The sequence below is a fragment of the Petromyzon marinus genome, chromosome 25 (assembly GCF_048934315.1).
Source record: "Petromyzon marinus isolate PM22_M1 ecotype Great Lakes invasive population chromosome 25, UKy_Petmar_22M1.pri1.0, whole genome shotgun sequence".
Taxonomy (NCBI): Eukaryota; Metazoa; Chordata; class Hyperoartia; order Petromyzontiformes; family Petromyzontidae; genus Petromyzon; species Petromyzon marinus.
In genome coordinates this window covers 12,469,238-12,539,888 of record NC_133691.1, presented here as the reverse complement: position 1 = coordinate 12,539,888, position 70,651 = coordinate 12,469,238, and the positions used below count along the sequence as shown (strand labels likewise).

General features: G+C 53.9%; 1 protein-coding gene and 1 long non-coding RNA gene across 11 annotated transcripts; both read right to left on the bottom strand.

Moving 5' to 3' along the window:
- Nucleotides 1-10,343: 10,343 nt before the first annotated feature.
- LOC142929147 (uncharacterized) lies at nucleotides 10,344-27,554 on the bottom strand. The gene is made up of 3 exons (XR_012945330.1): nucleotides 27,434-27,554; nucleotides 26,316-26,411; nucleotides 10,344-13,427 (listed from the first exon to the last, which is right to left on the bottom strand). It is a non-coding gene; the product is annotated as an uncharacterized LOC142929147 (long non-coding RNA).
- A 3,894-nt stretch (nucleotides 27,555-31,448) lies between these two features.
- On the bottom strand, nucleotides 31,449-49,392 carry LOC116936980 (neuritin-like). 10 transcript variants are annotated; one of them, XR_012945322.1, is made up of 4 exons: nucleotides 48,550-48,889; nucleotides 43,371-43,533; nucleotides 35,205-37,570; nucleotides 31,449-35,125 (listed from the first exon to the last, which is right to left on the bottom strand). XR_012945322.1 is itself a non-coding variant. In XM_032944110.2 (3 exons), exons 1-3 carry the CDS (start codon nucleotides 48,973-48,975, stop codon nucleotides 37,333-37,335), a joined length of 459 nt encoding a protein of 152 aa, XP_032800001.1. In that variant the 5' UTR covers nucleotides 48,976-49,392; the 3' UTR covers nucleotides 31,449-37,332. The 10 variants fall into 10 exon arrangements, 2 of the variants coding, with proteins under 2 accessions (XP_032800001.1, XP_032800000.1); XR_012945323.1 differs by having other exon boundaries at nucleotides 31,449-35,647; nucleotides 35,745-37,570; XR_012945327.1 differs by having other exon boundaries at nucleotides 31,449-35,542; nucleotides 35,868-37,570.
- Between the last annotated feature and the right edge of the window lie 21,259 nt (nucleotides 49,393-70,651).

Sequence of the window (70,651 nt, the reverse complement as noted above, 5' to 3'; positions counted from 1 at the left end):
TGTAGCCTTTGGCAGATTCATCTTCTTTGGTTCTTTCGGTAAAGTCATGTGACTTTACCGAAAGAACCCAGAAGATGAATCCCTGCAGTCACGAAAGCTTTAAATCGAAACTTCAGCTGATTGTTTTGGGTTGACTCAGCCCATCATCTCTATACGTGGGCCTCGGTTAATGAGCACCAGACTCCGTCCGCGCCATAGGAATGTGGAATTGTTACGACTGGACCAGGGCTATAGAGCTGCATTGGTGTACAGAAGTGGAAGCCACTGGTCATGGCGCGTCACGGGCACCGCAGGCGTTGTGCACTTCTATCCTCAGTGCACTTGCTGCGGTGTGTAGTAAACATCAGCACATGGAGACAAAGGCGGCCGGGCGTGGTGGTGGCCACCCACCCGATCGTGTGTACATGCCGACTGTCATAGGTGCTCGCTAACCCCTCGTGGCTTCCACTAGTGTACATCAACACAATTCTATAGCCTAGGGCCAGTTGGTTGAAATTCCACATTCCTATGGCGGGGACAGAGTCTGTATATAGGACAACCAACCACTGCTTGACTTCTTCACAAAGCGGTGCTCATATATCGGGCTCTCGTATAGAGATGATGGGCTGAGTCAACCCCCAACATTCTGTTTGGGGTTACACGGGGGATATTTGTCTTTGTATCTGTTTGTTACAGGGGTGTGTGTATTAGGTGTGTATGTGACCTGGTGCGCGTGCTGTGTATGTGTGTATGTTTATATTGTTATAATTTATGTCCCGAGCAATTGATTCCAATTAAGCACATTTCCAGTGTCAGTAACCTCGCGCGTATCGATCGTAATTGACGGTCATCGCGTCGCGTGTGGGCAGCCCTAAAATAGTGGATGTAAAGCGTCATTCTCGTAAAACACCCCAGAGCCCCCCCACACGACCCCCCGCCCCCCGCCACTTCACCCCCACACCCCTCCCCTAGCGTGGAGACGAGCGGCAGCAGCAGCAGCAGACATCGATCGCCTCCGCGTCGCGGCGAGTTTTATTAAGCGGCGCGTAGATGCCTCTTTCCAATTACCAGCCTGGCTCGACCTGTCCGCGCGAGAATTGCCCTCTAATTCAATCCAACGACACCCCAAGCGAGGCGGCGGCGGCCTCCAGGAGCCCGTGGGGGGGGGGGGGGGGAGACGGCGCAGTGGGAGAAGGTTCCTGGGTCCCGGGAGCCGAGCAGGAGAACGACAACGCAGCCAATGTGAGGTCTGGAAACCATTGCCCATCAACGGGGGGGGGGGGCACTGTGAGGTCGAACACAAATGCTGCACGGGGGGCCAATGCCCACGGTTTAAATGCCGCGCATCCTCGTCAGTCGTCTTTGTTTTGTTTGCTTGGAGGCGACGGCGCACCGAGCGTGCTGGTTTGCGCAGTGACCCCGTGGCTCCACGCTTCCTCTCGCGGGGCCCGCATCTGAGGCTCCGAATGCACCGATAAGAGGTGGTGACCCCCCCCCCCCCCACCGCGTGATCCCCGTGCGGGACGAACTGTGACACGAGGTGGGTGGCGAGGAGGCGCGGTTCCATCCTCAGCCTTCAGGCATCGCGGAGCGTGGCACCCTGCCGCCTCTGTCGCGAGCGAGCCGCTGCCGGCTCACATTCAGGTAAAAGGGGACTTGAGCTCTTGAGGCAATGGGTGCTGGCTCCTGCTGGCTCCTGCTGGTGCCAGGAGAGCCGTCTCCTCGTGGTCAGAAGGGGGGGGGCGTGGGGGACTGGCTTCAATAGTCGTAATAAACTGGCTCTTGTAACGGGGGATGGGGGGGACTGCAGTCGCCTCTCCGTGAGAGGGGTGGTGTCTCTCCTCCCCCGGCACGGCTCAGCAGAGCGCGCAGCGCGTCATCTCGGCCCTTGTTTAGACGGAGCTAATTGAGCGCGGCGAGGCGAAGTGATAACACGGCATATAAATTGTGCTTAAGCAGCAAAACGGGAGCCGTCCCATTAGTCAGGGACTGACAAATTGAGAGAGACGCGCCGAGTGATGGAGGGAGGAGGATTGTGTGTGTGGGGTGGGGTGCGAGAGGGAAGGAATGGACGATGTCGCCGAACGCGGTCGGGTGACGCCTCCACGCATCATCACGGAGGAGGGAGCGGCTCTGTCCCCCCCCCCACCGCTGTCCCCCCCCCCCATCCGTGAATCTTTAAAGCGACGAAGACGCCGCGGGTTTAAACACTCGCGCCGCCCGCTCCAAACCCATTGTTCTTCTCCACCCTCAACCCCTCTCGTTGATGTCCCATTGCCGGCAGACGGCATAGCCTGGGCCTAGGGATACCTCTAGGAATGGTGGACTCCCACCCCGTGCCAAACACGACCACGATCGTCGTCGTCGTCAGCCGCGATCAATCCACTGCCGGATGAAGATATCCTCACGCGACCATATAACCCGCACCTACGTGCAATGCGAAAGAAGTTCAGCATACATACGTTTTCAAATCTCCATTATTGTTTCGTATATTGTAAAACAATTACACTGAAATGTGTTAATCGAGCACTGTAGATGCCATATAACGAATCGTCCTGGATTTGAAACGAGCATTCTTCATAGCACACAAGGGTAATAGCCCGAAACGTTTGACAATTGTATAACTTTCTTTTTGGGGAGGAGGCAGTGTTATTGACGAATGTTCCGACTTCGTTTCATTGTTATTGGCCGTGCTTGTTGCATCTTTTTGTCAACGCAACAGCGTCACCAAACGCTGCGTTGCACGATGCTGAAATCGCGGTCGAGCGAGTAGTGCACGTGGAGATGTCCCACAATCCCAGGTGAGCCGCGACCCTTCCTGGGTGATCTCAGAGTTGCTGGCCGCTGATTGGTCCCTGTGTGCCTGCATTAGGCGTGGCACAAACGCTGGTGGTCTTATAGGAGCCAATCAGATTGGAGGCTGGGATTTGGCCCGCTATATAAGGCCGCCTCTCAAAGGCCGCAGGCTCCAGAAGCCCTTAACTCCGTTATGGGCCCTTATGTCTGTGCATCGTAACCCGACGAGATTTATAGCTGACACTCAATACCCTCTTAATATATAAACACACGTTCCTCAGTTCACCTAACCACTATTCATTCTGCACACGCAACATTATACGTTATGCACTTTTAAATCGAGATTGAAACCTCATGTCTTTAGAACTGATTTGTGTGTTTAGTATGTAGTGATTCCCCCGCACCTCCAATTAGCGCCGTTGGCTACGTACGGTGCGAAAGAAGTCCAACATGCAATACGAATGTTGAAGGATGTTAAGGAGTCCATTTCAATTAGCTCGTGTAATCGACTTAGTATATTTTAGTTTAAGCGCCTTAGGGAAAATAGCAGGCATTTGCACTGCTTTGCATTTTACTCGAGATGGGCAGAATCACGGTAGGAATCGTGACAACTTTCTCGCCTGCTATCTCGGAGGTTGTGGGTTCGATCCTGACCATGACGCCTGCTGTATATTTGGAGTTTTTTACGTCTCCCACCCGGTGGTCGCATAAATCTTTCTCTGGGTCCTCCAGTTTTCCCCTCTGCATTCAGTATCAACATCATTCGTTTTATTTGACTGCGATCAATTTACACGTGAGGATAACACTATGTTACACAAGTATTGTTCCTGGGTACTAAGTTATTTTTTTATTGTTTATGCCTAAAAAGTATAGAAAATGGCTATTATTATTCCCCACAAACTTTGCTTTTGTGACCAGGACTTAATGCGAACAAAAGACACAAATGCAAACATTTTCTTATTGAAAATAGGTAAATTTCTAAATATCATTGTCCTTGTCACAAAAGCAAAGTTTGTGGGGGATAATAGCCATTTTCTGTATTTTTGAGGCATAAGCAATTAGGAAATATCACGTACTAACCAGGAACATTTTTTACACAGTGTAATAAGAACTACACAGCTCAGTGGGCCTTACCTGGTAAGATAAAAAAAATATATATATTTAAGCTTTAAAGTGGAGTCAAAGCAGAAAGTTACGACAGAACCGTGGAGCGGTGTACTTTCAGCCTCACACTGGAAGAGAAAGCAGAAGGCATCGGTCAGGGAAGAGAGGCAACGCCTCGCCATTGCAGTGGCGAGCCGAGTGGTCTTGGGCAGAACGAATCCACGGCTCGGAATGAGGAGAATTGCACGTGACGAGGGAATGGCAAACGAAGGAGAGGAAACGCGCCTCAAAGGGACGACCACCTAGAAGGTGGAGCGATGAGATGTACGCGACGAGGTTGGTTTTGTAAGGGATAGACGCGGTGTGGGGAAGGCTTCCATCCAGCAGTGGGTAGACACTGGCTAACGATGCATGACCTCTAGTGGAGAGGGACCCCACCGGCACTGATATCATCTCTCCAATCTGTATGGGGATAGAGTGTTGCCCCCTCGCACGCGTGCGTTATCTCCGGGTGCTCCGGTTTCATGCCACGTGCAGTTTCAACAACACTGAACTAATTGGATGAATATTTTTTTGCTGCCGGTTGACCGCCTGGCAGACTTCCAGCTTGGTCTGTGGTTTCTACTCGGCGACTGTGAGAGATGGGATTTGCATGAACGACGAGGCCTCGGTGGCGCCACGGTGGCGAGATGGTAACTACCTTGCCTGGTATACAGGAGGTTCGTGGGTTTAATCCCGACCCTGACGCCTGTTGTATATTTTGAGTTTGCGTGTCTCTCTCACCGTGGTCGCGTGGATTTTTTCTCCGGGTCCTCCGGTTTTTCCCTCCACATTTAGAAACAAGCGTTCAGAGTATTTGGCTGCTATACCTTTACACCTGATAAGCCACTTCGTTTGAGCTATCATTTGTGGCCAGGTGGCTTCTGATATACAGCTCGGCGAGCGTTACCTGGTGAAATAAAAACGTTTGTCATGTAAAATCGATCACTAGATTATTGTTGTTGTTATCTCAGAGCGGAGGAGCCTCCCATTGTCTGTGTGAACCGATATCATCTGTCTCCTTCTGTACGGGGATCGACTGTTGCCCCCATTGCACCTTCGCACGCGTGGGGCTTCTCCGGCTGCTCCTATTTCCTCCCACACGCAGTACAAACAACACTCAACTATAATAATATATGGGTTCTTCCCCTTTTTTCTGGCAACAAAACTGAAACCTTTTTTTACAAGGATTCATGTCTGCATTAACCACAATACTTGCAGTCAAAATGCAAACAAGTATTGTGGTTAATGCAGACATGAATCCTTGTAAGAAGGTTTCAGTTTTGTTGCCAGAAAAAAGGGGAAAAACCCTATTATTATATTTTGGTACTGGCAATACTTGCAGTCAAAATGCAAACAAAAAACACACTGATAATATATGCATTATCCTTGAAACTGATTGGTCCACACCAGAGACAGCTTTCTTTAGAGCCCAGTGTCAATTGGTGCTAGACCAGATGACGCCAAAAGGCGTTACACATCTCAAAGACAATGCACTATCAAAGTAATGAGGGCTCGGGGTTAAGCATCTACATCATTGGACCTCCTTTGCCAGTACCAAAATATAATAATAGGGTTTTTCCCCTTTTTTCTGGCAACAAAACTGAAACCTTCTTACAAGGATTCATGTCTGCATTAACCACAATACTTGTTTGCATTTTGACTGCAAGTATTGTGGTTAATGCAGACATGAATCCTTGTAAAAAAAAGGTTTCAGTTTTGTTGCCAGAGAAAAAAAGGGGAAAAACCCTATTATTATATTTTGGTACTGGCAAAGGAGGTCCAATGATGTAAACACTCAACTAATTGGCCTGTGAAACATCTTGATATAGAGAGAACTGCAGAGCATTTGTTGGCGCCGACTCACCGCCTGGCAGCCTTCCAGTTTATGGTTGTGGTCCCTACCCAGCGATTATGAAATGCAATTTGTATGAAGGACGTTACTCTACACAACGAATCGTTAAATTGTTTTAGGACACTGTGGTGAACAGTCGCGTGGGCTCCCGAGGGGTGGGGGGGGGGGGGTGTGCGGCTAACCTGAAGGGGGGGGGGTGTAGCGTGGCGTTGAGGGGGGGGGGGGGGTCCACGTCCCACGTGTCCGGGCATGCGGTTGTCACAGGAGTGAGAGAGGGCCGAGTGGATAGGGGAGGCGGTGGTGGATTTGTATGGAGGCGGGCGGTGTGGGGATGGAGAGGAAAGGCTGAGATTGCTTATGGGGATGGGTGGCAGGAGAAGGAATGCCGAGACTGGGAGGATGGTAGGAAAGATGGGGCTGTTGAGGGCCTGGCGGGGACGGGTGAGTGGTTGTGATGGATATTGAAGAGGGGGGATGGGGAGTGGTTGGGACAGATTGCTGGTGGTTGGGATTTGGGTGTGATGAGGCAGTGGGGATTGAGGGGAGCGGAGAGGGGGGTGATGGCTCCGCGCTGTTCTCTAGCCAGGCTCTCGTCAGGCCCCGTGACAGATGACGGATCGACCCGGCGCAGCTGCTGAATGCGCCCCCCGTGAGAGTGTGAAGGGGGGCGGCGGGGCGGTGACTCCAAGTGTCCCCGTGCGCGCGCGCACGCCACGTGCCCTGCCAGGAGGAGGCACCCGCGGTGGGAACTCTCTGCAGTTATCTCCGGGCAGTGCGATTCACTCCCACCGCTCCGTGTCCGTGTCGACCCCCCCCTCCCCACCCCACTCTCTCCCCTCCCCCCCCGACCACCTTTCTACCCACGTTTAAATCCCCGCTTCGCTCAGTCACGTCTAATTCAGCTGATATCGCTCGGACTGAAGTCTGATCGAAGGCGGAATTGGTGAACGCGTCTCAAGTGCCGCCGGAATCGGCGAGTTCATTTATTCGCGCGTGGCCCACCATCGTGTCTCAAGATTGAAATCGTTCCTGGAAATGAATCTTCTATGAATCTCGCCTCGGACGTCTGCAGCTTTCTCAGCTGCAGGGCAAGACAAAAATAACAACAACGAATGTAGCGCGCGGCTTGGAAGCTTTCCCCCGAAGGACGCTCATCGGCATTTGTAACTTGATTTCACCTCTCAGTTCACGCGATCTGTCAATAGCATTACATTTGGAGGCGAGAAAGCAGGAGGAGTCTTTGGGTGGCCCCGCTGTGTCACGGGGCGTGTGTGAAGTCTGGCGCGGGTATCGTCTCCGCCAAGGGACAACGCGGGTCGCATCTCGCATGCACCGCGACGCGCGTCGTCTGCGCGCGCGAACATCCACGGACAGCGGCGACATCTGCTCGCTGTCGGCGCTGGGCGGACTGTCAGCGTGAAGATGTCGGCGTGAACTGTCAGCGTGACTTGTCAGACACCGTGGGTCACGCTCGCGGTGACGTAGGTGGTGCGCTTGGATTCTAAAGAGTTGTGTGAGGAGTGGTGGTGGGGGGGTGGTGGCGATGAGAGGAGATGCAATGGGAATTCAGGTTCCTCACGGGAGCGGATGGTGGGTGGGATGAATGGTGGGTGGGTGGATGGATGGGTAAGTGATTGCGTGGGATGGTTGGTTGGGCGAGCACACGGGCTGATGTGCACCGTGTGGCTGGGTCACGGTGGCTGGTGCTGTGTTAACATGCAAATGGGCCACGACACGGCGCGTCCTCTCGCTGTAATTAGATTTTCTCTGGAACGAGGCTCGATCCGCACGATGCGTGTAAGGACAGCGGCCCCGGGGCCGATGGGCGCCGCGCTGGGAGCTCAGAGCAGTCACGCGGGTAGCGTGACGCAGCTGTTCCGTGGCGGCTCCGGGGACCCCCAGAGACCTCCCTCCCTCCCTCACGTTGTCAGCCCATGCGACAGGCACGCCGCCACCACCACCACCACCACGTCCACCACCACCACGTCCACCACCACCACCACGTCCACCACCACGTCCACCACGTTCACCACCACCATGTCCACCACCTCAAACACGCTTCGTGCACGTTTCTACATGAGCCAGACGGCAGGCATAGCGACAAAGCAAGCATCGTCACAGCAGGCATAGCCAAACAGCAGGCATAGCCAGACATCAGGCATAGCCAGAGAGCAGTCATAGCCAGAGAGCAGGCATAGTCAGACAACAGGTATAGCCAAATAGCAGGCATAGCCAGATAGCAGGCATAGCCAGTGAGCAGGCATAGCCAGAGAGCAGGCATAGATAGCAGGCATAGTCAGACAACAGGCATAGCCAGATAGCAGGCATAGTCAGACAGCAGCTATAGTCAGACAACAGGCATAGCCAGATAGCAGGCATAGTCAGAGAGCAGGCATAGCTAGATAGCAGGCATAGTCAGACAGCAGACAAAGCCAGTGAGCAGGCATAGCCAGACAGCAGGCATAGCCAGAGAGCAGGAATAGCCATACAGCAGACAAAGCCAGAGAGCAGGCATAGCCAGATAGCAGGCATAGTCAGAGAGCAGGCACAGCAAGAGAGCAGGCATAGCCAGATAGCAGGCATAGTCAGACAACAGGCATAGCCAGACAGCAGGCATAGTCAGAGAGCAGGCATAGCCAGAGAGCAGGCATAGCCAGATAGCAGGCATAGCCAGACAGCAGGCATAGCCAGACAACAGGCATAGCCAGATAGCAGGCATAGTCAGACAGCAGCTATAGTCAGACAACAGGCATGGCCAGATAGCAGGCATAGTCAGAGAGCAGGCATAGCCAGATAGCAGGCATTGTCAGACAGCAGGCATAGCCAGAGAGCAGGCATAGCCAGACAGCAGGCATAGCCAGACAGCAGGCATAGCCAGACAGCAAGCATAGCCATGTAGCAGACAAAGCCAGACAGCAAGCATAGCCATGTAGCAGACAAAGCCAGACAGCAGGCATCACCATCATACAGGAAGCAAGCAGGGCTTAACTTTGACTCGCCTCTATCTTACATCACTGGGATAGTTTGCAGTTGGGATCATTGCCGTAATTAACTTCCACTGAAGTATGAGGCGCACTTATCCTTACTAATCCTCTATTGCCGTGCCCTATATTGCATTGCTGTAATCATATGAACAGGTCGTAAAGACGCTGTAAGGTCAGCGTAAGGCGAGGTGATGGTGGCTGGGTGCCAACATAATTTCGGCAACAACTTTCCGGGCTGTTCTGGCTGAAATAAAGTGCTGGGTTTCGGACACCGATAGCTCGACCCCGATAGCCTACAGACAGACAGCGCCTTCATAGCAGCTGGATAGCTTTGCGTAAATGAAAAGTGCCTTCAGCTTGGACACATGCAAGAGTAATAACACTGGTCTATAGCCAAAACGCTTCCGAAATAAATGTAGTCCAACTTACTAATTCTGGGCCACTGAGAATGAAAATTATGCTTACAATTGTTGATTGGCTCTAGTTTTCAAGCTATGCCACAGGGTCAGTAAATACGACCCTTTGACTTGGGAATGGCGGAGGATAAGTGAGTTATACAGGGAAGGGATCTCAATTTGAACCATAAATTAGTAAAATACATATTTGACTGGATCTATGAATAAATCTATGACTGGGTTTGGACAGTACTTGATTTTTGAGCAAAACAATGAATGACGCAATCTGAACCTGGTATTGCATCATACATGATATGGATTGCATTATGTTATTTCGATAAGTTATGGATTATGCAATCATGGCTAGGCTTGCATCCCTCTGCTGAACAAATTGCCCTATATCAGCTCTAGAAATCATACAGGGTCGTACTCTCTTATTTGTCATTGTTTGATTTTGCAAAGGGACACATTTCTGTTTAGCCAAAGTGAGCTTAGATGCCTCGTACTCGTGTGAACAAAGCAGATTACTTCTGCTATGTTTGTGGTGAAGTGACTTTTGCATCATCTTTATTTTGGCTGTAAAATTGGAGATCAGGACAAGATGTGGCCCCCACACATATGTTGCAACACTTGTGCAATACATCTCTTAGTGGTTGATTTGGAGAGAGCCAACCGATGATATCAGCAATTGTTGCTTCTGCATGGCGCCTCCAGTTGAGAAAGGTGTGTCAAAGAAGAAAAATTGGACTGTGCATTATCCAAACATTCCATCAGCTGTACGCCCGGTACCCCACGGAGAAGGACTGCCGGTTCCTCATGCACCAGAATCATTCTCACTTGAGTCAGACGAGGAAGAGGATGAAACTTCTGGTCCTGAACCATCAAGGTCACATGACCCAGATTTTCTTCCATCGTCCTCCTCTGAACCACACCTCATAACACAAGGTGAACTGAAAGACCTTGTCAGGGTTTTGGAACTACCCAAGATTAAGTCAGAGATGTTGGGTTCCAGACTGCAGCAATGCAATCTCCTGGCAGGTGATGTTAGGGTTTCCATGTCCCTTTCTTCTTCATGGAAGGTGATGTTAGGGTTTCCATGTCCCATTCTTCTTCATGGAAGGTGATCTTGTAGCCTGTAACAACATCGATGGTGTGATGGCAGCCCTCAACATCGTTCATGATCCAGATAAGTCGAAACTATTCATTTATTCATCGAAGATGAGTCTTACATATAATAATATATAATGCATAATGGCAATGTTTTGCCATCAATTCCAGTTAGTCATGCAGTCTATATGAAGGAAACCTATGAAAACATTAAACAACTTTTGAGGTGCATAAACTATGATCAATGTCAGTGGCAGCTTTTTTGCTTGGTCTGCAGACTGGATACACAAAGTACTGCTGTTTTCTCTGCGAATGGGAAAGTCGTGCGAGAGATTCCCACTACATCAAGATAGATTGGCCACTCCGACAGGGAGTAAAATCGTTCAGCATCCACAACTTGTTGAATCAAGGAAGATTTTGTTACCACCCTTACACATCAAGCTGGGTCTGATGAAGAACTTTGTCAAAGCCATGGACAAAACACAAGCAGCTTTCAAGTACCTCCGTGGAAATTTTCCAAGGTTAAGTGAAGCTAAGATAAAGGAAGGAGTCTTTGTTGGTCCTCAGATTTTTTGAACTTCTTCGAGATGATGCATTTGACAGTGCACTGCGTGGTAAGGAAAAGACGGCATGGAAAGCCTTTCAATTAGCGGCAACACATTATCGGAAACAACAAGGCAGACAACTACAGGGAGTTGGTGGAAAACCTCCTCAAGGTATACATTAGCCTTGGTTGCAACATGTCACTAAATATATTTTTTTACACTCTAATCTATATGTTTTCCCACCAAACTGCGGAGCAGTAAGCGACCAGCATGGCGAGCGATTTCACCAGGACATTGCAACAATGAATAAACGCTATCAGGGCAAATGGTCACGTGATTGGTACCCAGATCCTTCCCGAGGATTCTGGAAGGTGGACGTGGCCAAGGGCGGAGCCGGCCACGCCACAGAGAATATAAGCCGGGTCCTGAGAGGGGACCAGGGTTGTTGTTCATCCTGGATGAAACCTTCGTCAACGTTCTCCGTTCAATGAGTCTCCAACACGTGGATTCGTGCCGAAGCTGTTGGTCCTGGTCCGTAGTAGCAGTTACGTGGTGACTAATGTAGTTAGCCTGGTGGTCACCACCATAGGTTGTTATTCTGTTAAGGGGAAAGTTACCCCATGGGTTGGAACTGAATAAATATGCTGCCTCCAAGTCTACGTCTGCGACTCAGTTGAACCCATTACATACGTACAAAGAAGTTCAACATACATACAACAAAGTTAAACATACATACAAAGGAGTTCAATATACATGCATGCGAAGATGTTTAACATACACAAATACAAATAAGTTAAACATACATACGAATAAGTTCAACTTACATCTGTAGTATAAGTGAGTCGGAGACGAGGTTTGTAGAGGCGCACACAATCTCGCCTCGCATACTCTACAGTCGCTAGCCTCATCTTGGTTCTTTCGGTAAAGTCACGTAGAATGGAAACAAAGTAATACAAATACAACATAATAAAATAAAATTCTCACGACGTTTTGGCCACAACACAAGTCGCCTTCTTCAGGTGAAGGAACAGGAACTGTCGGGACGACAGCGCTTCAATGAACGCTGCTAAGATTCGTAGCGTCTTTTAAGCTAGGTGAGAGAAGTGAAGCGCCTTAACAAAGGAGTTTACATATCAAACAGGAGAATTTAGCATTGAAATAGCTGAGGGATTAGCGTGTGACTGGTCACAGAAATAGCTATGTTAAAGTCAAACTTTACATATCAACAGAGGCATTAATATATGGATGCTAAAGGGCTGCAACTACCCAACTATCATACAGTAAACCGATGTGAAAAAATTAAGTCTAAATTTCATCAATATAATAAATGTACTCAATATATTCTTCAATAAGCTGAGCTATTAACACAAAGCAACTGGGTATACACGACGCTATATAATGAATACCACATAGTAAACCAATAAAAAACTAAAATATAAACTACCTCAATGTTATCAATAAACTCTATATACTCTCCAATCAGCCGAGCCACCAACAATAAGTCGTTATATATAACAATGCCATATGGCGAAAAAATGGGTGGCGGTCTCTTCCCCTCAACGCCAGCACCACGGACAGCGACGAGCCCCGTTCAGACGGACGAGTCCATCCATGCTCGGAACGGAGGAGGGGGGAGAGAAACAGCCACGATGCGCTGTTATACTCCATGTTATAAACCATACCATTAACCGTGGTGTGAGAGGTATTAAGAGGCAATGCCAGCGAAAGAGCTGCGGTCTGAAGGTCACCGTAAAATACAATTAATTAAGAACCGAAATGGTTTAAAACATCTTTCAAATCGTTACTGTCTACAGGAAAGCTACTCATACAGATGCTTACTTGAAACCGGATTCCCACCACCATCCATCCCAGAAGAACTCCCTCATCAAGACTCTATACCATAGAGCCCAATGCATTTCCGACCAGGGACACATTCCAGCCCTTTAGCGTCCATATACTAAATGCCTCTGTTGATATGTAAACTTTGACTTTAACATAGCTATTTCTGTGACCAGTCACAAGCTAATCCCTCAGCTATTTCAATGCTAAATTCTCCTGTTTGATATGTAAACTCCTTTGTCAAGGCGCTTCACTTCTCTCACCTAGCTTAAAAGACGCTACGAATCTTAGCAGCGTTCATTGAAGCGCTGTCGTCCCGACAGTTCTGTTCCTTCACCTGAACAAGGCTACTTGTGTTGTGGCCGAAACGTCGTGAGAATTTTATTTTATTATGCTTTATTTTTATTACTTTGTTTCCATTCTATGTGACTTTACCGAAAGAACCAAGAATATGAATCCCTGCAGTCACGAAAGCTTTAAATCGAAATTTAGTCGCTAGCCTATACACAACACTAGCCATCTAACACTGACAGCACTGACCGAGACAGCTAACAGGCGATCTAGCAGCGCAATGTCGACTGAAGACAGCAGCGATGATGGCGACGAGACGACAGCGACGATCCAATCCCAAAATCGGCAGCCTCGAATTCCCGTTCTCGGCCACTTTTATGCTACCAGCGCGGCCTGGCTCCGCCCTGGCCGCGCCTCCCTTCTCGAACCCACCAGCAGGTTCCAGGGACTTCCAGATGGGGCCCTCCATGACCCTTGCCCGAGTTCCTCCGCCCTGCCGACACACACAGCCGTGTAGATGCTCACAAGGGCGTGTGTACTGTTTGTCCACCGCAGTTGCCGCTGCTGGTCACCAGCCGGCGCTCTTACACTACACATCCAAAGAAGTTCAACGTACACACAACGAAGTTCAAGATACATACAAAGAAGTTAAACATACATACATACATGCAAATACGTTCAACATACATACTAAGAAGTTCAATAGGGTACAAATAAGTTCAATATAGTACAAAGAAGTTCAACATATACGCATTATATCATACGGTCAGCTAGCAGTGCATTGTGCCCAACCCCACGTGTGTTCGTCACGGTCAGTGTGACGTCTTGTGAGTTCGTTCTCTAACCCACGTGGCGCCTCTTGCTGTGCGGTGACATTCCAAGCAGTGCAACCCACGGCTCCACGCTTCTTTGTGCACTCTTCAGCTCTCGATCAATATTCCTCGGCATTGTCCAAGTTTCCCATCGATACGTCATAGCAGATCGATTGTAACGAGAATATATATTTTTCTACGAATAGATGTAGCTATTGAGCGGATGAAGTAAGATTTCACGTAGATTAACCCCGTCGTCCGCTCCCCGTGTTGGCTAATCGTGCGCGGAATAAGTTGAAACTGCTCGATGATGTATGGGAGTCTGTGATCGATGGCGCGAGTCGTGTTTTTTTTCTTTCAATCAGGAATGGAAATAAAAGATTGACTTCAAAATGATCTGAAACTTATGTCGAATACCCGCTTACATTCGGCACCGGAAATAAAATTAACTTTATTTAGTGAACATCAAAACCAGAGTATAAGAAGTGAGTGGTGTTTGGGCATGACAGAAGACCCAAGCACCATACAGTGGGAAAACACAGCCACCGCGACAGTCACAAGACCAAATCACTCTACAATCAGAAAACACAGCCATGCTACAGACAGCAGACAAAATCACTCTACAGGCAGAAAACACAGCCACACTACAGACAGCAGACTAAATCACTCTACAGGCAGAAAACACAGCCACGCTACAGACAGCAGACCAAATCACTCTACAATCAGAAAACGCAGCCACACTACAGACAGCAGACAAAATCACTCTACAGGCAGAAAACACAGCCACACTACAGACAGCAGACCAAATCACTCTACAATCATAAAACACAGCCACACTACAGACAGCAGACAAAATCACTCTACAGGCAGAAAACACAGCCACGCTACAGACAGCAGACCAAATCACTCTACAGGCAGAAAACACAGCCACACTACAGACAGCAGACCAAATCACTCGACAATCAGAAAACACAGCCATGCTACAGACAGCAGACCAAATCACTCTACAATCAGAAAACACAGCCATGCTACAGACAGCAGACCAAATCACTCTACAATCAGAAAACACAGCCACACTACAGACAGTAGACCAAATCACTCGACAATCAGAAAACACAGCCATGCTACAGACAGCAGACCAAATCACTCTACAATCAGAAAACACAGCCATGCTACAGACAGCAGACCAAATCACTCTACAATCAGAAAACACAGCCACACTACAGACAGCAGACCAAATCACTCTACAATCAGAAAACACAGCCATGCTACAGACAGCAGACCAAATCACTCTCCAATCATAAAACACAGCCACACTACAGACAGCAGACCAAATCACTCTACAATCAGAAAATACAGCCACGCTACAGACAGCAGACCAAATCACTCTACAATCAGAAAACACAGCGATGCTGCAGACGGCAGACCCAAGAACCTTACAGTCGTAAAACACAGCCATTCTACGTATGTATGTTGAACTTATTTCGCACCGTACGTAGCCAACCGTGCTAATCGGAGGTGCGAGGTACAGTCATTATATTTGTGCGCATGATGGGCTTCTATGGCCGTCTGGAACGCTCTTCCCTCCGATATTAGGAAGCCACTGGAGCTTTTCACTTTTAATCATATGGATTGAAAATAATTTATTTAGAACTTTTTTGGTGTTTAGTTTGTTGTTCATCAGTCGCCTTCGTCTCCCCAGTGGCGATGTTTACACACCACACCAGGTACTCATTTGAGGCTGAGTCGACCTCGGGGGAGGCCCATGACCGGTTCAGATAATTGTCACTGGTGTTTGCCGTGAGCGGAAATCGAACTGGGGTCACAGAGCACGTAGTAGCGCAGCACGCTAACCGCTGCACCACCACTCCCCCCACAACACTGCTCAAGTTATTTTACGAAAGGTGAGAGCGATTTCATCATTCGGGGTTGTATTTTTTTATTTAAAAAAAAAACTCGACTGAACCTTAAGAATGCCGAGTACGACTGCCTTTAAAAAAAAGTGCCGCGCGATGTGGCCCTGCATATCCACGGCTTTGGCGCGTGTGCGCTCAAACGGATGGGAGAGACGGAGTAAATGGGCCTGACAGGTTGCGTTCGTTACTTCCTAGAAGGAGCCAGCGCCTCCCCATCGCCCCCTCCGTCCCTCAACCACCCCCCAGGTAGAGCAGTCTTCACGCGGATGTACATCGCTAATTATTTATATTCTGCAGTAATTGGGTAAAATACCACCCCGGTGTGTGTGTGTGTGGTTGAGCGCTGCGAGTGGGAATCTGGGGACGTACGTATGCATGTATGTTGAATTTCTTTCGCACCGTACGTAGACAACCGTGATAATCGTAGGTGCGGGAGAAGGACAACAAACTAAACTAAACACACAAAAATCAGCTCTAAAGGAATGAGTTGCATCACGACGTCTGATGACCCAAAGCAGCAGACCACGACGTTCATCTACGGGTCTGTCATAATTGCACCGACAACGTTGGGAACCAGCGATGAAAAATGCGTGCTCAATACCACGGCGAGCCGTGTACACTTGGAATTGCATCGAGAGGCACAGAGAGAGAGAGAGAGGTGGGGGAGGGGTCGAGATCATGAACGGAAGTTCATGACATCATCCGAAGTCTTCAGAGCATTAAGGGGGCTTGGTCAGGACGCGTCACGGCCACAGAGGATAACGACGATGACGAAGGCCGATGGTCAAGGATAGTAACGGAGTGGCAGCCAAGGAATGGAACAAGTCCCACGACGAGATGGAGCGATGCAACCAAGCGCGATGTGCTGGGGCCGGTGGGGTGGTGACTTGGCGAGGCCTTCATCCAGCAGTGGATCGATCGTGGCTGATGAGTAACGCGTTGCCATCGGCGCGCTCCATTTTGCCAAGTAGAGAAGGGGCGGTCAATGAAGAGCAGTGCGGTGCCGTCGATAGGGTTTGAAGCGGGTTATTAATGAAACACGTGTTCATGATGATAATGATCGCTTCATCCTTCCCACGCAGTCTCCCCGAACGCCGACGCACTCGTTAAATGGTTAATTTGGACTAAAGAATTGGGCGTCAAAAAAAAGCCCCGCGATTACTCACGTTGACTTTTAAGGGAACTTGTGCTCAGACCTCGTTGGCCTCTCTTCATTGGTGCGTGTGTAGTGGTGCGTGCGGTTGTGTGAGGTTGTGTGTGTAGTTGCGTGTGTAGTTGTGTGTGTGTTTGCTTGTGTGTGGTGGCGTGTGAGTGGTAGTGTTGTCGTGAGCGGTAGTGGTGATCGATAGTGCAGCGGTTAGCGCACTGCGCTATGAACGCGGCTTTCCCGAGTTCGATTCCCGCTCACGGCCAATACCAGTGTGAAGATTATCTGAACCGGTCCTGCGCCTCCCCTAGGTCGACTCAGCTTCAAATAAGTACTTGGTGCTGTGACGGCCTTCATAGGTGCTCGCGAACAACACTTGCCTCAACAGTCTGCTCAAGGCTATACGGAGGATCTTTGTAATTGGTTGGTTTTGTGTGTGGTTGTGTGCGTGTGGTTTTGTGGCGGGTGTACATCCAGGACCCCGTTCAAATCCACAGTGGCATGGTCTCAACTACTGTAGCTAATGGAAGTTGCAAACGAGCAGCTGGGGTTGGCATCGTCCCCCACTCCTCCTGATGCCGAGGGGAAATGTGGCGAAGTTTGGGACTGTGGCTCATGCAGTTGCGAAGCCTGCTTTGGGTGCACGGTCCAAACTTCTCCAGAGACCCTGGCTGACCGAGGAGCTGTTCCGGCTGGCTGAGAAAAAGGCCCACTTTCACCGTCTACAGCATCCCACGTCAAAGAATGAGGAGGCTTACCGCAGCCTTCGCTAGGAGGTTCGGAGAGCCGTACGAAGCTGCAAGGATGGGTGGTGCTCGCGGCTTGCTGAGGATATGGAGTCTGCCTCAGTAGCCCACGATCACAAATCACTCTTTAACGCCATCAGAAAACTAACTTGCAGCGCCACACCTACAGTGAGGGAAAAAAGTATTTGATCCCCTGCTGATTTTGTAAGTTTTCCCACTGACAAAGAAATGATCAGTCTATAATTTTGATGGTAGGTTTATTTGAACAGTGAGAGACAGAATAACAACAAAAAATCCATAAAAACGCATGTCAAAAATGTTATAAATTGATTTGCATTTTAATGAAGGAAATAAGTATTTGACCCCCTCTCAATCAGAAAGATTTCTGGCTCCCAGGTGTCTTTTATACAGATAACGAGCTGAGATTAGGAGCACACTCTTAAAGGGAGTGCTCTTAAAGGGAGTGCTCCTAATCTCAGCTTGTTACCTGTATAAAAGACACCTGTCCACAGAAGCAATCCATCAATCAGATTCCAAACTCTGCACCATGGCCAAGACCAAAGAGCTCTCCAAGGATGTCAGGGACAAGATTGTAGACCTACAAAAAGCTGGAATGGGCTATAAGACCATTGCCAAGCAGCTTGGTGAGAAGGTGACAAAAGTTGGTGCGATTATTCGCAAATGGAAGAAACACAAAATAACTGTCAATCTCCCTCGGCCTGGGGCTCCATGCAAGATCTCACCTCGTGGAGTTGCAATGATCATGAGAACGGTGAGGAATCAGCCCAGAACTACACGGGAGGATCTTGTCAATGATCTCAAAGCAGCTGGGATCATAGTCACCAAGAAAACAATTGGTAACACACTACGCCGTGAAGGACTGAAATCCTGCAGCGCCTGCAAGGTCCCCCTGCCCAAGAAAGCACATATACATGCCCGTCTGAAGTTTGCCAATGAACATCTGAATGAATCAGAGGACAACTGGGTAAAAGTGTTGTGGTCAGATGAGACCAAAATGGACCTCTTTGGCATCAACTCAACTCGTCGTGTTTGGAGGAGGAGGAATGCTGCCTATGACCCCAAGAACACCATCCCCACCGTCAAATATCGAGGTGGAAACATTATGCTTTGGGGGTGTTTTTCTAAGGGGACAGGACAACTTCACCGCATCAAAGGGATGATGGACGGGGCCATGTACCGTCAAATCTTGGGTGAGAACCTCCTTCTCTCAACCAGGGAATTGAAAATGGGTCGTGGATGGGTATTCCAGCATGACAATGACCCAAAACACACGGCCAAGGCAACAAAGGAGTGGCTCAAGAAGAAGCACATTAAGGTCCTAGAGTGGCCTAGCCAGTCTCCAGACCTTAATCCCATAGAAAATCTGTGGAGGGAGCTGATGGTTCGAGTTGCCAAACGTCAGCCTCGAAACGTTAATGACTTGGAGAAGATCTGCAAAGAGGAGTGGGACAAAATCCCTCCTGAGATGCGTGCAAACCTGGTGGCCAACTACAAGAAACGTCTGACCTGTATGATTGCCAACAAGGGTTTTGCCACCAAGTACTAAGTCATGTTTTGCAGAGGGGTCAAATACGTATTTCCCTCATTAAAATGCAAATCAATTAATACATTTTTGACATGCGTTTTTCTGGATGTTTTTGTTGTTATTCTGTCTCTCACTGTTCAAATAAACCTACCATTAAAATGATAGACTGATAATTTCTTTGTCAATGGGTAAACGTACAAAATCAGCAGGGGATCAAATACTTTTTTTCCCTCACTGTACCTGGTCTGTTGCTCCACACAAAGCTTCGGGTCTTCTCGGCTACGATTATGCCCTCTCTTTTCTATGCTTGCGAAACTTGGACCCCCGCTGATGGAACATCTTCGCCAGTTATAAACATTAAGGCTGGTCTACCTACAATCCATCTTGGGTTTAACTAGGCTGGATTGTGTGAGGAGCTCACAAATCCTTCCGGCAAGGCTGCGTTGGCTGGGTCATGTGGCCTGCATGCCCAGCCACCGCATGCCGAATCAGCGTTTGTTCGGCCGGATAGACGGGGGCTAAACGGGCGCGGCACGGACTGGGGAGGAGATGGAGTGATGTGGGACAAGAGGACGTGGAGCTGAGTGGACTTAGCCAATGACCGGTACCAATGGTGTCAAGATCGGCCTCTGTTGAGGAGACTCGTGAAGGATGCTACTGGGCAGTTGGAGGTCGTCGCCCTCCAGCAACAACGGATGGGGGTAGAGCAACGTGGTGACGTCACCGCCTCTTAATGGCTAATGGCGGTTGTTGCGTGATTGTGTGTGTGTTTGTGCGATTGTGTGTGTGTGTGATTGTGTGTGGCTGTGATTGTGTGTGTGGCTATGTTTGTGATTTTGTGTGTGGCTGTGATTGTGAGTGTGGCTGTGATTGTGTGTGTGTGGCTGTGATTGTGTGTGTGTGGCTGTGTGTGTGTGTTTGTGACTGTGTTTGTGAGTGTGTGTGTTTGTGAGTGTGTGTGTGGCTGTGATTGTGATTGTGTGCGGCTGTGTTTGTGAGTGTGTGTGTGGCTGTGTTTGTGAGTGTATGTGGCTGAGTTTGTGAGTGTGTGTGGCTGTGTTTGTGAGTGTGTGTGGGCTGTGTGTGTGGCTGTGTGTGTGAGTGTGTGTGTGGCTGTGTGTGTGGCTGTGTTTCTGATTGTGTGTGTGGCTGTGTTTGTGAGTGTTTGTGTGACTGTGTTTGTGAGTGTGTGTGTGTGGCTGTGTTTCTGATTGTGTGTGTGTGGCTGTGTTTGTGAGTGTGTGTGACTGTGTTTTTGAGTGTGTGTGGGCTGTGTTTGTGAGTGTGTGTGGCTGTGTTTGTGAGTGTGTGTGGGCTGTGTGTGTGGCTGTGTGTCTGTGTTTGTGAGTATGTGTGTGGCTGTGTTTTTGATTGTGTGTGTGTGGCTGTGTTTCTGATTGTGTGTGTGTGGCTGTGTTTGTGAGTGTGTGTGTGTGTGACTGTGTTTGTGAGTGTGTGTGGGCTGTGTTTGTGATTGTGGCTGTGTTCGTGAGTGTGTGTGTGTTTCTGTGTTTGTGAGTGTGTGTGGGCTGTGTTTGTGAGTGTGGCTGTGTTCGTGAGTGTGTGTTTCTGTGTTTGTGAGTGTGTGCGCTGTGTTTGTGAGTGTGTGTGTGTGTGGCTGTGTGTATGTGTTTGTGATTGTGTGTGATGCGGAGTGGTAGTGTAGCGCTACGAACCCGGCGGCCTCAGCTCAATTGCTGACCATGATTACCTCGTTTTGACTCGACCTTTGAGTGTAAACATCAGCACAAAGCCGACCTCGGCACGGTCCATGCCAACACCACCGCCGTGCCATCCCAAGCCAGGTGCTCGCTAAGTGCTCTCGCCACAGCGGTCGATGTATGCTCGAGGGACGGGGACTTCGGTGCGAAGTCGCTGTGCGCGAGCACGCGTCAATGCTACACGTGTTCGTCGATTCAACACGTGCTCGTCGATTCAACACGTGCTCGTCGATGTTACACGTGTTCGTCGATTCAACACGTGTTCGTCGACGTTACACGTGTTCGTATCTGAGCACGAAGAAGGACCAAGGGGGCGCGCGCTGAGCGCGGGGCGGGGGTCGTGCACGCGAAGATTGTCGAGAAGGAAGGAAGGAGGAGGAGGAGCGGTCACTCGGCGATCTCTGGCGAGCACTGCGACTCTCGTATAGTCGACTCACTGCATCGCCCTCGTTGGTCGTTTTAATCCCCCACCTCCCCCCTCCCCGCCACCCACGCTGCTCTCCCCGTGCCACCCTCCGCTGAGCTCCGTGATCAGCGCCGTTCGCGTCCAAGCCGCTCCCGCAGTGCTGGGGGTGCTGTCGTCATCGCTGCCTTAATTTGCGAGTTTGAGCCGCAGTGTCCGGAGGGGAGGAGGAGTTCGGGGGGCGGGGCGGGGCGGGGGGAGTGGGGCCCGCTCTGCTCAACAAAAGCGGCGCCTTTAATCGGATTCCCGCGGGGTCGGCCGAACGAGAGCGCGCCGCTCGGCCTGCGGTCATCACTCGCCCGCGATCCTAGGACACGGCACGGCAACAACAACAACAACACCACGGCACGAACCGCAGAGTCAAGGCTGATTGGGCCGACTCCCCCAACATTGGCACAAGCACGTCTGGGCAATCTTCTCTCATCTGCGCTGGAAAATTGGGTTGCCTTTCGTGGTTGGCCGTTTTTTCCACCCCATCCCATCCCCTCCTAAGACGATTTACCCAACATACGTTTCCCAGATTGTCTTCCCATTTCACGACATTATTCCCCAACTCTCAGCTCAACATTAACAGGCGAGTTGGCAGATAGCTCAGTAATGCGTAAAGCATCCTGTGGAAAAATCTTGCTCGCGGTTCGTTTATCTGGATCAGAGATCGCGCACAGCTCACAATCAATACTATTTTTTTTTAAACAAAATGTTAAACTAAACTAATTTTTCTTTACCAAGAAAGGCCCACTGAGCTATATATATATTTTTAAAGAACAGATCGCTAACAGCACTTGCCCCAACAGTCTGTTAAGTCTATACGGGGGATCCTTTTCTTTGGGTGAGTGAGTAATTGAGTACGCATTGTTTTGGCCTGCACTGTGGTGGTAGAATGTTTATTTCACCAGGTAGGGCCCACTGAACTATGTAGCTCTCTTTCAGAAATGACCTGGCCACAAATGATAGCTCCACCGAAGTGGCTTATCACGTGGAACTTCATCGCAGCCAAATATTCTAAACGCGTGTTTCCAAATGCGGAGGGAAAGACCGGAGGACGCCGGATAAAAAAATCCACGCGACCACAGGGAGAACATGCAAACTCCAAATATACAGGCGTCAGGGTCGGGATCGAACCCACGACCTAATGCATAGCAAGCGAGGGCGTTAACATCACAGGGGTCCCCGGTTACCTCTTGCGAGGATGCGCCCTGACTCTCCTCTGTACCACAGAAGTTGCAGCGCTCATGTATGTGTCAGCCTGGCGGCTGAAAGGCGGCCAGATGGAGCTGCCTCTTAATATCGACTACGGATAAGAGAGCACGCGTGCACCGTGTCACGAAATAATCACGAGCGCCATTGCGGATGATGTCGGTAATGAGATTAATAAGCGCACAATTCGCCTCTGTTCCGTATTTGTCTTTGCGCCTAAAATATACAATTAAAGTATATGATGTTAACACGTTCCATCGGCCACAACGGCCTTCTGGAAATTGGTTGAACACAACCGGGTTTTTTTTTTGTCATTCATCATCTCATCAGCAGAGTCGTGCTTGCCAAAACCAATGCTCTTTTCCTCCGGTGGGCCTGCACGGCCGATGCAGGGAGACGAGTGGGGGTGGGGGCGCTTGGAGGTGGTGGTGAGTGGCGGAAGTTTTGGTATAGGGCGGGTGGGGGAGCGTCACGTGCACCGCTAAATTAATTCCTCCATCAGAGCGCGGCGTTACGGCCGTGCGCTCCTCGGTGCCCAACACTGGGGCACAGGGGTCGGGGGTGGGCGGTGCTGGCCGCGATTTTCGGCCCAGCCGCCTTTCACCTCTCCCGGCTGCGCGCGGCTCTGCACTGCAGCCCCGAGCGCACCTCGGGGAGGTCCTTGACGGACGCAGAGGCCAATTTAAGTACGCTCGAGCATTTGGCCGGATCTCGATTGTGAAAACGCCTGCAAACCAGGGCGCACCCCCCACTGCCCCCCCATCTCCCCCGCATGTAAGCACCGGGGGCCACCGCTCCCCCTTCCCCCGCCCAATCGTGGGAGGGGGGATGCGATGCAGGGGGTTCGGCGACACACCGAACACGTGGCGATCACAGCCGCGTGCGCCAGAACCCCCCTGCCCCCCCCCCCCCCCCCCACTGCTGTCCACGGTCTCACCTGCACCCGGGCTTCAATCACCGCCGTACCGCGGGGAGTCCTCAAGCGGTGCCTAGTTAACGCGCGCTGTGTCAACCGCTCATTGTAAATTCACCTCGCCGCGTGTAGATGGCCCCATTTTCTTCTCGCCGGGACCGCTGGGGTACCGGGAAGGGGGCGGGCGGTGGGGGCTGGCCTTGAAGCCGCGCCCGATCGTACGGCCCAAACCCTTAATTACGCGTTTGTCTCCCTGCCCGCGAGGCTCTTAATGGGGCCATAATGGGTTGGCTGTGGGGGGGGGGGGGGTCGGTGCGGCGCCTCCCCTCGCACGGAGGCGCTCCGTCACTGCCGCGAGCGCTCCTCGCAGCTCCGTGTTCCCGAACCCAGCTCCTTCAGCTCCCCACAACTGCGGCAAACGGGGGCGCGCCCCACAGACCTCCGGCTGCTCTCTAAATTGAGCGCATTTCTACGAATGCCACGGACTATCAGGACCCCACCCCCTCCTCTTCCCGAGCGGTGAGCGATCTCCGCTTGCAAGGCGCCGCGATGCCCGACCGGGGCGCATCATCCACCCCCCCACCCACCCACCCATGCCCCACCCGCTCCCATGGAAACGTTCCAAACGACGCCACGTGGAGACTCGAGGTCACCTCCGCCCGGAGTCCATGCGATCGATGCCATCGGCAGTAGTGAGAGCGTAAAGCGGCACCTCGCAGCTGGTGCTGGGAGTTGGCAGCCCCGGCTCGCACGTGGAGCCGACTCGGGTAGATCTTCGCTGCAGAGCGCAGCGCACGTCCACTCGATGGTCCGGCGATCACGGAAAACTCGCGCCAGTCAATCCCCAGAGCGCCCACTGGCTCCCTCGTCACGCGTGAGTGACCACTGCTATCGTCGTTTGGCTCTCTCGTGAGCTTGACGCCTCAATACTCCGCCCATGTCAGCCTCGTTATACCAAATCGACTGATCTATAATAATAATAATTTACATCTATTTGTCAGGCGCCTTCCACTAACGTCCCAAGGCGCCTATCGCACCTTTGATGGGTTCCAACTTCATACCGCGGGACCAGTCGGTTCACCGTCCTCTGTTTCCCCGCGCTCGTCGACTCTGGTATTCTCTCTCTTCATCTCCCATCACACACTTTCCCAAAGTGTCTTGCGTAAGTCAAGACACCCGTTAAATATTATTATAATTAGTATCCCCACCGTCGTTAGTGCTTTTAGTTGCTGGTCGCTCTGCGTCATAGGCCCCTGTGGGTGCCCTTGCGATGAGGAGGCAGCCACCACGCGGAGGAAGAGGTCGTTTTGAGATGAACTCCGCGTGTCTCTGCGACCTCCTCCTCCCCACTCTTTCCGCCTCAATCCCCTCCCCCATCCTTCCACCCTCCCCCTCTCCCCCTCCTCCACCCTCCCCCCATCCTCCTCTTCCTCCTCCTCCCTCCCCTTTCCAGGGTGGCGCCGCTCACGTTGAGACAATCGGAAGTTGTCCCCCACCGCCCTCCTGGTGCGCGTGTGGGGGGCTGCGCAACCTCAGGGCCGCGACGTTCCTTGGCATTTAGCGCGTAAACATTACCCGGCGTGGGTGTCTGCAGTAAGTGGCGGCGTCGACGAGGAGGAGGACGAGGAGGAGGACGAGAGGGGGGGTCGTTGTTTGTTGTTTATTGACAGCGGCTTCCCCCCACCGCGTGGACACAACGAGCTGGGTCCACGCTGCGTCTGCGTTTCTTCTCAGACCAAAACGCGCCACCCCCCCCCCCCTCGAGCCGCCTTCAAATCCCTGGCCTCTCGTGAAGCCCCCGGGACATCACAAGTATTCCTTGGGCCTCAGAGTAAGATTCCAGGAGGAAAGTGGGGGGAGGGGAGATAAAGGAGGGAGTGAGACTCCGTGAGAGGAGAGGCCTGAATCCGACGTCGCTTTTGAAGTGTCGCTTTCTGTGAATTGCGTTTGATTCTCTTCGCCACCGTAGCGACGCGCGCGGCTTAATGAGTCCGCTCGGTTCCGCGTCTCATCTCCGCGGTGCCAGCTGCTCAGTGGGGCGGCCAGACCACGCGTTTTGCGATTTTACGCGAGCGAATAAATGAGCAGCGCGCGTGAACACCACGAGGGCGAGAGTCGGAGCGGTCTGAGTCGCAGCGGCTCCGAGGGCGGCGTCGGTGGCCCTCGGACGCCGCGTGGTGCCGCGAGTTCTGCGGGGTTCCGAACACAACGAGCAGCGACTGATGGTCAGGAAGGTGCCCCCCACCCCCTCCTCGCCCACACCCTAACAACTTACTTTTTTAAAACTTTCTTTTAATTAGGATTTTCTTAAGGTGTTATTTTTTTTTTATCATGTCTTTGCTCGAAATTTGTTACAACGTGATTTTATTTCGCCTACAATTTCACTTTTATCGTTCATGCCTGTAAATCACTCTGTACCGCATTCTGTTGCTCGAATAGTGCGATAGAAATAAAGTGTGATTGATGGATTGATATTGTGAAGCGAACCCAGTCAGGGGCCATCCATTTAGTACGTACCCATGGAGGGGCGAGGGGGGGGGGTTAACCCAAATGCGTACGCTTGCGTATGGGGGGGGGGTCTACTGACAATGTACGCGTAGGAAACGGGGGGGGGGGGGTTAAGCCTCGATAATAATTTGTCTACATTGGCCTTCATCTGAGTTAGATAGTCCGGCGGTGGACTATCTGTTTGCTTAAACACGTTAATATTATTAATCCTTGATTGTTTCAGCGTGGATTAAATATCGGCCGTTCTATAGGATTCGGGGGGGTGTAAAAAGTCCGGGTGCGTACAGGGAGGGGGGGAGGGGTCACGTTTTGATAGATTTTTGCGTTCCTACTCAATGGCCCCTCAGGCAACTCGGCTCAAGATGTACGAAGCCTCCCACCCACCCCGCACCCCACCCACCCCGCACCCCACCTGTGGCGAGATGACACGGGGAGGGGGGGGGGGTCGGGCCTCGTGGATGGAGACGAAGAGCGACTTTAGCGCCAGGAGACAGCTGAGTGCACACCACTGCATACACAATGCATATATAAACCATTACACGCACTCGCGCACACTACTGTATATATATAAAAAACACGAAATTCCCCCGTGTAGCCTACGCAGACTTTTGGGGCAACTGCTGTTGGTGAGCAAGGGGGCGAATGGCCAAACGCCATGCCCGGCCGCCTTTGTATCTCCACCTAGAGAAGGCCCAGGGCGGGTTCAAATATTCACCATTGCAATTGGTCGAATTCGTAGCGTAGTGCGCTAACCACCACACTACCGCTTCTCACATTACTATAGACTATATATACATACACACACTTCACTGGCGTTATTCTCATGGTAACGCTGACTCTCACATCACGTGGGAATATACATGCAAATCTTTCATTTCCCCTCATAATATATATATATAACTACGCGCAGTGATTAATTACCTGCCGCTGTGTGATCGGCTAACGGCAGAGATGCGTGTGGCGCGCGGCCCATGCGAGGCACCATGGCAGTGGTAAGCGAATTAAACATTGGGGCCGTGTCTGCAGCGCGCAGAGGACAGACGCGCTCCGCGCGGGTACGCGCGCACGTGTACGCGCGCACGAGTACGTACACGTGTAAATGCGCACGAGTACGCACGCACGGGTACGCGCGCACGGGTACGCGCGCACGGGTACGCGCGCACGGGTACGCGCGCACGGGTACGCGCGCACGGGTACGCGCGCACGGGTACGCGCGCACGGGTACGCGCGCACGGGTACGCGCGCACGGGTACGCGCGCGCGGCACGGCGCAGATGATGTAAGCCCCGACCCGTGGCCCCGAATCGCGGCACCGCGCGCCCGCCCCACGCGGGATTAGGGGGCCGGGAGCGCGGCATTGATTGGATGCGCCTTGATCTCGCTAATGAAAAAGTGGATTGAATTTCAATAAAATCGGCAAATGAATTTCATTGAATAATTTTTCGATTTCCCGTAAATGGCTTGAATTTGTTACCAAGACCCCTCACGGTAACGCGTTCCTGACCGCGAGATGAAGAGGTGAGCCGCTCACCTCCTCCTCGGCCCCGCACGGTCGAGTCGCCGGACTCCGTGCAGGTGAACCCCCGGCAAGGGGGGACTCCCCGCAGGACTCCTCCCGAGTGAACACCCCCCGTGCCCCCCCTCCTTCTCTCTCCCAGCTCCCCACTCCCTCTAGCCCCTCCCCCGTGCCCCACTTCCCTCCCCCAGCTCCCCACTCCCTCTAGCCCCTCCCCCGTGCGCCTCCGACTGAATCAGACCCTCTCCATCTCTCTCCTCCCATTCCTCTTCAGCACTCTCCTCATCTTTCTTTCACACGCCCTCTCTCTCTCCTCCTCCTCCCTCTACACATTTGTCTCTCCTCCTACCGTTGTCTCCCCACTTCTCCCGATCACGCTCATCCCCTCTCTCCCCATCTTCCTGTAACCCTCTCTCTTCTCGCCTCTCTCCTCATCGCTCTCTCGCCGCCTTTCTCTCCCCGCGTCTCTCTCCATCTCTCTCCCCCCCCCTTCTCGACGTCTCCTTCCCGCTGTCTCCACGGCTCGACCCCTGGTGGACTCGCCCCTTCTCCCCTCTCGGCGGGCCGCCCCTCTCCATCGTGTGCGCGGCTGATTGGATGTGCAAAAGAACATAGTTTGAGTGCAGAGAAAAATACGCGGAGGAGAGACATTGTGTGCGTGTTATTGTGTTATCTCCGCTCTCCACAACGACGCGAGTGACTATATCGATTGCCGAACGCGACGTTTTGGGCGACGATCCGTTCTCGGGGAAGGCTTGGGAGAAGCCACGCGCACGTGCCGATGTCGTCGCCGTGACGCCTCTCGACTGTCACGCGCATCGCCGCTCCTCGCTGCCCGCCTCCACCTCGTGCTCGGAGGTCACGCTCGGCCGTGACCCCTCGGCCGTGACCCCTCGGCTCGCCCTGCTCCCGCGCGCGGCTCTCTCGACCGCTTTCCTTCTCTACGGCAGCCAAATTCTGTCGGAATTAGCGGCATTACCCCCCCCCCCCTCTTTCACCCCCTCTTGCCTTTCACCCCCTCCCCCCTTCCGCCCCCACCTTCCTCCTCTGCCAGGCGGCCCCGCAGACGCAATAAAACCTGCGAAGAACCAAATTAAATATGCATGAGCCGAGAGGCGTGCAGCTGAGGCTGGCGACGAGAGATGTTGGATCGTGGTGGTGGTGGTGGGTTTGGTGGGGGGGTGGGTGTAAGGGTAGAGGGAAGGTGTCGCCGATAATGGGGATTTGAGCGTGCACCTCATCACACATCATCATCATCATCATCCCATCACCTCCACGTCACCACCTCGACATCACCTCGTCTGCTAACGCCGGAGTCGAGGCGGGGACGCTCCCCACGTCCAGGCTGCCCGTGGTTGCGTGGCCCCGGATCCTCCCGGCGTGCACTTTGTGGGCGCTGTTGAACTCTTTCACTTCAGCATCGACTAAAACATAAATTAATCAGTAAGTTAATGAACGCGTTTAGTTCACTTCGTGTTGTACGGTGCACTACTCTATTTGAATCGAATGTTGTATTCGCGCGAGCAATGGACATTGGGGTTGTCCCCTTCTTCCACTTGATGCGCTGAGTTTTCGCAGGCGCTGCAATTAACCGTTACCTGCCCTGTTTTGATCCAGCAACCCCCTTGCGAATTAGACGTTCGGTCGTAAGGGACTATCACTTGGTTATTCATTGAGAAAAAAAATACACCTACAATACTGTATCTTCATAACCACTGCACGCAATTATCGCACTGCTGCCCAAGTAGCTGACAGCGATAGATTGGACTGCTGCTGCTGCTGCGTGAGTGGGTGGCGACTGGGGGTGGTTGTGGGAGCGGTAGTGTCGCGGTTAGCGCTACGCTGCTCTTGGAACCTGGCGACCCAGGTTTGATTCCCGCTCACAGCCAACATTATTGACGATTATTTCAACCGGTGATGGCCTCCCTTAGGTCGACTAAGCCTCAAATGAGTACCTGGTGCGATGTGTAAACATCACCACTGGGGAGACAAAGGCGGCCGGGCGTGGTGTTGACCACTCATCTCCTCTTGTGCCGTTCCGGCCCTCAAAGGTGCTCGCTAACAGCACTTGCCTCAACAGTCTGGTAACGCAACACGGGACATATTTGTCTTTGGTGGTTTTGCACGTGGCCTCTCGTAATCCAGCACTACTGTGGAGCGCAGCAGCGAGGCTTGGTGGATCACGGCGCACACACACAGAGACATCACGGCACACACACAGAGACATCACGGCACACACACATAGACATCACGGCACACACACACAGACATCACGGCACACACACACACAGACATCACGGCACACACACAGACATCACGGGACACACACACACAGACATCACGGCACACACACAGACATCACGGCACACACAGAGACATCATGGCACACACACACAGACATCACGGCACACACACAGACATCACGGCACACACACACACAGACGTTGTTGTGAAGCTCCCTTACCGTGGGTGGGCGTCGAGGAGGTGCCGTGCCCTGGCTCGCCCTCAAGAAGGCAGTGGAGCAAGTGGACTCATCGCCATCTGTTTCCATCTGTCCGGGGATAGAGCGTTGCTCCCTCGCGCAAGGCGTGGGGGGTTTTCTCCGGGTGCGTCGACTTCCTCCCCACTTGTAATAATAAACACAACTCAGCCTAATTGGCGGGAAACTTCTGAATACACTTAAAATACAATGTAGCAGCAGGAGCCTCCTGAAAATTAGTTCTAAGGCTCACCGTGGCTATTCTGTACAGATAAATGAGTAAGTAGATGTTAAATAAATCTGTGCTCGCTTCTTGCAGAGTGACCAAATACTCCTCGGATTCCCAAAACACTGTTAAAGTGCCCAGTTCGGTCCGCTGTAGCAGGGCGCTGTGTAGTCACAGCCTCGTGTGCCTTGCCGGGCTTAATAGGTGCTCGCTAACAGCACTTTCCGTAAAAGTTATACGGGGGATCTTTGTCTTCGTGTGCGTGTGTGCCCGCTGGAACCAGGGAAAGCGGTGGTGGAGTGGTTAGCGCTACGCTGCGCTACCAACCTGGCAAACCCGAGTTCGATTGCCGCTCACGGCCAACACCTGTGACGATTATCCGAACCGGTCCAGGGTCTCCCCTAGATTGACTCAGCCTCAAATTAGTACCTGGTGCGGTGTGTAAATATCGCCACAGTGGAGACAAAGGCGGGCGTGGTGCAGGCCACCCACCTCCTCGTTTGCCGTTCCGGCCTTAAAAGGTGCTCGCTAACATCACTTGCCCCAAAAGTCTGTTAAGGCTATACGGGGGATCTTTGTGGGTGTTTATGTAATTGTGTCTGGACCTGTATATACGTGGGTTTACATTCGTGTGTATATACATATATGTGTGGGGGAGATAGCGTTCGTGTTAGGGATTTGGTTAGATATATGAATGGAGTTAGAGGAATTTACGGTGGTTGTTGAGGTAAGGGGCGATAATTGATTGAATGTTCGTTTTTCAGAGCAGCAGATTCGCGTCGCAGCCGTTGACGACGCGGCCCGAACTACAACACCCGACGTGGATATACAGCGCCTGATACATCACATTCACTACATCACGTCCCAACACTACCTCACGTAAAACACTACATCACGTAGCAATACACATCACGTAACAATACACATCACGTAACACAAAGACAAAGATGCCCCGTATAGCCTGTAACAGACTATTGGGGCAAGTGCTGTTAGCGAGCACCTATGAAGGCCGGAACGGCACACGAGGGGGTGGGTGGCCAGCACCACGACCGATCGCCTTTGTCTCCCCAGTGGCGATGTTTACACACCGCACCAGGTACTCATTTGAGGCTGAGTCGACCTAGGAGAGGAGGTCCAGGACCGGTTCAAATAATCGTCACCGGTGTTGGCCGTGAGCAGGAATCGAACGGTCGCCGGATTCGGAGCGCTGCGCGCTAACCGCTACACTACCGCTCCCCACCACAACGACACACACATAGACACACACACACAGACACAGATAGGGGTCAGAGAGCGAGCGAGTGAGTGAGAGAGCGACGCACGCGTTAAAATAATAGTTTTATATTTCATGAAGAAGAAATGTTCACACTCTGCCGACTCGTACACGACGAGGGGACAACCCGAAGTAAAGTGCGCAACATTCGTGGTTCGCAAACGTCGCAAAGCGCCATGGGGGGCAGGGGGGGGCGGGGATGTTACAGGCGGACGGCGTCACCTCTGAAGGGGAGTCGCCGTCCGCGTCTCTGTGAGTGAAAAACGAAACCCTGGAAAGGAACGACAAAGAAACCAAAGGCGGCTCGGGCGGCTCTCGCTGGGGTTGTCTCTGCGAACACGCGCAATGTCCCTCCCGTGGTGTCTGTGAGCCGTGCGCTCGCCTGGACATCAACAGGGCCCCCCCCCCTCTACTCGTCAGCACCCCCCCCCCCCCTCCCTCCTCATCTCCCCCACCGCGGTCCTCCTATAGCCCGCCAAGGCCCGAGAAACTTCGCTTTTACCGACCCTTGTTCTGTTGAAGCTGAGCGTGCGGTTTAGTTCAACGACTCCACCACCACCACCACCACTGGAGACCGTCGGACGTGATGCTGAGAGTGAGACGAGGGGCTTCCGCGGATTTCTGATGGGAGTTCAGGGGCTTCCGCGGATTTCTGATGGGAGTTCAGGGACTTCCGCGGATTTCTGATGGGAGTTCAGGGGCTTCCGCGGATTTCTGATGGGAGTTCAGGGACTTCCGCCGGTTGCTGATGGGAGTCCGAGTCGGGAGCGAGTTCAGGCGCGCGCGCGCCACGGCGAATCACCAACACCACCAACATCATCACCATCACCAACATCATCACCATCACCAACATCATCACCATCACCGCTGTTAGTGTCATCATTATCATGGAGCCCGTGACTGTCCGGGACCACGGCTATTTATTGCTTGCAATTATATAATCCATCTGTTGTTTAAAAACTGTACACCTTTGTTCGGAATGGACACCCTTCTCACCGATCCACGCACGTGATATTTATTCGTATAGCATCTCATATAATCTATTTTTTTTCTGTCATATAGAACTAGTTGCATGTTTTTGTGTGTAATGATCCCCCCCCCCCTCCCCCACTTCCCCACACGCGATTCAGGCGGCGCACCTTCAAATGTAAAAGACGACGACTGGACGATAACGGAACACACGGAACGAGTTAACACCGACGACGACGACGACGACGAGGAGGAGGAGGCACCACCGACCCCGGGAACAACTCTCGAGACAAACAGGGTGGCGGGAGGGGGGGGGAACACATCGACATTCGCGTCGGACGCGTCCTGCGTCGGGACACCAGCGGTGGAAGAGTCGCGGAGTGAGTGAGTGGCGCATGCGGTGGCAGTGGTGGTGTCGTGGGGGAGCGTCGCTCAAAAAATTACTTCGCATGGAAACGGGATGATGATGATGATGAAGAAGAGACGTGAACGAGCGTGGGACACGAGCGGACAGCCCCACCCCCACGCCGCTCAACGCGACGACCGCGATCCCCTCGTGTGCCCCGCGCAACGCGAGATCCTCCCAAGCAGGACTCTCTCTCCCTCGCTCGTCCCTCACACTCCTCCTCACTAGCTCACACTCTCGCTTACTCACTCGCTAACTCACACTCCTCACTAGCTCACACTCTCTCGCCCTCTCTCGTCCCTCACACTCCTCACTAGCTCACACTCTCTCTTACTCACTCGCTAACTCACACTCCTCACTCTCTCTAACTCACTAACTCACACTCTCTCTTACTCACTCGCTAACTCACACTCCTCACTAGCTCACACTCTCTCTTACTCACTAACTCACACTCCTCACTCTCCCTAACTCAGTAACTCACACTCTCTCTTACTCAGTCGCTAACTCACACTCCTCACTCTCTTTAACTCACTAACTCACACTCCTCACTAGCTCACACTCTCTCTTACTCACTCGCTAACTCACACTTCTCACTCTCTCTAACTCACTAACTCACACTTCTCACTCTCTCTAACTCACTAACTCACACTCCTCAATCTCTCTAACTCACTGACTCACACTCGCTAACTCACACTCCTCACTAACTCACTCTCTAACTTACACTCCTCACTAGCTCACACTCTCTCTCACTCGCTAACTCACACTCCTCACTAGCTCACACTCTCTCTCTCACTCGCTAACTTACACTCCTCACTCTCTCTCTCACTCGCTAACTCACACTCCTCACTAGCTCACACTCTCACTCGCTAACTCACACTCCTCACTAGCTCACACTCTCTCTCTCACTCGCTAACTTACACTCCTCACTAGCTCACTCTCTCTAACTCACTAACTCACACTCCTCACTAGCTCACACTCTCTCACACTCCTCACTAGCTTACTCTCTCTAACTCACTAACTCACACTCCTCACTAGCTCACACTCTCTCTCACTCGCCAACTCACATTCGTCACTCTCTCTAACTCACTAACACACTCCTCACTCTCTCTAACTCACTAACTCACACTCCTCACTAGCTCACACGCTCTCTCACTCGCTAACTCACACTCCTCACTCTCTCTAACTCGCTAACTCACACTCCTCACTAGCTCACACTCGCTCTCTCACTCACTAACTCACACTCCTCACTAGCTCACACGCTCTCTCTCGCTCACTCGCTAACTCACACTCCTCTCTCACAAACACACCCGCTAACTCATACTCCTCACTCTCTCACTCTCTAACTCACACTCGCTAACTCACACTCGCTAACTCAGACTCCTCACTATCTCACTCTCTCTCACTCGCTAACTCACACTCCTCACTAGCTCACTCTCTCTCACTCGCTAACTCACACTCCTCACTCTCTCTAACTCACTAACTCACACTCTTCACTAGCTCACACTTTCTCTCACTCGCTAACTCTCTCTCTCTCTCACTCGCTAACTCACACTCCTCACTAGCTCACACTCTCTCTTTCTCACTCGCTAACTCACACTCTTCACTAGCTCACTCTCTCTCTCACTCGCTAACTCACATTCCTCACTAACTCACACTCCTCATTAGCTCACACTCTCTCTCACTCGCTAACTCCTCACTCTCTCCCTCTCTCATCCCTCACCCTCCTCCTCACTAGCTCACTCTCTCACTCGCTAACTCACACTCCTCACTCTCTCTAACTCAAACTCCTCACTAGCTCACACTCTCTCTCACTCGTTAACTCTCTCTCTCTCACTCGCTAACTCACTCTCTCTCACTCGCTAACTCACACTCCTCATTCTCACTCTCTAACTCACACTCGCTAACTCACACTCCTCACTAACTCACTCTCTCTCACTCGCTAACTCACACTCCTCACTAGTTCACACTCTCTCTCACTCGCTAACTCACACTCCTCACTAGTTCACACTCTCTCTCACTCGCTAACTCACACTCCTCACTAGCTCACACTCTCTCTCACTCGTTAACTCACACTCCTCTCTCTCTCACTCGCTCACACTCCTCACTCTCTAACTCACACTCCTCTCTCTCTCACTCGCTAACTCACACTCCTCACTCTCTAACTCACACTCGCTAAATCACACACCTCACTCTCTCTCACTCGCTAACTCACACTCCTCACTAGCTCACACTCTCTCTCTCACTCGCTAACTCACACTCTTCACTAGCTCACTCTCTCTAACTCACTAACTCACACTCCTCACTAGCTCACACTCTCTCACTCGCTAACTCACACTCCTCACTAACTCACACTCCTCACTAGCTCACAATCTCTCTCACTCGCTAACTCCTCACTCCCTCTCTCATCCCTCACCCTCCTCCTCACTAGCTCACTCTCTCACTCGCTAACTCACACTCCTCACTCTCTCTAACTCACACTCCTCACTAGCTCACTCTCTCTCTCACTCGCTAACTCACACTCCTCACTAGCTCACTCTCTCTCACTCGCTAACTCACACTCCTCACTCTCTCTAACTCACTAACTCACACTCGTCACTAGCTCACACTCTCTCTCACTCGCTAACTCTCTCTCTCTCTCACTCGCTAACTCACACTCCTCTCTCTCTCTCACTCGCTAACTCACACTCCTCACTCTCTAACTCACACTCGCTAAATCACACACCTCACTCTCTCTCACTCGCTAACTCACACTCCTCACTAGCTCACTCTCTCTCACTCGCTAACTCACACTCATCACTAGCTCACACTCTCTATCACTCGCTAACTCACACTCCTCACTAGCTCACACTCTCTCACTCGCTCACACTCCTCACTAGCTCACACTCTCTCTCACTCGCTAACTCACACTCCTCTCTCTCTCACTCACTAACTCAGACTCCTCACTCTCTAACTCACACTCGCTAAATCACACACCTCACTCTCTCTCACTCGCTAACTCACACTCATCACTAGCTCACACTCTCTATCACTCGCTAACTCACACTCCTTACTAGCTCAACTCCTCACTAGCTCACACTCTCTCTATAACTCACACACCTCACTAACTCACACTCCTCACTAACTAACACTCTCTCACACTCCTCACTAACTCACACTCCTCACTAGCTCACACTCTCTCACTCGCTAACTTACTCCTCACTGTCTCTCACTCACTAACTCACACTCCTCACCAGCTCACACTCTCTCTCTAACACTCCTCACTAACTCACACTCCTCAATAACTCATACTCTCTCACACTCCTCACTAGCTCACTCGCTCTCACACTCTCTCACTAACTCACACTCTCTCACTAAACTCACTCCTCACTAGCTCACTCTCTCTCACACTCCTCACTAACTCACACTCCTCACTAACTCACTCTCTCTCACACACTTCTCACTAGCTCACTCTCTCTCACACTCTCTCACTAACTCACACTCTCACTAAACTCACACTCCTCACTAGCTCACTCTCTCTCTCACACTCTCTCACTAACTCACACTCTCTCTCTAACTCACACTCCTCACTAACTCACACTCCTCACTAGCTCACTCTCTCTCACACTCTCTCACTAAACTCACACTCCTCACTAAACTCACACTCCTCACTAGCTCACTCTCTCTCTCACACTCTCTCACTAACTCACACTCTCTAACTCACACTCCTCACTAACTCACACTCCTCACTAACTCACTCTCTCTCACACTCTTCACTAACTCACTCTCTCTCACACTCTTCACTAGCTCACTCTCTCTCACACTCTCTCTCTAACTCACACTCCTCACTAACTCACACTCCTCACTAGCTCACACACTGCCTGGCTCCGCTCCCTCTCACCCTTCCCCCACCACGCTTCTCTGCGGAGCGCGGCGCGGCCCCAGACGCGCGTGGGGCCTAACGAACCCGCCCGGCGTCTCCCCGTCGAGCACACAGCGCTCGCTTGTAACCCCGTGAGTTCTACAATCAACGTCTTTACCAACGCGCCTCCCCGTCGCCGCACTCGCCTCCTCCGCCACGGCGCTGCTCAATACAATTTAAAAAAAAACAACAACCACTCACTCCGCACCATGCGCGTCTCTGTGCCGCCGCCAAATTTGTGTCGCTTCTCTCCAGACTCCCAGCCCCCCCCCCCCCCTTCTGTGCTCGATTGCTTTGTGAGTTTTAAGGTTTCCGCGGGACGGGGGGCTCGCTCCCCCCTACCCCTCGACAGTGGCGTGGCTTAAGGAGACTTGTCGCACACCCCTCCTCCTCCTCCTCTCCCCGTGCGGGTTAATGACGGCGGCGTGAGACGTGGGCCACCTTGCGCGCGGGATGGCGAGAGGGAAGAAGGATGTAGGGAATGGGGGGGGGGGGGGGGGGGGGAGTCGTCTCTCGCGCGTCGGGTGGTGTAGGGGGGGGGGGTGCGGAGGAGCAGGGGTGGAACCCCCCCCCCTCACCCCTCGCCCCCCGAAGACCCGGACCTCGAGGGTGGGTGGGGGTGGGTGGGGGGGGGGGGGGTCCTCTGGCGTGTGCGTGGGACCGTCACAGCGCGAGCTGCAGCCAGGCGGCGGCGAGAGGGACGAGCAGGGCCACCGGTGGCACGAGGCCCGGCGTGGGCGCGGCGCGTGTGGCCGCGCTGCTCTTGTCGCATAGCGCGTACATGTTCCCCTTGAATTTGAGCTTCCGCATGTCCTTCGCCAGCGACTTCCACGTGTCCGTGGCACCCTTCTGGCAGTCGGAAATGGCGGCCACTGAGCACGCTTGAAACTCCTCCCAGTGCCTGCGGCCGCGGGGGGGGGAGGGTGACACAGAGCGCGCGATGAGCAAGCGGGCTCGCGCGTGCGTGTGGGTGCGTGGAGGCGGGGAGCGGTGGCGCAGCGGTTAGCGGTTAGCGCGCTGCGCCACGAACCTGGCGACCCGGGTTCGATTCCCGCTCACGGCAGACACCAGTGACGGTTATCTAGGTCGACTCACCATCAAATGAATATCTGGTGCGGTGCGTAAAAAAACATCACCACTAGGGAGACAAAGGCGGCCGGGCGTGGTGTTGGCCACCCAACCCCCTCGTGTCACCGTTCTGGCCTCCATAGGTGCTCGCTAACAGCACTTGCCCCAACAGTCTGTTGAGGCTATACGGGGGATATATGTACTTGCCTTGTGTGGCTTGTAATATGTAATGTGTCCTCTGTAATTCTTTAATTGGTAAGAGCAGATTGCATCGCCAATAGCAACTGGAAAATAAGCTGCTAATGAGACCTAAAATATAAACGAATATTCCTCAAGATATAGCGATCACGTTGTGAAGTGTACGCAAGATGCACATCGATGTCACGTGCCCCTCCAAGGTGAAAACTAATCCGCACAATGCGAAGAAGACGACTCGACATCTGTGAATCGTATCGCTGCCGTGTGAATTATCACAAGCGTCGTCTGTGTGCAGATCACTATACCTTGATAATGTGTATGCATCATCTACGTACGTGTGCATACAATAATTCTAGCATGTGTGTATACAAACGTGCGTGCTAAAATACGTCTATACGTATCAGTTTACAAGACAATATGTATATACGTATATATATGTGTGTGTGTGTGAAGTCTGTGTGCGTGTGTAAATTAAACTAATTTTTTCCTGGAGCCTACAGCAAACCCACTGTGATCTGAGCTCCTTAAACGGAGGAGGAGGAGGAGGAGCAGCAGCGGCACGACACGAATTGCGTCTCTGTCTGCTGAAGCCGTCTCAGCGTGGCGAGCAGCAGCGGCAGACCTTGACATTTGCATCGGGTTTCCTGAACCTCGCCACGGCTGCCATCGCGCGCTCGAAAAATAATCGAGTTATCCTAAATAATGTGGCAGCGTGTTGGGGAGGGGGACAGGGAGAGACGCTGCATCCAGGTCATCGCCACTGAGAATCGCCATCGCTTCTGTAGCGGCCTTGGGGGGAATGATCGGTAGCCCCCACGTCAGATCTATTTTTATCATCATCATCATCATCACGGCCCACGTGCGGAGCCGTGATGAGTGAGCGCTCGGGCTCATCCACATTCGCACCTTTGGCGACACGACCCAACACAAAACCGCATGGCCGTGGCGATTCCGCTCCATGGCTGGAGCCGACGCCGTGGGGCCCCGCTTCCAAACGGAGGACCCCCGCCGGCTATGGCTGCGCCACCGTTCGCCGTCCCCGCGTGCCTTCATCACCCCGAGGCAAGCGGCCGTGAGCGCGTTTATTTCTGATTAACGATGTGATACCCCCACCCCCCCCCCCCCCACAACTCCAACCCCACGACACCCCCCCCCCCCCGCAACTCACCCAACCCCGCGACCCCCCCGGGGAGCGCTTAACGGGACATGGGGTCCTGGACCTCGACTCCAATCGCGGCGCGCGAGGCGAGAGCGCAGCCCCTCTCGCCGCCTGTACGATCATCATCCAGGCCGCCCCGTTCCGCGCGGCCTCCTCGAGCCACTCGCCGCTCGTCTCTACGATCACTTCCCGCAGCCTCGCCGCTCTCATTCCTCAGCTCCCCGTGCCGTTACACTCGTTACGTTTTTTACCGTTTAGAGACGCGCGCCTCCATTATTATAGCGGCTGTTAAATATTGTATTGTAAATGCTGTTATATGGTTGTTATTACTACGACGCTCTGACTCGAGTATACATACGTGCCTTTTTATTATAGTTGTTCACGTTGTATTTTAAATGTATTAATGAGCGATATTAATAGCTGCTGTCTATTACGCAATGAATGGGTAAAATTATGCACAGGCCTGAGATTCATTCATTAATTAGACCGGAATCCCAGGGTTGTTGATTAAAAGAGAATGAATTCCGCGCGCGTGTGTACATACATATATATACACGTGTGCGTGTAGCCGCGTGTACGTATATACACGTGTGTGCGTGTACCCGTGTGTGTATATACACGTGTGTGCGTGTACCCGTGTGTGTATATATATCGTGAGTACTACACTATCGGTTAGCGCGCAGCGCTACGAACCTGGAGACCCGAGGTCGATTCCCGCTCAAGGCCAAAATCAGTGACGATTATCTGAACCGGTCCTGGGCCTTCCCTAGGTCGACTCAGCCTCAAATCAGTACCTGGTGCGGTGTGTAGTAAACATCGCCACTGGGGAGACAAAGGCGGCGGGGCTTGGTGTTGCCCCGACAGTCTGTTACAGGCTATACGGGGATCTTTGTCTTTGTATATATATCTACACATATGCACCCGTGTGTGTGCCTCTGTGCATATCGTTGCGTATATGCGTATGTATGTGGAGAACGGTAGTCTAGCCGTTAACACGCTGCGCCACGAACCCGCCGACCCGAGTTCGATCCCCACCTACGGTCAACTCCAGTGACGATTATCTGAACCAGTCCTGGGTCTCCACTAGGTCGACTCAGCCTCAAACGAGTACCTGGCCCGGCGTGTACAAACATCGCACTGGGGAGACAAAGGCGGTCGGGCGTGGTGCTGGCCACCCACCCGCCGCCCCCCTCGTGTGCAATGCCGGCCTACATAGGTGCTCACTAACAGCACTTGCCCCTACCGTTTACCAAGGTTATATTTAGTATGTATGTGGGCGCGCGCACGCAAGGAACTCGCAACCAGAACCTTGCCTCAAGAGCTCTGCTGCGATGGCGACACGGGGGATGCTCGTCTTGGTGCGCATGTGCCTGTACGAGTGAGTGCGGCGAGTGTGAAGATATTATTATTATACACGGGGCCTGCATACAGCAGCAGCAGCAGCTCCACGCCATTGTATCACCCGAGACACGTGGGTGGGGAGTGATGGGGGGTGCGGAGGGGGGGGGGGAACCCCCCCTATTGGGGGATCCGCCGAGGAGACCCCCCACCGCCCACGCGCTCACGGACCCGGCACGAGGCACGATTGCATCGAGACAGACACAGAGAGATAATCAAGAAGCTCACATTTTCTGCAAAGGAAGACTAAGATATCGACGTACAGGTACGTATTAAAAATAAATACGTAAACACTAATCAAATAGCACGCGACAAGATACAACCAAATATATATATAGACGTATAAATATCCCGACTGACAAATCGACGAATGCATCATATACATACGAACATACACACACGTAGCTCTCTACCGTATGTACTCATCGTCGGATGAAGACAACGAAGTTAAACGAAGCAGAATAAACACGCAAACAAACAGGTGAGTTGGCCACTCCATAGAAGAATCGCGAGACGGGGCCGGTGGTCAGGGGGCGGCCTTGTTCGCTGTGGAGCGCAATCGCGGCCACGTGGAGTAGGAGACCATCGTGGCCACGTAGTGTAGGAGACCATCGTGGCCATGTGGAGTAGGAGACCATCGTGGCCACGTGGAGTAGGAGACCATCGTGGCCACGTGGAGTAGGAGACCATCGTGGCCACGTGGAGTAGGAGACCATCGTGACCACGTGGAGTAGGATACCATCGTGGCCACGTGGAGTAGGATACCATCGTGGCCACGTGGAGTAGGAGACCATCGTGGCCACGTGGAGTAGGAAACCATCGTGGCCACGTGGAGTAGGAGACCATCGTGGCCACGTGGAGTAGGAGACCATCGTGGCCACGTGGAGTAGGAGACCATCGTGGCCACGTGGAGTAGGAGACCATCGTGGCCACGTGGAGTAGGAGACCATCGCTCCGACAGCCCGCGGCCGTCACAGTCACTGCGAGCCCACGGACCCCAACGCAGGCCGCGAGCCGCGCAACCGCCGCACTGAGAACGCGAACCGAGCGCGTGCGGCGTCGACGCCTCTCGCCCCCATGTCAGACGCGCTCACAAACGGCCTCCACGCACACGGCCTCGAGACGATTCCATAGAATCTCCCCCCCCCCCAAATTTGTGACAATCGAATCGCAAACATGGATTTAATAATCGATTTGATCGAACACCGTGTGGTGAGTGCTTGCGTCTCCCGTGGGACTGCCGTGGTCAACTCATTTTGCGTTCGTTAAAAATAGAAATCGAAAATAATCGGGACCCCGAACGCGCGCCGATGTTCGATGGGCGCGTCTCGCCGAGTCGACGACTCTCCGTTCGTGACGCGTGTCGCAGGCACGCGCCGCGCGCGACACGCGGCCTCGTGCGGTCGCCCTGGGCGAGCGGGCTCGGCACGGAGACCGCGGAGACCTCCCACCCCCCGGTCCCCGGGGCCCGGCTTCACGCTGACTCCACCACCTACGGGGTGCTACTGCTGGTGCTGCTGGCGCTTGCTGGTGGTGCTGCTGATGCTTCTGGTGCTGCTGATGCTACTGGCGCTTGCTGATGTTACTGGCGCTTGCTGGTGCTGCTGATGCTACTGGCGCTTGCTGATGTTACTGGCGCTTGCTGGTGCTGCTGATGCTACTGGCGCTTGCTGATGCTACTGGTGCTGCTGATGCTACTGGTGCTGCTGATGCTACTGGCGCTTGCTGCTGGTGCTGCTGATGCTGCACGCGCCTCACCGCACGAGCGTCCTCACAGCAACGGGTAGCAGCGGCTGCATAATTCATCGTAATTTATTCCTCGGATACCCGCATGCATTATTTATAGGCAGCACCCGACTGCGGTATAATTTTTTTATATATATAAATGCGGTTTGTCCTTAAATACGAGCGCGATACAGCGAATTAAATGACAAATTCATTGCCGATCTGCATCTACGCGACGGCGCGCGGCGCTCGGCTGAACCGCGGGGTCGCGGCAATTTTGTCGCGATCCTCGCCGCGTTTGCAACGCTCCCCGGTGACTCCCCGTAACAGCACAGAGGGGTTGCGCGGAGAGCCGGATTCAGGAGGGCACGCGGAGCTGAGCCGTGCGCAGAGACCCAGGTCAGTTCGCGGGGATCCAAAGGCAACGAGAGAGTCCCCGAACGCATGCGTCGCGACTGGGTGACTGAGACCCAGACCCGCGTACGGGGACTCTGATCGCAGCATCACGGCTCCGGCCCTGATCCCTCTTAGGCGATGCGAGGAAGAAGTAGGCAGAGAAAGGGAGGCGCCAAGACAACATGGCCGGTAGAAAACATCGCTGCGTCTCGGTGTGTCTCTGCGTTGGTGGGGCCTGTGAGTCCATGCCCATGTGGGGAGCGAAACGGCCCTGCGCTACGAACCCGTCGACCCGAGGTCGATTCCCGCTCACGACCAACACGATTATCTGGGCCTCACCTACGTCGACTCAGCCTCAAATGAGTACCGGTGCGGTGTGTGTGTACACATCGTCACGAGGGAGACAAAAGCGGCCGGGTGTGGTACTGGCTACCCACTCCCTCGTGTTCCGTGCCGGCTTTTATAAGTATTGTACTCACTAACAGTGATGTGTGTGCCGTGCCGGCCTGCATAGGTACTGCTCGCTTAGAGCACTTTCCCCACGGGCGACCTCTGCCTTTGTGTGCCCGTGCCGGGGCGGTGTGGGGTGCCCGTGCCGGGGCGGTGTGGGGTGCCCGTGCCGGGGCGGTGTGGGGTGCCCGTGCCGGGGCGGTGTGGGGTGCCCGTGCCGGGGCGGTGTGGGGTGCCCGTGCCGGGGCGGTGTGGGGTGCCCGTGCCGGGGCGGTGTGGGGTGCCCGTGCCAGGCGCGCGCCCCTACTTGCAGAGCGTGGTGACCGCGTGGCTCTCGTCCATGTCGGGCCGCACGCGGTTCAGCTGGTCTCCCAGGCGGTGGAGGCAGCTCGAGAGGCCCGCGTAGAAGGCGTCGCAGCGGCCCGGCGAGTCCGCCTCGATCACCTCGTTCCCCCGGTCCTGGCACAGCGCTGGCGAGATGAGGTGAGCAGGGTGGGGGGAGGGGAAGAGATCAGCCAAACGAACCACCCCCTCCTCCCTCCCCCCGGGGGGGGGGGGTTTGTACGAGGAGGTCTTCCCCCGGGTCGGTCAGGGTCGCGTCTGCATTGAAGCGGCCGGGGTGGTGGGGAGAGAGCGTGGGAGAGTGTGGAGAGGCGACATCTCTCTCTCTCTTTCTCTCTCTCTCTCTCTCCATGTATCTCTCTCGCGCTCTCTCTCTCCGCCGACGCGGACAGCCCAAGATGGCGTGACAGATGTAGGAGCGCAGTGGATTAATGCTGCGCGCGGTTTATGTTGTTCGAGGCACTAATGTTGAAACCACGGGCACGGAGCCAAAATCCCCCCCCCTCTCGCACCCCCCACTCGCACCCCCCCCTCGCACCCCCCCTCGCACCCCCCCCTCTCGCACCCCCCCTCTCGCACCCCCCCCTCTCGCACCCCCCCCCCCTCTCGCACCCCCCTCCCCCCCCCACACAGACACTTGTACACGTGGCGCCAGCTGTCGCGGTGTACGCGCGAGTCGCGAGTCGCCAGCAGCAGCACAAAGAGGAGCCGTGGAGCGGCCTGCGGTGCAGCAGGCGCGCGCACATCGTGCACAATCACGCACAATAGACAAAGAACCCCCGTATAGCCTTGAGAGAATGTTGGGGCAAGTGCTGTTGGCGAGCACCTATGAAGGCCGGTACGGTACACGAGGGGGCGGGGTGGCCAGCAGCCACGCCCGGTCGCCTTTGTCTCCCCAGTGGCGATGTTTACACCCCGCACCAGGTAACTCATTTGAGGCTGAGTCGACCCTAGGGGAGGCCCAGGACCGGTTCAGATAATCGTCACCGACGTTGACCGTGAGCAGGAATCGAACTCGTTTCGTAGCGCTAACCGCTACACGACCGCTCCCCACTCTCTGGCACACCCACGCACGTTACTCACACGCGCGTCGTCAAGTGCACCACACACGCGCATCAATACAAACGAACTCCTCCACGCACTAAAATTCACACTCGCGTTTGCAAGCACAAATGTACACGCACGCGCGCCAGGTTACACGCACCCACGTGTCACATACACGCACGCGAACACACACACACGTGTCACATACACACACACACGCACATGTACACCCACTCCCACAGTCACATTTACACGCACCCTGAATAATGCACTAACATATGTACGCAGTCACAAAGACAAAGCTCCTCCGTGTAGCCTTTTACGGTCTGTTGGGGCAAGGGCTATTAGCGAGCACCTGTGAAGGCCGGAACGGTACACGAGGGGGTGGGTGTCCTACACCATTGCCCGGCCGCCTTTGTCTCTCCGGTGCTGATGTTTTTCACACCACATAAGGTACTCCGTTTGAGGCTGAATCGACCTAGGGGCGGACCCAAAAACGGTTTAAATTATCGCCCCATGTTATTCGGTCGTGAGCGGAAATCGAACTCGGGTGGCCGGGTTCGTAGCACGGCGCAATAGCCCCAGCGCGCAGCCACGTACACTCACTCACTCACACACTCACTAACACACTCACCCTCTCACATACTCACCCACCCACTCACATACCCACTCACTCACCCACTCACACACTCACACACTCACCCACTCACCCACTCACCTACCCACTCACCCACCCACTCACCCACTCACTCACCCACTCACACACTCACCCACTCACTCACCTACCCACTCACCCACCCACTCACCCACTCACTCACTCACCCACTCACCCACTCACTCACACACTCACCCACTCACTCACCCACTCACTCACACACTCACCCACCCACTCACACACTCACCCACCCACTCACTCACCCACTCACCCACTCACTCACACACTCACTCACCCACTCACTCACTCACCCACTCACCCACTCACTCACCCACTCACTCACCCACCCCAGTGCACGCGAGGCGCGATCCCTGTCGTCTCCTCGCCCATCGTCCTGGGGAGGTGCGGGGGGGTCAGGGTGGAAGCGGGGACCCCCGGGACAAACCCGTCTATTCCCTGCCTTGGATTCATTGCACATCGGTCGTTGCGAGTACAGTGCCGTACGCGGTTGTGCGTGCATGCTCCTCTATGTGTGTGTGTCTGTGTGTAGAGTGTAGGGTGGAGCGGTGGTGGAGCGGTTAGCGCGCTGCGCTATGAACCTGGCCACCCGGGTTCGTTTCCCGTTCACGGCTAACACCAGTGACGATTAATTATTTGGACCGATTTTGGGTTAGACTCAGCCTCAAATGATCGCCACTAGGGAGACGAAGGTGGCCCCGTCGCGTGCCGCACCGGAGGTGCTCACTAACAGCACTTGCCCCAACAGTCTGTCAAGGTTATACGGGGGATCTTTGTCTTCGTAAGGGGAGCGGTAGTGGGGCGGTAGTGGAGTGGTTGCGCGCTGCATTACTAACCCGGGGGCAACGAATTCGATTCCTGTTCACGATCTAATAACTGGAGATGATCTGAACGAGTCCTGGTGCAGTATGTATACATCAGCACTGGGGAGACAAAGGCGGCCGGGCGTGGTGCCCGGCAGCCACCCCTTCGTGAACCGTTACGGATTTCATAGGTGCACGCGAACAGCACTTGCCTCAACAATGTGTGCAGGTTACACTTGGAATCTGTATCTTCATGTATATACATATACATTAGTTTGTATGTCTTTGTATGTACGTGCGATCTAATAACGTGCGTATTTGTGCGTGTGTATGCTTCTGTATATGCGTGTATATATAGAGTGCATTTGTGTGTATTCGTGTGTGTGGCTGTATATGCCTGCCTGTGTGTATATATGTAAATGCTACTGGTGAGGTCTGTAAACATCGCCACTAGGGCGTATTGCTGGCCACCTACCCAGCCGTGTTCCGTGCCAGCTTTCATAGACGCTAACAACATTTCATAGACAACATTTCCCCAAACAGTCTGTTTAGGCTATACGGGGGATCTTTGTATTTGCGTGTATATATATTTACGTGCGCAAACATTGTATGTGTGCAGTTTATGTAGTAGTCGTGTATACGATGTTTACGTTCTCTCCTGAAATGCATTCAAATATTCAACGTCGAGTCTGCGAGCTTTTTCAATCCGACACTTCCATTTTTTTTTCTTGCCGAACAAAAAATATTTCGGATGAATAACCGCACCGAGATGATCCGACGAGGAAGAGAGAGAGACACACAGAGAGAGAGAGAGACAGAGAGGGATACAGCAATAGATACAGTGAAACAAAGAGAGAGAGACAGAGAGAGACACAGCAATAGATACAATGAAACATAGAGAGAGACAGAGAGAGAGAGACCCGCACGGGAATCGATGAATCCCGAGCAGCGCATCATGAGCGCCGACCCACAGTGTGGACCGTGTCCCTCCATTCAATTTCCCCGGACAGTCGCTCACGAGCTAATTAATAATACAGCGTATTTGTTCACTTCACCTGGGATGAATAAATACTCTCTCGGTCTTTCCAACCCCCTGTTCTCCCCCCCCCCCTCCTCTCGCATCCCCTCCCTCCCCATGCCGTGTATTAACATCTTGTAATAGACCTGCGCGTGTGAACTTTAAAAATACTGTACGCGACCTCGACGTCCGGACGCGTTTGAGAGGAGCGCCTGGGGTCGCGACCTTCGCTGCTGCCACCGCCTCGACACGAAGATCAGCGCGACCCCTAGACGCGACCTGACCCCCTCCCCTCTCCATCCCGCCTCACCGCGCGTGCTTGTGGAGCTGCGTGCGAGGGATTCTCGTGTGGGGGGGGGGGGGGTGTGGTCGCTACGAGACGGAGGCTCGAGCGAGGAGCGAAAGAAAGAGCGGCGGGGAGACGGCGGGCGGCGAACGGCGACTCTGGCAGAAGACGGCGGCGAAAGCGAACGCGGCGGCGGGGGTTTGCACGGAGAGCGCGCGTGTACCCCCCCCCCCTCCCAACCCCCCGTATCTCCCGTGTCTCGTGTCGCCCGTGATGTCCGTGTCCCGTCCCCTTGTCTCCCGTGTCTCGTGTCCCGTCCCTGTGTCTCGTGTCTCCCGTGTCGCCCGTGCCGCCCGTACTCTCGGCCGCATCGCGCAACATCAGGGTGAACGCGACACGCGGCGAATTAATCCGTCATCGACGAAGAGAGCACAGCACCCGTGCCACTGTGAGGAGGCACCGGTCCACGATAGCGAGGATCGAATGACGCGCCACGGTGGGAATGAACGGAAGCCACGCGAGGCGAATACAAAAAAAGATTGGAACGACGATAAAAAAGTAGTGCGTCATCGTGAGAGATAACATCGCGCAACGCGAAGATAATTAAATTAAAGCGACATCGCTGATGGAATTACATAACATCGAGATTTGAACAATAATAATAATTCCACTACGATGCAATACTGTAAGAGGCAAATGATGAATAATATAACCGGGAATTTAAACGTCGTAAACGTGAAACGGCTCCGTGAGAGCCTCCGCGTTTCCCCCTGGGTGAGGGACTCGGCCGAGCCGTCTCGGCCCACAGCGCGCTCCGTGCACTCCGTTGACGATCGCGGAGCGCCGGGGTTCCGCTTTCGTGTGAACGGAGGGCGGCAGCGACACGGACTCGAGCGGGGACTCGGCCTACAGCGATCCCTGGCGCTCACGCGCGCGCCGATTGACCCTCCTGGATGATGCATCTCGCAACGTCCGCGATTAATCGGCTCGCCATTCGTTATTCCTAAAGCAAAACAAAAAAAGACCCGGCGGACAAGGAGACGGTAGCTACTGCTGCTCTGCTGCTGTTGCTGTAAATGATCGGCAAAACGCAGCCGCTGCAGCTGCCCAACGCGAACCCGCGCTTTCCGTGTCCGAGTTCGCTGGCCGTGCCTGCCGAGCTAACCCATGATTGTCACCACCGCGCTCTCGTGAGCAGTTTGCGCATATCGGGGCAGGCTCCCCGCGAATGTTTTTTTTTTTTGTGTGAATAGCGGCAGCAGTAGCAGCGGTAATAATCATGATCACAACAATAACAGTAGTAGTAGTAAATATGCTGACCACGGGGGAGGCGCACGCGTGACGCAAGTAGCTGTGCTCCTCCAGGGTTGCAGGGCGCTCGTCTCATGAATAAAGGACGGCGCAAGGAGGCGACTTCAATCAGCCGAGCCGCTCGCGCTGCGCCTCGGCTCCGCGCGCGGCTGGGATGAGAGGCGCGCGGCACCGGAGCGGCTCAGACGCTGACACCGACGAGGCGCGAGGCGCTTCACCCCACACAGACTTGTTGAATGGACGCCCAACGGCGGCGAGCCCGCGTCTCACGCTGTCGCTCGCTCTTTCTCTCTCTCGCTCGCTCTCTCGCTCTCTCTCTCTCGCTCTCTCTCTCTCGTTCCACTCTCTGCGCCGGCAACCGCAGCAGCGACACTCACCGAAACGGAATGCGAGCGCTAGGAGGAGAGGGGCCGAGCGCAGGGCGGTGCAAGCCATCGTCCTTGAGCTACCTGCATGGGCCCGGGCACGGCGAGAGTCTCGCGCGGAAGAAAAAAAAATCGGGGGCGGGAAGAGGTGGGGTGGTGGTGGTGGTGGTGGTGGGGAGCGCGCGGGGACACGCGGACCCGGCGCGGGGAGAGCGCCTGGACAAGCGACGGCCCTCGTTCTTCTCTGCGCCTCGGTCGCCACTCGTTCGCAGTGGCGGTGGTGGCCCGAGCGAGCCGCGGCCACGGTGCTGAAGGCGCTCGCGTCCGCGCGGGATTTGGACTCCCTCCTCGCCTCCCTCCCTCCCCCTTGCGCGCGGCGCGTGCGCGGCCGGGCCCCCGTCTCCGTGCACGAGGAGGCGCGTGCGCGCGCGCGCGTTAAGAATCCGCGTTGTGACGCCGCCGCGTGGGCGCGCGGGTCTCGGGTGCGCACGCGATGATTCCCCCCCCCCTCCCGCCTCCTCCCCCACCTCAAATCCAACCCCCGCTTGCGCGCGTGCTCGTGTCCTCGCGCCCCGTGTGCGCGTGCACGAGGAGGCGCGTGCGCGCTGACGTCAGGCGGAGTATGGGGCCTTTAGCGCCTTCATCTTAGCCCCTCCCCCCCGAATGAAGTCGTTAAACCACGAGCGGTGATTTCACTCGGGCGATGAAGACCAAATAACGTCCCTTGATTCTCATCACGACGGCCCGGGCCTGCACGTGCGCGATGATGCGCGCGAGAGGGATATATTGACTAAGGGAGGTGTAGGCGTTTTTATCAGCGAGACCCCCAAATGTTGCTTTTGTTCTGATGTCGACTATTAAGGGGGGCAACAACGCGCAGTCGAACTCTCCATTGCGGCGTGAGGGTGACGATGCTGCAGGCGAGCGCACTTGGCCGTGTGTGTGTGTGTGTGTGCGATTATATTCCTCTGCGCCTGATGACGCGAGCGTCAGGACTCGTTGCGCGTTTAAAGCAGTGGAGCCCGAGTTTCGGGGACTCCGTCCCCTGCTGCTCACGCGCTGCCCCGAACGTTCCCGCGCCGCGGTGGTAACCCAGCGCGGGGCTACTTTGGGAGAGGGCGGGACGCGCAGCTCCACAAGGGCAGCACAGGATCAGGGGGACGGGAGTTGATCCCGAACAGGTGGCGGATGAATCATGCGAGCGCTTGCCTGCCCGTGTGTATGACGCGCACGCGACATGTGTAGGTGTATATATGTGTGTGTGTGTGTTATATATATGTGTGCGTGTGCGTATATATGTGTGTGTGTGTGTGGGGGAGCGGTAGTGTAGCGGTTAGCGCGCTGCGCTACGAACCTAGCGATCCGGATTCGATTCCCGCTCACGGCCAACACCACTGTGACGATTATCTGAACTGGTCCTGGGCCTCACTTAGGTCGACTCAGCCTGAAATGAGTACCTGGTGCAATGTGTAAACATCGCCACTGGGGAGACAAAGGCGGTCGAGTGTGGTGCTGGCCACCCACCCCCTCGTGTACCGGTCCGGCCTTCATAGGTGCTCGCTAACAGCACTAGACCCTACAGTCTGTTAAGGCTATACGGGGGATCTTTATCTTTGTGGGGGGGAGTGGCATTGCAGCGGTTAGCGCGCTGCGATACGAACACCTCGAGTTCGATTCCCGCTTAGGGCTAACATTAGTGGGCCTCCACTAGGTCGACTCAGCCTGAAATGAGTGCCTGGTGCAGTGTGTAGTAAACATCGCCAATTGGAGACAAAGGCGGCCGGGCGTGGTTCTGGAAACCCACCCCTTCGTGTGCCGGTACCGGTCTTCATCGGTGCTACTCGCTAACAGCACTTGCCCCAAAAGTCTGTTAAAGGCTACACGGGGCATCTTTGCATTGCGTGTATACAGTGTGTACGTATATAATTTACATTGCAAACAATGAGTGCAGCTCGCAACGCGAGTGCTCGGCTCGGATCTAGACCCGGAACGATTACGTAAGAGGCGCGGCTTAATGAACGCTTCGCGCGGTACGCATCAAATATGAAACGGGAAGCGCTCTCTCTCTCTTTCTCGCTCCTCTCCATCTCCTCCTGCACTGCCGCACGCACATCGCGAGCACGAAGAATGACCCCTATCCCGAGCTCGCGCCCAGCTCCGACGGGGTCCAGGGCTAAAGTAGGTGGCGACTGCTGAGAAGCCAGCCGATCTCCCAGCGTGGCAGGCTGCTCCCGGACACTGACATGCACGTGTTCGCTCTCTCTCTCTCTCCCTCGCTCTCTCCTCTCTCTGCGCGGACCGCCTTTGTTTCAATCTCTGCGTTCCGTGATCAATGCGCCGGACCGAGCGGCGCGCGCACGACCCCGGGTCCTGCGAACTGCGATCGGAAGTTAATTTCCCCTCCTCCTCCTCCTCCTCTCCCAAACGCATATTTCCCTGGCGAATCATTCAACAAACAAAATAATACGTAGCCATAATGAAATACGCCAACAAAACACGTCCTGCCTGGGTTTTTATATATATATTTATATGTATTATCATTTTTTGTTCGCCCTCATAGCTTGGTGCGTTTTATCCGTTTACATGTCAGAAACACGCGCGTTATTGATCGCTGCGCAATTAAGTGGCCGGTGGAATGCTGTGATGTTGGGGCGAGAGAAGGCTGCCTGCTCGCGCCTATTGAGACCGTTCGGCTCTGCGCTTCTAAAGATCTCATATCCAGCCCCCCACTAATGGACACTTGTATTTATTTATATATTTTCTTCCAAGGAGTGAGGTGGACGCGAGGTCGCGCGCCGGGGATGAGTGGTGTAGGGGTAGGGGGTGGTGTGGGAGGGGGTGCAGCCTCATTGTTAATTAATTAATTAATGGCGCGAGGAGCGCTCCGCGGGACCGGCCGCTGAACGCGCGCAGTGTCCGGGCGCTCTCCGCGGCAGCACCACTCCGTGCAGGGATGCTGTCCGCGGTCTCTTTAGACGCTGCCGTGACCGGTTAAACAACGCTCCTGGGCTCTAGCGGCCAACCCCCCCCCCCCCCCCCCCTCTACGAGTCCGCACGATGAGGCGCGCGTGGCTATTATTAACGTCGCGCAGATTCCCCGCAACGTACTGTGTGCTGTACAGTGCCGCAGCTCGAACGTACAGCCCAGTGCAATGACACAGATCATAGCTGCAACCACTGCAATGAAACAGATCATAGCTGCAACCACTGCAATGACACAGATCATAGCTGCAACCACTGCAATGACACAGATCATAGCTGCAACCACTGCAATGACACAGATCATAGCTACAACAACTGCAATGCAACATATCATAGCTGCAACCACTGCAATGACACAGATCATAGCTGCAACCACTGCAATGCAACATATCATAGCTGCAACAACTGCAATGCAACATATCATAGCTGCAACAACTGCAATGCAACATATCATAGCTGCAACAATTGCAATGCTACGGTTTATAGCTTCAGGCAGTAAACGCAACAGAGCAGAGCTGCAGCCACTGCAATGATATAGGTGATAGCTGCAGAATTTGCAATCCTACAAGTCATAGCTGCAGCTACGGAAATGCTACAGGTCATAGCTACAGCCCCTGCAATGCTACAGATCATAGCTATAGTCACTCCAATGCTACAGATTATAGCTGCAGCTCCTGCAATGCTACAAGTCATATATGCAAAAACTGCAATGCTTCATATAACAGCTACAGCCTCTATAATGCTACAGATCATAGCTACAGCCACTGCAAGGGTACAGCTCATATAGCTAGAGACACGACAATGCTATTATCTTAAAGCTAACGTCACTGCAACACTGTAGCTTATAACTGCAGCTACTGCAACGCTAACGATCGTAGTTGCACCCTCTGCACAAATGCTGCCCACATGCCAGGCCGTGCTAGCGAACAGAACAGGGGGGCCGAACCCACCCACCCCCGGTAGCCCCGCGCATGGAGCGCCCCCCCCCCCATCCCCCGGCACCCCCACCTCTCCCAGAGCCCCCCACGCCCCCCACCCCCTGCGCGTCCCACCCCCGGGAGCCCCCCACGTGCCCGTGTGGTCGATGCTCTATTAATTTGCATTGCGGGAACCCGGCGTGGCGACGGAGCCGCGATCGAGCGGACGCGCGGACAAATAACCGAACACGACAGCGGCTTCGCGCGGGCGGCGCGGTCGATGTTGCTCGGGCACGAAGAGTCGAGGATGCAGCTGCGGAGCAGCGACTCGTAGCCCTGACCCCACGGCACGAACCCGAACCTTAGCCCCGTCTATTCCGCCCCACCACCCCACAGGTCGCTACCCCCAGAGCCCTGACCATCACTGCAGGTGCAGCTGCCTCGCGTCCGCCGCCGCGCACCAAGTGGGTGAAGCGTTACTCCTCGAGTCGACAGCTCCTCGTCCATAATGAATGTGCTTCCTCTTGAACCCCCCCCCACTACCCTCAACCCCTCCCTCCAACCGCCCCCACTGAGGCCCCTAGGAGTCAAGACGGGTACGGCACGGGATGCGCGCGGTTTAAAGTGAAACCACATTCTCGAGCACCGGTGGTCGCGGCGGCGGTGGTGTCCGTGTGCTGCGCTCGGATCTTGGTCCAACTCGCCCCTCGCTCACGGCCTCGGGTCTCATTTCCAGTGGCCGCAGCGACTGTGCCCCCCCCCCCCCCCCCCCCCCTTCAAGCAAGCGGTGCCCCGGGCCCCACGGAGGCTCGCGCCGTGAGACACTCGCCCCGTGTGTGCTACCCAGGGGAGCGCTCCGCGGGACCCCGCTGGAGCGCGCGGTAGCTGCCTCTACGACGCGGGCCTTCGTCCCCGAACCCCGCCGCCACAGCCGAGGAGGCCCAAGGACAACCGCACACGCGCGAGGGGCAGACACAGACTCGGCCACAGCCTCGCGCCGCCGCGCTCACGGCAGTCCGCCGCGTTGCCCTCGCTGCAGGCTGGCGGACGGGGCCCGCGCCCCGAATCGATCGGGGCGACGGTGCCCTTGGCGCCACGCGCCGCGCTGAGCGAAGGTTGCGCCGGCGGCCGCATCTCGCCTCTCACCCGCGATGGCGTGCGTCCTCTTTCCCTGCGGGGGGGCGGGGGGGAGCAGAATCCCCTAAAACTCTTCCGCAAAGTCACCCACTTCTGCACGCCCCGATCACCTTACCCGTCGTCTCCATTGCTAACACCCCCCCCCCCCACCGTGCGTTAGAAGCCATCGGGGGGTAGGGGGGGGGGTCGGGCAGCGGTTCCTGCTCCAGCGCCTACCGAGGGTCGGAGTCGCGCATCGCCGCACGGACGCGGACGGCCTCGGTCTCCGGACCGAATCCCGCTCAGCCAGAATCCCACCGACCCTGCCGTGACCTCCACATCCCTGGCCCTGCCCTGGCTGCGTGTACGAGACGCAGCGGTGCACGGGCGCGATCGTGCGGCACGGCTCATATTCATGCTGTGCACGAGGACGAGAGATACCCAGAGCCCGCGTGTGGCGCGCTCTAACGCAAATCACGCGAAGTGTGATTATGAGCGTGATTGGCGCTACCTGTCTGGCGGTCAGTACATCTGTCTCTCTGGCTCCATTAACAAACGTAGAGCTTCTCCGGTCATTAAACCTTAATAACGTTCGTTATGAGATTACGGGAACACTCCAGACTCCAATAATATCCCAATTAGAGCGCGCGACATTGATTCGCGTGCACGCGATCCGCTGCAGAAAGCGCGGCGCGAACACGACCCGAACGAGCGCTGTGCACGGCGCGCACTCGCTCGCTCGCTCGCGCCTGCGTTTACCTGCGGTGGGTGAGTGTCTGTGTGGAGCGGTGGTGTAGCAGTTAGCACCGCGCTGCGCTACGAACCCGGCCATCCGGGTTCGATTCCCGCCCACGGCCAACACCAGTGACGATTAGCTGCACCGGTCCTGGGCGTCCCCAAGGTCGATATTTAAACATCGCCACGAGGGAGACAAAGGCGGCCGGGCGTGGTGTTTGCCACCCAGCGCCTCGTGTGCCGCTCCGGCCTTCATCGGTGCTCGCTAACAGCACTTGCCCCAACATTATGTTAAGGCTATACGGGGAACTTTGTCTTTGTGCAGAGCGGTGGTGCAGTGGTTAGCGCTGCACTGCGCTACGAACCCGGCGACCCGAGTTCGATTACAATAAGGGAAGCGAATATCTCAATCGGTCCTGGGCCTCCCATAGGTCGACTCAGCCTAAAATGACTGTGGAACCTTCTACGATTGTGTGACCTTCGCCAGTGGGTAGATGAAGGTGGCCGTGGCGTGGTGTTAGCCCACCCCTTGGTGTGCCTTGTTACCCTTTCATAGGTGTTCGATTACCGCACTTGCCCCAGAAGTATGTTGAGGTTATACGAAATATCTGTATCTTTTGTGCGTCTGCAAGCGCCCATGTGTATGCGTGTGTGTACGTCTGTACGTGCGTGTGTACGTGTGTGTGTACGTGTGTGTATGCGTTTGTGTACGTCTGTACGTGCGTGTGTACGTGTGTGTACGTGTGTGTACGTCTGTACGTGCGTGTGTACGTGCGTGTGTACGTGTGTGTACGTCTGTACGTGCGTGTGTACGTGTGTGTACGTGTGTACGTCTGTACGTGCGTGTGTACGTGTGTGTGTACGTGTGTGTACGTCTGTACGTGCGTGTGTACGTGTGTGTACGTGTCTGTGTGTGTACGTGTGCATATTGATCACACATTGACACAGCACTCTGGCGAGGTAAGTGCCGGGCATTCGCAGCTTACGTAGCAGTGGCTTCGTGATTCGGGGGAAATGGAGGCTCTGTGGCTATGAATGGATTTTCCACTCTGCCTCCCTAGAGGCAGTGGCGTCACGGGATCCGGCTTCGGGCTTTGGTCTCTGGACCCGAGTGGGGACTTGTGGGGGGGGAAGGGGGGGAGGCACCAGGAGTGGCCTAGAGGCAACACGTGGTGGTCTACACTGCACCCCGCACTCTAATACGATGCCATAAGAATTACTTGACGACATGTAGCTTATATATATGTTATTTTATTCAGACTAATCAGCCAAAACCCCAGACCCTTACATTCACGAGTAACATCACAGAGCCTTTTAAGGATGAATCGATTCGGCAGCGAATGCACACGACGCTCACGGAAACATCATCACATTGTGCGCGTGCAACGAGGTTGCGCGTGCGAAATTGTGATTTGTGCAACAACAATAAAACTACAAAGTATTATTCCAAATGGCACGTCTAACCCAAGGGGAAGAAATCGACGATCCGCAAGAGCGAGACAACCAAGCTATCGAAACAGCGCGACCGAGGCAGCGAAAATGACAACAGCGGCGATTCCGTCGTTGAGTGGCGACCTCGAAGGATGACGCTGCGCGAGACACTGCTGCAGGGCTAGAGACGCGAGCGCGGAGTGTAACCGGTTCATTCGGAGTGTAACCGGTTCATTCGGAGTGTAACCGGTTCATTTAGAGTTTAACCGATTCATTCGGAGTGTAACCGGTTCATTCAGAGTTTAACCAATTAATTTGGAGTTTAACCGATTAATTTGGAGTTTAACCGGTTCATTCGGAGTTTATCCGGCTCATTCGGAGTTTAACCGGTTAATTTGGAGTTTAACCGGTTCATTCGGAGTTTAACCGGCTCATTCGGAGTTTAACCGGTTAATTTGGAGTTTAACCGGCTCATTTGGAGTTTAACCGGCTCATTCGGAGTTTAACCGGTTATTTGGAGTTTAACTGGCTCATTCGGAGTTTTATCTGCTCATTCGGAGTTTAACCTTCTCATTCGGAGTTTAACAGATTAATTCGAAAAACCACAAATTTGGGCTTTGGGCAGGCGAGAAGGGGGACGTCGGCCGCGGTGGTGGAGCCTTGTCGATACTATGGTCGCGTAGTATCAACAAGGCTCGATTATTGCAGCTCACTACTAGGGAAAAAAATCATTACCAAGCTGCAGCGTGTACAGAATTCTCTGGCACATGTCGTGACGGGTACTGCAAGATCCCACACCGTGTCCGTCCGGTGCTCGCCGAGCTCCATTGGCTTCCAGTTTTCCGAACTAATACATTGTAAAGTCACACTCATTACACACGAAGTGCTTGGCCACAAATGAAACGCAATATCTTGTTGATCTCCTCAAGCAGCATAAACCATCATCACGCGAACTCCCTTCATCCTCGCTGCGGGTTTTGGCTGGTCATCGAACAAAGATGGTGGTCACCGCATCGAGCACTTTCAGATGCGCTTCTGCGGCCGTCAGGAACACCCTTCCGATATTACGAAGCCACTGGAGCTATGCATTCATAAACCATCTGGATGGAAAACTCATTTCGTTATAATGACTTATTGTGTTTAGTTTGTTGTCCTTCCCCCGCATCGCCGATTAACGCGATCGACTACGTACGGTGCGAAAGAATTTGAACATACATATGTAGTGGCATCGGCGGATGTCACTGCATGTTGTGTGAAGCTGGACTGTGTGAGGCACGACACATGCCACTCACATCATCTACAGCACTGCAGTGGGAAAGCAGTACCGGCCCTAGCGGGTGCCGACTGAGATCGCCGATCAAGGATGGATGGCAGCCTCTGGAGGTTAGGGGGCGAGAGTGCCAGGGACGGTGTAGGGGTACACGGGGGGGGCATGGCACTCCAGGTGGACCCGGAGGCCTGGTGACTAGAGATACCGGTTCTGAGGGCCCCAAAGAGGGAGCTGGGGGACCACGGGACCAGGACCTGGTCTCTTTCGAAGGCTCGAGAAAGGGGGCGTGGCTAGGGGCGGAGTAAGCCCCGCCAAGGGCAATAAAAGGCGGAGCCCTGAGCAGGTCCGGCAGCTGTTGCAACAATCAAGACCGAAGCCGTCACCTGGAGAAGATCCACCCGACTACAAGACCCGGATGCGAGCCGGGGTCCGGTCCGAGATAGCCACCCCGTGTGAGCTAGGGCGAGCTAGGGCGAGCTAGGGTGAGCTAGGGTGAGCTAGCGTGAGCTAGGGTTAGCTAGGGTGCGCTATCGTGAGATAGAGTGAGCTAGGGTTAGCTAGGGTGCGCTAGGGTGAGATAGAGTGAGCTAGGGTTAGCTAGGGTGAGTTAGGGTGAGCTAGGGTGAATTAGAGTGAGCTAGGGTGAGATAGGGTGAGCTAGGGTGAGCTAGGGTGAGTTAGGGTGAGCTAGGGTGAGTTAGGGTGAGCTAGGGTGAGCTAGAGTGAGCTACGGTTAGCTAGGGTAAGCTAGGGTAAGCTAGGGTGAGCTAGGGTGAGCTAGGGTGAGTTTGGGTGAGCTAGAGTGAACTAGGGTGAGCTAGGGTGAGCTAGAGTGAGCTAGAGTGCGCTAGGCTAGCCAGGGTGAGCTAGGGTGAGCTAGAGTGAGCTAGGGTTAGCTAGGGTGAGCTAGGGTGAGCTAGGCTGAGCTAGGGTGAGCTAGAGTGAGCTAGGGTTAGCTAGGGTGAGCTAGGCTGAGCTAGGGTGAGCTAGGGTTAGCTATGGTGAGCTAGGGTTAGCTAGGTTGAGCTAGGGTGAGCTAGGGTGAGCTAGGGTGAGCTAGGGTTAGCTAGGGTTAGCTAGGGTGAGCTAGGGTGAGCTAGGGTGAGCTAGGGTTAGCTAGGGTTAGCGAGGGTGAGCTAGGCTGAGCTAGGGTTAGCTAGGGTGAGCTAGGGTTAGCTATGGTGAGCTAGGGTGAGCTAGTGTGAGCTAGGGTGAGCTAGGGCGAGCTAGGGTGAGTTAGAGTGAGGTAGGGTGAGCTAGGGCGAGCTAGGGTGAGCTAGGGTGAGCTAGGGTGAGCTAGGCTGAGCTAGGGTGAGCTAGGGTTAGCTATGGTGAGCTAGGGTTAGCTAGGTTGAGCTAGGGTGAGCTAGGGTGAGCTAGGGTGAGCTAGGGTTAGCTAGGGTGAGCAAGGGTGAGCTAGGGTGAGCTAGGGTTAGCTAGGGTTAGCTAGGGTGAGCTAGGCTGAGCTAGGGTTAGCTAGGGTGAGCTAGGGTTAGCTATGGTGAGCTAGGGTGAGCTAGTGTGAGCTAGGGTGAGCTAGGGCGAGCTAGGGTGAGTTAGAGTGAGTTAGGGTGAGCTAGGGCGAGCTAGGGTGAGCTAGGGTGAGCTAGGGTGAGCTAGGCTGAGATAGGGTGAGCTAGGGTTAGCTAGGGTGAGCAAGGGTGAGCTAGGGTTAGCTAGGGTGAGCTAGGGTTTGCTAGGGTGAGCTAGGGTGAGCTAGGCTAGATAGGGTGAGCTAGGGTGAGCTAGGGTTAGATAGGGTGAGCTAGTGTGAGCTAGGGTGAGCAAGGGTTAGCTAGGGTGAGCTAGGGTGAACTAGGGTGAGCAATGGTGAGCTAGGGTAGGCAAGTGTGAGCAAGGGTGAGCTAGGGTGAGCTATGGTGAGCTAGCATGAGCTAGGGTGAGATAGGGTGAGCTAGACTTGCTAGGGTGAGCTAGGGTGAGCTAGACTTGCTAGGCTGAGCTAGCGTGAGCTAGGGTGAGGTAGGGTGAGCTAGAGTGAGCTAGGGTGAGCTAGAGTGAGCTAGGGTGAGCTAGGGTGAGGTAGAATGAGCTAGGGTGAGCTGAACTAGCTAAGGTCAGCTAGGGTTAGCTAGAGTGAGCTAGAGTGAGCTAGGAAGAGCTAGTGTGAGCTAGGGTTAGCTATGGTTAGCTAGGGTTAGCTAGAGTCAGCTAGGGTCAGCTAGAGTGAGCTAGGCTTAGCTAGGGTGAGCTAGAGTGAGCTAGGGTGAGCTAGAGTGAGCTAGGGTGAGCTAGAGTGAGCTAGGGTGAGTTAGGGTGATCTAGGGTTAGCTAGGGTGAGCTATCGTGAGCTAGTGTGAGCTAGGGTTAGCTAGGGTGAGCTAGGGTAAGCTAGGGTGAGCTAGTGTGAGGTAGGGTTAGCTAGGGTGAGCTAGGGTGGGCTATGGTAAGCTAGTGTGAGTTAGGGTGAGCTAGGGTGAGCTAGAGTGAGCTAGAGTGAGCTAGGGTGAGCTAGTGTGAGCAAGGGTGAGTTAGGGTGAGCTAGACTAGCTAGCGTGAGCTAGGGTGAGCTAGAGTTAGCTATGGTTAGCTAGGGTGAGCTAGGGTTAGCTAGGGTGAGCTAGGTTGAGCTAGGGTGAGCTAGGGTGAACTAGGGAGAGTTAGGGTGAGCTAGGGTGAGCTAGAGTGAGCTAAGGTTAGCTAGGGTGAGCTAGGGTGAGCTAGACTGAGCTAGGGTGAGCTAGGGTTAGCTAGGGTTAGCTAGAGTGAGCAATGGTGAGCTAGGGTGAGCTAGGGTTAGCTAGGGTGAGCTAGAGTGAGCTAGGGTGAGCTAAAGTGAGCTAGGGTGAGCTAGACTCTTTAGGGTGAGCTAGGGTGGGCTAGGATGAGCTAGACTAGCTAGAGTCAGCTAGGGTGAGCTAGGGTGAGTTACGGTGACCTAGGGTGAGCTAGACTAGCTAGGGTGAGCTAGGGTGAGCAAGACTAGCTAGGGTGAGCTAGGGTGAGCTAGGGTGAGTTAGGGTGAGCTAGGGTGAGCTAAGGTTAAATAGGGTGAGCTAGGGTGAGCTAGGGTTAGCTAGGGTGAGCTGGGGTTAACTAGAGTGAGCTAGAGTGAGCTAGAGTGAGCTAGGGTGAGCTAGGGTGATCTAGGGTGAGCTAGGGTGAGTTAGGGTGAGCTAGGGTTAGCTAGAGTGAGCTAGGGTGAGCTACGATGAGCTAGACAAGCTAGATTGAGCTAGGATTAGCTAGTGTGAGCTAGAGTGAGCTAGGGTGAGCTAGAGTGAGCTAGGGTGAGCTAGGGTGAGCTAGGGTTAGCTAGAGTGAGGTAGGGTGAGCTAGGGTGAGCTAGGGTGAGCTAGGGTTAGCTAAAGTGAGCTAGGGTGAGGTAGAATAAGCCAGGGTGACCGGAATTAGCTAAGGTCTGCTAGGGTTAGCTAGAGTGAGCTAGGGTGCGCTAGGGTGAGCTTGGATGAGCTAGACTAGCTAGGGTGAGCTAGGGTGAGCTAGGGTGAGTTAGGGTGAGCTAAAGGGAGTGAGGGTGAGCTAGACTAGCTAGGGTGAGCGAGGGTGAGCTAAGATGAGCTACACTAGCTAGGGTGAGCTAGGGTGAGTTAGGGTGAGCTAGGGTGAGCTAGACTAGCTAGGGTGAGCTAGGGTGAGCAAGACTAGGTAGGGTGAGCTAGGGTGAGTTAGGGTGAGCTAGGGTGAGCTAAGGTTAGCTATGGTGAGCTAGGGTGAGCTAGGGTTAGCTAGCGTGAGCTAGGGTTAGCTAGAGTCAGCTGGGTCAGCTAGAGTGAGTTAGGGTGAGCTAAAGTGAGCTAGGGTGAGCTAGGGTTAGCTAGGGTGAGCTAGGGTGAGCTAGGGTTAGCTAGAGTCAGCTAGGGTGAGCTAGGGTTAGCTAGGGTGGGCTAGAGTTTGCTAGGGTGAGCTAGGGTGAGCTAGGCTAGATAGGGTGAGCTAGTGTGAGCTAGGGTGAGCTAGGGTGAGCTATCGTGAACTAGGGTGAGCTATGGTAAGCTAGCGTGAGCTAGGGTGAGCTAGGGTGAGCTAGGGTGAGCTAGGGTTAGCTAAAGTTAGCTATAGTGAGCTAGGGTGAGCTAGGGTTAGCTAAAGTGAGCTAGGGTGAGCTAGGGTGAGCTAGAGAGAGCTAGGGTGAGCTAGAGTGAGCTAGGGTGAGCTAGGGTGAGCTAGCGTGAGCTAGGGTGAGCTAGGGTGAGCTAGGGTTAGCTAAAGTGAGCTATAGTGAGCTAGGGTGAGCTAGGGTTAGCTAAAGTGAGCTAGGGTGAGCTAGGGTGAGCTAGAGTGAGCTAGGGTGAGCTAGAGTGAGCTAGGGTGAGCTAGGGTGAGGTAGAATGAGCTAGGTTGAGCTGAACTAGCTAAGGTCAGCTCGGGTTAGCTAGAGTGAGCTAGAGTGAGATAGGGTGAGTTAGGGTGAGCTAGGGTTAGATAGAGTGAGCAAGGGTGAGCTAGGGTGAGCTAGGGTTTGCTAGGGTGAGCTAGAGTGAGTTAGGGTGAGCTAAAGTGAGCTAGGGTGAGCTAGACTAGTTAGGGTGAGCTAGGGTGGGCTAGGATGAGCTAGACTAGCTAGGGTGAGCTAGGGTGAGCTAGGGTGAGTTAGGGTGAGCTAGGGTGAGCTAGACTAGCTAGGGTGAGCTAGGGTGAGCTAGGGTGAGCTAGGGTTAGCTAAAGTGAGCTATAGTGAGCTAGGGTGAGCTAGGGTTAGCTAAAGTGAGCTAGCGTGAGCTAGGGTGAGCTAGAGTGAGCTAGGGTGAGCTAGAGTGAGCTAGGGTGAGCTAGGGTGAGGTAGAATGAGCTAGGGTGAGCTGAACTAGCTAAGGTCAGCTCGGGTTAGCTAGAGTCAGCTAGAGTGAGATAGGGTGAGTTAGGGTGAGCTAGGGTTAGCTAGAGTGAGCAAGGATGAGCTAGGGTGAGCTAGGGTTAGCTAGGGTGATCTTGGGTGTGCTAGGGTGAGCTAGAGTTAGCTAGGGTGAGCTAGGGTGAGCTAGGGTTAGCTAGAGTGAGGTAGGGTGAGCTAAGGTGAGCTAGGGTGAGCTAGAGTGAGCTAGATTGAGATAGGCTAGATAGGGTTAGCTAGAGTGAGCTAGGGTGAGCTAGGGTGAGCTAGGGTTAGCTAGGGTGAGCTATCGTGAGCTAGTGTGAGCTAGGGTTAGCTAGGGTGAGCTAGGGTAAGCTAGGGTTTGCTAGTGTGAGGAAGGGTTAGCTAGGGTGAGCTATGGTTGGCTAGGGTAAGCTAGTTTGAGTTAGGGTGAGCTAGGGTGAGCTAGAGTGAGCTAGAGTGAGCTAGAGTGAGCTAGAGTGAGCTAGGGTGGGTTAGGGTGAGCTAGACTATCTAGCGTGAGCTAGGGTGAGCTAGAGTTAGCTAGGGTTAGCTAGGGTGAGCTAGGGTTAGCTAGGGTGAGCTAGGGTGAGCTAGGGTGAGCTAGGATGAGCGAAGGTTAGCTAGGGTGAGCTAGGATGAGCGAAGGTTAGCTAGGGTGAGCTAGAGTGAGCTAGGGTGAGCTAAAGTGAGCTAGGGTGAGCTAGACTAGTTAGGGTGAGCTAGGGTGGGCTAGGATGAGCTAGACTAGCTAGGGTGAGCTAGGGTGAGCTAGGGTGAGTTAGGGTGAGCTAGGGTGAGCTAGACTAGCTAGGGTGAGCTAGGGTGAGCAAGACTAGCTATTGTCAGCTAAGGTGAGTTAGGGTGAGCTAGGGTGAGCTAAGGTTAAATAGGGTGAGCTAGGGTGAGCTAGGGTTAGCTAGGGTGAGCTGGGGTTAACTAGAGTGAGCTAGAGTGAGCTAGGGTGAGCTAGGGTGAGCTAGGGTGAGCTAGGGTGAGTAAGGGTGAGCTAGGGTTAGCTAGAGTGAGCTAGGGTGAGCTACGATGAGCTAGACAAGCTAGAGTGAGCTAGGATTAGCTAGTGTGAGCTAGAGTGAGCTAGGGTGAGCTAGAGTGAGCTAGGGTGAGCTAGGGTGAGCTAGGGTTAGCTAGAGTGAGGTAGGGTGAGCTAGGGTGAGCTAGGGTGAGCTAGAGTGAGCCAGAGTGAGATAGGCTAGATAGCGTTAGCTAGAGTGAGCTAGGGTGAGCTAGGGTGAGATAGGGTTAGATAGGGTGAGCTATCGTGAGCTAGTGTGAGCTAGGGTTAGCTAGGGTGAGCAAGGGTAAGCTAGGGTGAGCTCGTGTGAGGTAGGGTTAGCAAGGGTGAGATAGGGTGGGCTAGGGTAAGCTAGTGTGAGTTAGGGTGAGCTAGGGTGAGCTAGAGTGAGCTAGAGTGAGCTAGGGTGAGATAGAGTGAGCTAGGGTGACTTAGGGCGAACTAGACTAGCTAGCGTGAGCTAGGGTGAGCTAGAGTTAGCTAGGGTTAGCTAGGGTGAGCTAGGGTTAGCTAGGGTGAGCTAGGGTGAGCTAGGGTGATCTGGGGTTAGCTAGAGTCATCTAGGGTCAGCTAGAGTGAGCTAGGGTGAGCTAGGTTAAGTTAGGGTGAGCTAGGGTTAGCTAGAGTGAGCTAGGGTGAGCTAGGGTGAGCTAGACAAGCTAGAGTGAGCTAGGGTTAGCTAGAGTTACCTAGGGTGAGCTAGAGTGAGCTATGGTGAACTAGAGTGAGCTAGGGTGAGCTAGAGTGAGCTAGGGTGAGCTAGGGTGAGCTAGACTAGCTAGACTAGCTAGAGTCAGGTAGGGTGAGCTAGACTAGCTAGGGTGAGCTAGGGTGAGCTAGGGTTAGCTAGGGTGAGCTAGGGTGAGCTAGAGTGAGCTAGGGTGAGCTAGGGTGAGCTAGGGGGAGTGAGGGTGAGCTAGGGTGAGTTAGGGTGAGCTAGGGGGAGCTAGACTAGTTAGGATGAGATAGGGTGAGCTAGGGTGAGCGAGACTACCTAGGGTGAGCTAGGGTGAGCTACAGTTAGCTAGGGTTAGCTAGAGTCAGCTAGATTGAGCTAGGCTTAGCTAAGGTGAGCTAGAGTGATCTAGGGTGAGCTAGAGTGAGTTAGGGTGAGCTAGAGTGAGCTAGGGTGAGTTAGCGTGAGCTAGGGTTAGCTAGAGTGAGCTAGAGTGAGCTAGGAAGAGCTAGGGTGAGCTAGGGTTAGCTAGGGTTAGCTAGGGTAAGCTAGACTAGCTAGGGCGAGCTAATGTGAGATAGGGTGAGCTAGGGTGAGCTAGGGTTAGCTACGGTGAGCTAGGCTGAGCTAGGGTGAGCTAGGGTTAGCTAGGGTTAGCTAGGGTGAGCTAGGGTGAGTTAGATTGAGCTTGGGTGAGCTAGGGTGAACTAGGGTGAGCTAGGGTTAGCTAGGGTGAGCTATCGTGAGCTAGTGTGAGCTAGGGTTAGCTAGGGTGAGCTAGGGTAAGCTAGGGTGAGCGAGTGTGAGGTAGGGTTAGCTAGGGTGAGCTAGGGTGGGCTAGGGTAAGCTAGTGTGAGTTAGGGTGAGCTAGGGTGAGCTAGAGTGAGCTAGAGTGAGCTAGGGTGAGCTAGAGTAAGCTAGGGTGAGTTAGGATGAGCTAGACTAGATAGCGTGAGCTAGGGTGAGCTAGAGTTAGCTAGGGTTAGCTAGGGTGAGCTAGGGTTAGCTAGGATGAGCTAGGGCTAGCTAGAGTGAGCTAGGGTGAGCTAGGGTGAGCAAGACTAGCTAGGGTGAGCTAGGGTGAGTTAGGGTGGGCTGGGTGAGCGAAGGTTAGCTAGGGTGAGCTACGGTGAGCTAGGGTTAGCTATGGTGAGCTGGGGTTAGCTAGAGTCAGCTAGGGTCAGCTAGAGTGAGTTAGGGTGAGCTAGGGTGAGTTAGGGTGAGCTAGGGTGAGCTAGAATGAGCTATGGTGAGCTATAGTGAGCTAGAGTGAGCTAGAGTGAGCTAGGGTGAGCTAGGGTGAGCTAGACAAGCTAGGGTGAGCTAGGGTGAGCTAGACTAGCTAGACTAGCTAGGGTGAGGTAGGGTGAGCTAGACTAGTTAGGGGAGTTAGAGTGAGCTAGGGTTAGCTAGGGTGAGCTAGGGTGAGCTAGGGTTAGCTAGGGTGAGCTAGGGTGAGCTAGAGTGAGCTAGGGTGAGCTAGGGTGAGCTAGGGGGAGTGAGGGTGAGCTAGGGTGAGTTAGGGTGAGCTAGGGTGAGCTAGGTAGAGCTAGACTAGCTAGGGTGAGATAGGGTGAGCCAGGGTGAGCTAGACCAGCTAGGGTGAGCTAGGGTGAGCTACGGTTAGCTAGGGTTAGCTAGAGTCAGCTAGGTTCAACTAGAGTGAGCTAGGCTTAGCTAGGGTGAGCTACAGTGAGCTAGAGTGAGCTAGATTGAGCTAGGGTGAGTTAGGGTTAGCTAGGGTTAGCTAGGGTGAGCTAGAGTGAGCTAGGGTGAGCTAGAGTGAGCTAGGGTGAGCTAAACTAGCTAGACTAGCTAGGGTGAGCTAATGTGAGATAGGGTGAGCTAGTGTGAGCTAGGGTTAGCTAGGGTGAGCTTGGGTGAGCTAGGCTGAGCGAGGGTGAGCTAGGGTTAGCTAGGGTTAGCTGGGGTGAGCTAGGGTGAGTTAGAGTGAGCTTGGGTGAGCTAGGGTGAACTACGGGGAGCTAGGCATAGCTAGGGTAAGCTAGGGTGAGCTAGGCTGAGCTAGGGTGAGCTAGAGTGAGCTAGGGTGAGCTAGGGTGAGCTAGGGGGAGTGAGGGTGAACTAGGGTGAGTTAGGGTGAGCTAGGGGGAGCTAGACTAGTTAGGGTGAGATAGGGTGAGCTAGGCTGAGCGAGACTACCTAGGGTGAGCTAGGGTGAGCTACAGTTAGCTAGGGTTAGCTAGAGTCAGCTAGATTGAGCTAGGCTTAGCTAGGGTGAGCTAGAGTGATCTAGGGTGAGCTAGAGTGAGTTAGGGTGAGCTAGAGTGAGCTAGGGTGAGTTAGCGTGAGCTAGGGTTAGCTAGAGTGAGCTAGAGTGAGCTAGGAAGAGCTAGGGTGAGCTAGGGTTAGCTAGGGTTAGCTAGGGTAAGCTAGGGTTAGCTAGGGTGAGCTAGGGTGAGCTAGGGTGATCTGGGGTTAGCTAGAGTCATCTAGGGTCAGCTAGAGTGAGCTAGGGTGAGCTAGGTTAAGTTAGGGTGAGCTAGGGTTAGCTAGAGTGAGCTAGGGTGAGCTAGGGTGAGCTAGACAAGCTAGAGTCAGCTAGGGTTAGCTAGAGTTAGCTAGGGTGAGCTAGAGTGAGCTATGGTGAACTAGAGTGAGCTAGGGTGAGCTAGAGTGAGCTAGGGTGAGCTAGGGTGAGCTAGACTAGCTAGACTAGCTAGAGTCAGGTAGGGTGAGCTAGACTAGCTAGGGTGAGCTAGGGTGAGCTAGGGTTAGCTAGGGTGAGCTAGGGTGAGCTAGAGTGAGCTAGGGTGAGCTAGGGTGAGCTAGGGGGAGTGAGGGTGAGCTAGGGTGAGTTAGGGTGAGCTAGGGGGAGCTAGACTAGTTAGGATGAGATAGGGTGAGCTAGGGTGAGCGAGACTACCTAGGGTGAGCTAGGGTGAGCTACAGTTAGCTAGGGTTAGCTAGAGTCAGCTAGATTGAGCTAGGCTTAGCTAAGGTGAGCTAGAGTGATCTAGGGTGAGCTAGAGTGAGTTAGGGTGAGCTAGAGTGAGCTAGGGTGAGTTAGCGTGAGCTAGGGTTAGCTAGAGTGAGCTAGAGTGAGCTAGGAAGAGCTAGGGTGAGCTAGGGTTAGCTAGGGTTAGCTAGGGTAAGCTAGACTAGCTAGGGCGAGCTAATGTGAGATAGGGTGAGCTAGGGTGAGCTAGGGTTAGCTACGGTGAGCTAGGCTGAGCTAGGGTGAGCTAGGGTTAGCTAGGGTTAGCTAGGGTGAGCTAGGGTGAGTTAGATTGAGCTTGGGTGAGCTAGGGTGAACTAGGGTGAGCTAGGGTTAGCTAGGGTGAGCTATCGTGAGCTAGTGTGAGCTAGGGTTAGCTAGGGTGAGCTAGGGTAAGCTAGGGTGAGCGAGTGTGAGGTAGGGTTAGCTAGGGTGAGCTAGGGTGGGCTAGGGTAAGCTAGTGTGAGTTAGGGTGAGCTAGGGTGAGCTAGAGTGAGCTAGAGTGAGCTAGGGTGAGCTAGAGTAAGCTAGGGTGAGTTAGGATGAGCTAGACTAGATAGCGTGAGCTAGGGTGAGCTAGAGTTAGCTAGGGTTAGCTAGGGTGAGCTAGGGTTAGCTAGGATGAGCTAGGGCTAGCTAGAGTGAGCTAGGGTGAGCTAGGGTGAGCAAGACTAGCTAGGGTGAGCTAGGGTGAGTTAGGGTGGGCTGGGTGAGCGAAGGTTAGCTAGGGTGAGCTACGGTGAGCTAGGGTTAGCTATGGTGAGCTGGGGTTAGCTAGAGTCAGCTAGGGTCAGCTAGAGTGAGTTAGGGTGAGCTAGGGTGAGTTAGGGTGAGCTAGGGTGAGCTAGAATGAGCTATGGTGAGCTATAGTGAGCTAGAGTGAGCTAGAGTGAGCTAGGGTGAGCTAGGGTGAGCTAGACAAGCTAGGGTGAGCTAGGGTGAGCTAGACTAGCTAGACTAGCTAGGGTGAGGTAGGGTGAGCTAGACTAGTTAGGGGAGTTAGAGTGAGCTAGGGTTAGCTAGGGTGAGCTAGGGTGAGCTAGGGTTAGCTAGGGTGAGCTAGGGTGAGCTAGAGTGAGCTAGGGTGAGCTAGGGTGAGCTAGGGGGAGTGAGGGTGAGCTAGGGTGAGTTAGGGTGAGCTAGGGTGAGCTAGGTAGAGCTAGACTAGCTAGGGTGAGATAGGGTGAGCCAGGGTGAGCTAGACCAGCTAGGGTGAGCTAGGGTGAGCTACGGTTAGCTAGGGTTAGCTAGAGTCAGCTAGGTTCAACTAGAGTGAGCTAGGCTTAGCTACGGTGAGCTACAGTGAGCTAGAGTGAGCTAGATTGAGCTAGGGTGAGTTAGGGTTAGCTAGGGTTAGCTAGGGTGAGCTAGAGTGAGCTAGGGTGAGCTAGAGTGAGCTAGGGTGAGCTAAACTAGCTAGACTAGCTAGGGTGAGCTAATGTGAGATAGGGTGAGCTAGTGTGAGCTAGGGTTAGCTAGGGTGAGCTTGGGTGAGCTAGGCTGAGCGAGGGTGAGCTAGGGTTAGCTAGGGTTAGCTGGGGTGAGCTAGGGTGAGTTAGAGTGAGCTTGGGTGAGCTAGGGTGAACTACGGTGAGCTAGGCATAGCTAGGGTAAGCTAGGGTGAGCTAGGCTGAGCTAGGGTGAGCTAGAGTGAGCTAGGGTGAGCTAGGGTGAGCTAGGGGGAGTGAGGGTGAACTAGGGTGAGTTAGGGTGAGCTAGGGGGAGCTAGACTAGTTAGGGTGAGATAGGGTGAGCTAGGCTGAGCGAGACTACCTAGGGTGAGCTAGGGTGAGCTACAGTTAGCTAGGGTTAGCTAGAGTCAGCTAGATTGAGCTAGGCTTAGCTAGGGTGAGCTAGAGTGATCTAAGGTGAGCTAGAGTGAGTTAGGGTGAGCTAGAGTGAGCTAGGGTGAGTTAGCGTGAGCTAGGGTTAGCTAGAGTGAGCTAGAGTGAGCTAGGAAGAGCTAGGGTGAGCTAGGGTTAGCTAGGGTAAGCTAGACTAGCTAGGGCGAGCTAATGTAAGATAGGGTGAGCTAGGGTGGGATAGACTAGCTAGGGTGAGCTAGGGTGAGCTAGGCTTAGCTAGGGTGAGCTAGGGTTAGCTACGGTGAGCTAGGCTGAGCTAGGGTGAGCTAGGGTTAGCTAGGGTTAGCTAGGGTGAGCTAGGGTGAGCTAGGGTTAGCTACGGTGAGCTAGGCTGAGCTAGGGTGAGCTAGGGTTAGCTAGGGTTAGCTAGGGTGAGCTAGGGTGAGTTAGAGTGAGCTTGGGTGAGCTAGGGTGAACTAGGGTGAGCTAGGGTTAGCTAGGGTGAGCTATCGTGAGCTAGTGTGAGCTAGGGTTAGCTAGGGTGAGCTAGGGTAAGCTAGGGTGAGCGAGTGTGAGGTAGGGTTAGCTAGGGTGAGCTAGCGTGGGCTAGGGTAAGCTAGTGTGAGTTAGGGTGAGCTAGGGTTAGCTAGAGTGAGCTAGAGTGAGCTAGGGTGAGCTAGAGTAAGCTAGGGTGAGTTAGGATGAGCTAGACTAGATAGCGTGAGCTAGGGTGAGCTAGAGTTAGCTAGGGTTAGCTAGGGTGAGCTAGGGTTAGCTAGGATGAGCTAGGGTGAGCTAGGGTGAGCTAGGGCTAGCTAGAGTGAGCTAGGGTGAGCTAGGGTGAGCAAGACTAGCTAGGGTGAGCTAGGGTGAGTTTGGGTGGGCTGGGTGAGCGAAGGTTAGCTAGGGTTAGCTACGGTGAGCTAGGGTTAGCTATGGTGAGCTGGGGTTAGCTAGAGTCAGCTAGGGTCAGCTAGAGTGAGCTAGGGTGAGCTAGGGTGAGTTAGGGTGAGCTAGGGTGAGCTAGAATGAGCTATGGTGAGCTATAGTGAGCTAGGGTGAGCTAGAGTGAGCTAGGGTGAGCTAGGGTGAGCTAGACAAGCTAGGGTGAGCTAGGGTGAGCTAGACTAGCTAGACTAGCTAGGGTGAGGTAGGGTGAGCTAGGGTTAGCTAGGGTGAGCTAGGGTTAGCTAGGGTGAGCTAGGGTGAGCTAGAGTGAGCTAGGGTGAGCTAGGGTGAACTAGGGGGAGTGAGGGTGAGCTAGGGTGAGTTAGGGTGAGCTAGGGTGAGCTAGGTAGAGCTAGACTAGCTAGGGTGAGATAGGGTGAGCCAGGGTGAGCTAGACCAGCTAGGGTGAGCTAGGGTGAGCTACGGTTAGCTAGGGTTAGCTAGAGTCAGCTAGGTTCAACTAGAGTGAGCTAGGCTTAGCTAGGGTGAGCTACAGTGAGCTAGAGTGAGCTAGATTGAGCTAGGGTGAGTTAGGGTTAGCTAGGGTTAGCTAGGGTGAGCTAGAGTGAGCTAGGGTGAGCTAGAGTGAGCTAGGGTGAGCTAAACTAGCTAGACTAGCTAGGGTGAGCTAATGTGAGATAGGGTGAGCTAGTGTGAGCTAGGGTTAGCTAGGGTGAGCTTGGGTGAGCTAGGCTGAGAGAGGGTGAGCTAGGGTTAGCTAGGGTTAGCTGGGGTGAGCTAGGGTGAGTTAGAGTGAGCTTGGGTGAGCTAGGGTGAACTAGGGTGAGCTAGGCATAGCTAGGGTGAGCTAGGGTGAGCTAGGCTGAGCTAGGGTGAGCTACGGTGAGCTAGGGTGAAGTAGGGTGAGCTAGGGTGAGCTAGTGTAAGCTAGTGTGAGCTAGGGTGAGCCAGGGTGAGCTAGTGCGATCTAGGGTGAGTTAGAGTGAGCTAGGGTGAACTAGGGAGAGTTAGGGTGAGCTAGGGTGAGCTAGAGTGAGCTAAGGTTAGCTAGGGTGAGCTAGGGTGAGCTAGGATGAGCTAGGGTGAGCTAGGGTTAGCTAGGGTGAGCTAGG

Coding starts and splice junctions, on each gene's coding strand:
- LOC116936980 (XM_032944109.2), bottom strand. CDS start 48,616: ATGAGACGAGCGCCCTGCAACCCTGGAGGAGCACAGCTACTTGCGTCA. Junction 43,534..48,549: donor ACGCGTGCGCCTCCCCCGTG/GTCAGCATATTT, acceptor TCATCTCGCCAG/CGCTGTGCCAGGACCGGGGG. Junction 37,571..43,370: donor GCGGTCACCACGCTCTGCAA/GTAGGGGCGCGC, acceptor CCGCGGCCGCAG/GCACTGGGAGGAGTTTCAAG.